General features: G+C 39.8%; 1 protein-coding gene across 2 annotated transcripts; it reads right to left on the reverse strand.

The window, feature by feature from the left end:
- Window positions 1–9,688: 9,688 nt before the first annotated feature.
- PPIL4 (peptidylprolyl isomerase like 4) lies at window positions 9,689–50,381 on the reverse strand. Of its 2 annotated transcripts, none has more exons than XM_005908059.2 (13): window positions 50,243–50,381; window positions 43,579–43,646; window positions 43,429–43,493; window positions 43,025–43,142; window positions 42,229–42,371; window positions 38,380–38,476; window positions 37,510–37,626; window positions 31,826–31,950; window positions 30,279–30,345; window positions 28,716–28,827; window positions 24,180–24,276; window positions 18,669–18,816; window positions 9,689–13,346 (listed from the first exon to the last, which is right to left on the reverse strand). In XM_005908059.2, exons 1-13 carry the CDS (start codon window positions 50,310–50,312, stop codon window positions 13,095–13,097), a joined length of 1,479 nt encoding a protein of 492 aa, XP_005908121.1. In that variant the 5' UTR covers window positions 50,313–50,381; the 3' UTR covers window positions 9,689–13,094. The 2 variants fall into 2 exon arrangements, with proteins under 2 accessions (XP_005908121.1, XP_070232948.1); XM_070376847.1 differs by lacking the exon at window positions 50,243–50,381 and adding an exon at window positions 50,031–50,166.
- Between the last annotated feature and the right edge of the window lie 12,555 nt (window positions 50,382–62,936).

Genomic DNA, 62,936 nt, shown 5'->3' on the forward strand with positions numbered 1-62,936 from the left:
TCTTTTCACATGCTTACGGAGGATCCAGTTTTCTTCTTTTTTTCCTCTCTTGACCATTCGCCTACCCTGTAGTCTTTTTCTTATTAGTTGGTATTGATCTTCAGGTATTCTTCATACCAATCCTTTCTCTTTTATATATGTGTATCCTTGGTAACTTTCAGCTCCCAGTCAAATGGTTGTCTTTTTAGCTTTGTTTATGATGTTCTGGGACCTGTGGATGTCTTTCCTTTCATGGAGTCAAAACTTGTTTTTTCCTTTTTCACTTGTGATTTCTGAATCTTGTTTAAGAAGTCCTCCCCTATCCTGAGACTGTAAAGATATTTTCCTATATTATCTCTAAAGTTTGTAAGTTTCCCCTTTTTGTGATCAGATATTTTATGATGATGTGGAATTTTTCATAAATGGTATGAGAAAAGATCTAAGCTTATCAGGATAGCCAGTGTGGTGTCATGAACTTGAAGTCAGACTGCCCTGCCAATTATTAGCCTGGAGCAAATTATTTAACCTCCCTGTGCCTCCATTTCCTCATATGTAAAATAGGGAAAAGAACCATACCCACCCAGGACTTCCCTGGTGGTCCGGTGGTTGACTCTATACTGCCAACGCAGGGGGTGCAGGTTGGTTGGTAAGGGATCTAGGACCCCATGTGCCATGCAGTGCAGCCAAAAGATAAAGAAAAATAAAAACAAATAGTAATCATAAAGAAAACGGTTAGGGCATTCCCTGGTGATCCAGCGGCTAGGACTTTGTGTTCTCACTGCAGTGGCCTGGGTTCAATCCCAGGTCGGGGAACTGAGAGCCCATAAGTCACGTGGCCTGGCCAAAAAAAATAAATAAAAATAAAATGGTCAATAATAAATAATGCTTTAAAAATAATTAATTACAACTATCTCATCAGGATATCCTGAGAATTTAATTAATGCACATAGAGGGCTTGGAACACTGCTCGGCATTGAGGAAGTGCTTAATAGTTAGCTGTTATTATTACGAGCACTAACTTTTATGAAGATAGGATAACTAGAACTTATAATGGAAAGTTTAGGACCCAGGGAACACCGCAAAACTGCCAGGGCTACAGAGACAAGCAGAACAACGTTCCGGACCTTCAGCAGTCACGTGCACACCCACAAACCCAGCAGAAGCAAGTGGGAAAGCCGCTCTCATTGTTTTTTTGCTTAGGCAATAATCTAACCAGTTATTATTGGCTTTGCACAACAATCTAACTTAAAGCAGTTGTGTGTTTAAAACCATTTTTGTTTATTAAAATCTACCTTCTCTGAGTTCCACCTGAGATGCTACCACAAACAACTGCAGGGATCAAGGCAATAAGAACATTGCTAAATTCATTTCAATTTCATTTCACACTGCCCACCAGCCTGAGAAGCAAACACCAACCAAATAAAGTTTCTCCCCTTAGGGACATGACTTTCAACAAAGAGGGACAGTCACTGTAAACGTTAGTGAGAAACAGACCTGCGTGCGTGCATGCTAAATTGTTTCAGTCGTGTCTGACTCTTTGCCACTCCATGGACTGTAGCCTGCCAGGCTCCTCTGTGCATGGAGATTCTCCAGGGAAGAACACTGGAGTGGGTTACCAGGCCCTCCTCCAGGGGATCTTCCTGACCCAGGGATTGAACCCATGTATCCCATGGCTCCTGCTTTGCAGGTGGATTTTTACCACAGAGCCACCAGGGAAGCCCGAAGCAGACCTAGATGAAAGCAACCTCACTACCAATGATGTTTCAAGCTGGAGAGTTCTTTGCTGTGAAGGCTGCCCTGTGCAGTGTAGGATGGTAGCCAGTCTCTACCCACTCCATACCAGTGGCACAACCCTCCACATGGTGACAGCTAAAAATGTGCCCAGACATTGCAAAATGGTTCCTGGGGGTAAAATCTCCCGATTCAGAAGTGCTGGATCAGAGGTCCCATCAAAGGGGAAGTGCTGACTGCATGAGGGGCAGAGGAGGTCTTGCGGAGGAAAGGGTGGCTTGGTGGACTTTGAAGGAGAGTCTGAAGTGTCCTGGGAGAAGGCTGGGTTCTTTGGAACATTTCAGATAGAGGGAAACCCAGGCAGAGGCTCAGAGGGCCAAGAAGCATGACTGACACTGTGGCTGAGGTTCACAGGAGAACAACTCAACTCGGGAGGAACTGAGCAAGCTTTGTTTGTTTGTTTAGAAAGCATTTTCATTTTTAAAAAATAACAATTAATTGAATTGTTAATATGTTTTTCACACGTGGGTAGTTTTGTTGTGATTTCCACTTCTGGGTACCATGAAGTCACCAAGTTGGGAAAATGGAGTCTCAGAGTGCTCAAGGTTATCAAGAGAGGGGCCTGGCCTTTGAAAGGTCGTCTAGCCTTTGAAGCATCTCAGACCTGCTTACCAACCAACAGTAAGAAAAGGAAAAATTTTCAGGGTGCTGTCCGACTGACTGTTCTTTCTCCAACCTCTGTTACCGAATTCACTGTCCTATCGTTTAGTATCTGAGTTGCTGACTGAGGGCTGGAGACTGTCTCTACTTAGACTGTGAGACTGTGTCTATGTAATTAAAATAAGTTGGTGTTTTGAAAAGTTCCCTAAATCTGCTGAAACCACAGTTTCAGTTGAAGTTGACTTTGGAGAACCCACTTTTTCTGGAGTCCATAGTTCTCTCACAAAAAGCCTTGAAGGAATTATGAGATGGTCTCACACACTCGTCGTTGTGAGGAAGAGAGATCATGAACCAACAGGTGTGAAGTTAGTGGGAAACAGGTAGAGAAACCCAGGTTAAGGGCACAGAAGGAGTAATGATAGCTGTGTTAAGATCAGGTATTTCTCCAGGGCTAATGACAGCAGATTATAAGTGTTCACATTTGAACACTTGCAACACATTCTACATCTAGAAACTTGCTCTCTAGGGCTCAGCTCTGTATCCTTGCCAACAGCATCTTTGCTGGCCTCTGGCCTAAGTGCTGCAGAGGATTTTCTTGAATGTGGTAAATACCTCACCCCTTGCAGTGGGTTGAAATGATATGTTCCAAAAAGATAATGTTCAAATGTCCTAAACTCCAATACCTGTGAACATGACTTTATTTGGACGTAGGGTCTCTGCAGATGTAATCAAGCTGATTTGCTATCAGACTGGATGAGGGTGGCCATGGCATCCCATGACTAGTGTCTTCATAAGAGAAAAGGTTTGGATCGAGAGACGCAGAAGAGCCAAAAGGAAGAAGGCCAGGTGAAGAGCAGCAGAGAAAGGCGCGATGCAGCTGTGAGTCAGGTCCATACCTGAAGCTAGGAATAGATGAGCTAAGATTCTTCCCTACAGCCTTCAGAGGGAACACAGCCCTGCTGATCCTTTGCCTCTGGACTTCGGGTCTCCAGATCTGTAAGAATCAATGCCTGTTGTTTTGGTGTGGGTTTTTTTTTTTTGTAATTATTTATTTTAACTGAAGGAAGAATGACTTGTTTTAAGCCACCCAGCTGGTGATACCATGTGATGGCAGCCCTAGGAAATGAGTAACCCCCGCAACACCTTCCCTCAGAGCCTTCAGCCGAGGTCACCATGGACTCCGCTAAGCTCACTGCTCCTGTGCAGCGGGAAGATAAGAAGGGGCCAGCGTGAGGCCCTGGGCCCAGGGGCTGGGAGCGGCCGAGGAGCGGCTGTCTGCACGTACTTCTGCCTGGCCTGCTCCTACACACGCCCGGGGTGTGCCGCGAGAAGACAGCTGAGAGAAGCCCGAAGATCAAGCACAGAAGCCCGTGACATCCTTTCCCATAAGCATACGCTCGGGGGGAAAGGCCACGAGTGTATGTCTTTGGTTTATTTTCAGAGAATGAGTAGTAGATAATTATCAACATAATAATGAAACACTGCTTAACGATAAAGTTACAAATACATATTGCCATCAGCTGAGATGGCAGAATCTGTGGGGCCGGTCTCCTCCTGAGGTGAGGCACTCCCTGTGTGTCCGATGTGCAAAGACAAATCTGGACAATTCCAGGCTAGCCCTCTGCACACATCCTACCAACGCAGTACAAAGTGAGCACCCCAAAACCGGGGCAGCGGGGGCAGGGGGCAGTCTCCATTCCAACCCTACACCAGATCAAAGTTTCATTCAAAGCATGTCGAGCTCCCACCATTCCAAAGATACTTGAAGTGTGTTCTGTAATATCCAGTGAGTGATTATGTCACTAAGATAGTATGACTTTTACAATTATTATTGTGTGGCCCATTCCACGTTCTAGCACTGCACCAACCCGGATGACAAACACAGAAGGTGTCACGTTATTCATCATCTCCTCTGGGAAGCCCGCTTTGATGTAAATCTGGATTGGGGGCTGTGTGTCGATAGATGGCAAATGAGTCGCGTGCAAGGCCATCCGAGGAACTTGGTGCCAACCCTTGGGTAACTATACATAACTGCCAGAGTGACTTTTTCAAAAGTCCAGTTGACTTTTTCAACTGCCTTTGTTAGACGTATATTCTGCTTTTCCTCTGTCTGGAAAATCAAGTCTCAGTTTTGCATTCAGCTCACTCCTCTCGCCTGTCCATGCTCTCTACTTGTGGTCCTCTGCTTCAGCCAGACCACCGTATTACTCTCCCGCTTGCCTTTCTGTTTTGTTTCCTTTTTTGGCTGCGGCAGTCCTTAGCCGTGGCATGCGGAACCTTTAGCCGCGGCACGTGGGATCTAGTCCCCTGACCCGGGGCCCCTGCTTTGCCAGTGCAGAGTCTTAGCTACTGGACCACCAGGGAAGTCCCCCTCTTGCTTTTTGAGTCATTTTCTGACTTGAAATCCTAAAGTTCCCTTCTGCAGATCACACTGCCTGGAGGAAACAAAATTAAACAAAAATTTTTCTCTCTTTCAGGAAGAGGTCATTGTGATCTTGTTCTAGATTCACAACAACAAAACAGCACTTTTTAACTTCTCATTTCATCCAAGCTCTCTTGCTCATAAGTTACCATATTTTCGATCTTTTAGGTGTTTTGAGCATCCCGGTGTCCTAGGTAAAAATAAATAATAGCAATACAACCTTGTAATTGCACATAAAACATCTCTCCAAAACTCTGCCCAGCTGCCCCTTCAATGTGCAAGGAGAGGAAGCAAAGATAAAATTAAACCTAATTAGCAGTTCTGGGTAAGTAAGATAGGGTAAGAAGAAAGAATGTCTGTCCTATTAGAATAATTGAGGTTACTTGCTTTTAAAAAAGGGCAATTTTGAAAATTAAGGGGATCTCCATATTCTATCATTTAACAACAGGAAGCACAAACTTCTCTAAAATTTCCCATCAAAACATGGTTTCATAGCAACAGCCACTGAAAGGTAAGTCTTCTGTGATTTCGATTTTACTATCTGTAATATATTCTTTGTGACTCAGTTTTGATGCAAGTAAGAAATGTCAAACTTGAGACTGAAAACTCTTTACGATGAGTGGAAAACATAGGTATGAAATATATCTTCAGGAACTAAAAAGCAACTAATACATTAAGAGACATTTGTGAAAGTGTGGACCTACTTAAAGTTTCTCTTCTTTTAGCCTTTAATAGTTCTATTCAAAATCTTTGAAAATTCAACTGGTAAGGGAGATCAAATCTGAAACTTGACAGCAAAGTTATAAGTAATGAGCAATTTTAGTCTCATAATGGCTATTTTTTCCCTCTGAAAGATAAAAATATATACCTATAGCTACTTTTTTAAAGAAAAGTAAGATATTACTGGAGCCTGACTTTAAGAGTTCACCTAATACCTAGAGAAGCAAAACAGAAGCAGGAAACACAGTCACTTTACCCTAGATGTTAGTCGTAGTAACATAGCACCACGATAGCCTTGTATCTAGTCAAGGAGACTTGATGGACATTATATTTAGAGGTCACCTCCATTAAAAACAGTTTCTGATTAATAGGACTTAGTGTTTCCAAACACACATCTTTGCTAAAACTAGAGTCTTTCATACCTAAAATACCATCTGTGGCAATTAAGGATAGCTTTTCCTTGAAACAATAGGTTCAGAAAATTTTACTACTTTTATTTTTCCCACTGAACCTACTGAATTCAAATTTCAGTTGTCAGTAAGTTACTGCTTCTCAAGACTCCTATCACAGTCAATCATCATTTCTTCCTTGCTCATTCATTCTTTCAGAACAAATTTAGAATCTTCTGTATTTATCTTCTGTAATTTAGAATCTTACCTTTCTGTATTCAGGATGATAGTTTTTTATGCAATATCTATACAGCTTTCTTCTATTGATGCCTAAGAACTACATATGCAACCAGAGAGACACCTGCTCTTAGCAGTATGCTGCTGCTGCTGCTAAGTCGCTTCAGTTGTGTCCGAGTCTGTGTGACCCCATACACGGCAGCCTACCAGGCTCCACCATCCTTGGGATTCTCCAGGCAAGAACACTGGAGTGGGTTGCCATTTCCTTCTCCAATGCATGAAAGTGAAAAGTGAAAGTGAAGTCGCTCAGTCGTGTCTGACTCTTAGCGACCCCATGGACTGCAGCCTACCAGGCTCCTCTGTCCATGGGAGTTTCCAGGCAGTATAGTTGCCTGGATATTCTGAACTGTAACACCTCCATTCCCCTCTTGCTACTCTCTGTAAAACATCCACATGCCAGATAAATCAAGATAAGTTACAGCAATCGCACTTTAAGTGCACTGATGAGACTGTAAGACAGTTGGGGAATTTCCTCAAGACCGAAAATATATGAACAAAATGATAAGTTAACCACCAGCCATGAATGTAGAGCTTTGGGGACTAAGGGCCTCAGGCCACAGTGTTGAAAGACGTTAATGAAGACTAGTCTTTAGTCTTGATAGAAAGTTGGAAAACGGAATCTAAGATTTTCACATGAAGCCAGGAGAATAGAAGGGCTCTCCATCAGAGAAGGACTAGGCTGGGGGTGGTGGGGGCGGGGGAGGGATCTGTAAGCATCTTCCCAGCTTTGCAAGGGTGGAAATGGAGATGGATCATACTAACAGATTTATTTCCCTTGATATTTTGTATACTCTATGTTTTATGGTTTAAAATTACACTATGTATGCACATGGAAATTGTAAGCCAAGAAATTAAAGTGGCCCTAGGTGACAGCATCACCTGAAGCCTAAAAAACAAATGTAAATCTTCTTTAGAGAAAAGCATCCTCAGTTTAGATACCTTAAGAGTCCCAAATTACATTTAAAAAAAAAATCAGAAACACGTAAAAAAGAAGCCACTATACATAAGTTAGCAGAAAAAAACTAAAGATTCAAATTCTCAAAAAATTTAAATGGGAAGCTGTGTATCAGCAGTTAATTTGTTTTTATGGCCAGTTTCCCAGGTGGCACTGGTGGTAAAGAACCTGCCTGCCAGTGCAGGAGATATAAGAGAGGCAAGTTTTTAGCTGTGGGTCAGGAAGTTCCCCTGGAGAAGGAAATGGCAACCCACTCCAGCATTCTTGCCTGGGAAATCCCATGGACAAAGGAGCCTGGCAGGCTACAGTCCATAGGGCTGCAAAGAATCAAACATGAGTGAGGCGACTTAGTATGCACATACAAGGAAATATCAAAGGTTGTGCTTCAGAAAAATGGAAAATGATACTATGTGGAAGATCTGAGATGCAAGAAGAATGGAGGGTAAAAGAAATGATTAACACATGGGTAAATCTAACAGTTACCTGTATAAAAACGGTAATAACAATACAGACTAAATCACAAGCTAGACTAAAACACTGGAGGATTAGAGCACAGAATTAGAAAAGTGGTGATTTTAACTTTAAAGGTGTCTAATATCTTCAAAATATCACCTTACATTTTAAGTATGGATGGGAAATTCAAAGGCAATTCCCCAGGACAAAGAAGATGAGGGGGAAGAGGGCAGAATATTTTTTAATGTTTTAAATTAATCCAAAAGAAAACGAAGGGAAAAAACCCAAAAAAGCACAAAATAAAGTGATATGAATCAATCCAAATACATTAGTAAATAATCAGGACTAAACTCATTAGTTACAATCAAACAACGCATTTTGCTATGTGCTGTTTCTGAGACACTAAAACATTAGGACCAAGTAAGACAAAATTAAAAGGGCAGTAAAAAAAATCAACTAGGTGTACTGCAAGTATCTTCACATAAATTGAAAACATCAATGAAAACAAAACATTTACAGAAAGACAAAGTAACAAAAACGAATAAACTCTTTGAGAGTAACAGAAAAGCTAAGAATTCTATAATCACTGAAATCTAATCATTAAATTTTCTCACGAAAGAAGTGCGAAGGTCAATTTTGTAGACACCCTCTATCCAACATTCAAGGAAGAGCTATTTCAATCCTTCTCTTCTATTTAATAGAAAAAAAGGAACAGTCACAAACTTATTGTATAATGTGGACATCAAATCCGGTTAAGAATAAAACAGAAAAGGAAGATTATAGGAAAGTTTTATCACAGTACTAGAAATTTTACCCAGCAAGCACTATACGAATACCACTGACACTTATTGTCCACATTAAAGACCCAAGAAAACCATACAAATTTTAAATATAAGACTTATAGCAAAATGGCTGGATATTTCAGGGATATTTAATGAAAAATATAACTTCTTTGGTCAAGAAACAGAAAAAAATCATTTGTAATATATCATTTATATTAGAACATAAATGATTAGCAGTAAATCTAACAAAAGATGTTCAAAAGCTTTCAAAAGAAAATTCTAAGAATTAAATGGAGGGGTTTGCTGTCTTTGGGCCTCTCAGTGGTGCAGTGGTAAAGGATCTGCCTGCCGACGCAGGAGATGCCAGAGACTCAGGTTTGATCCCCGGATGGGGAAGATTCCCTGGAAAAGGAAATGGCAACTCACTCCAAGAATACTATTCTTGCCTGGGAAATCCCATAGACGGAGGAGCCTGGTGGGCTACAGTACATGGGATCACAAAGAGTTGGACAAAACTGAGCACATGCTTGCATACACACGCACGCGCGCGCGCACACACACACACACACACACACACACATGCAGCCTGTCTGAATAGGAAGATATATGAAGATATTGTTGCCACAAAGTGATTTACTGTTTGAATATAAATACAGTTGAAGTAGCAACAGAATCCTCTGGGAAACGAACAAGTTGGTTCCAAATATACAGAAAAAATTGCTAATGAAACAGATGGCGGGTGGGTGAGCAGCAGATGTGGGCAGGTGGTGGGGGGCTGTTGCTTAAATATCAAGACTTCTTTAAAGCCATAGAAGTGTAGATACTTGGTTTTTGTGTTGGAATAAACAATAAACCAACGGAATAGAGAACCCATGAAACAAAACCCATACACAAATCTATAGAAACTTATGACAGATCGATGGGAAATAGATGAACTATTCCTAACAGGTTTTTAAAAAGCATTATTTCCCTTGTGGCTCACTCAGCTGGTAAAGAACCTGCCTGCAATGTGGGAGACCTCGGTTCAATTCCTAGGTTGGGAAGATCCCCTGGAAAAGGGAACAGCTACCCACTCCAGTATTCTGGCCTGGAGAATTCCATGGACTGTATAGTCCATGGGGTCGCAAACAGTCATATACAACTGAGCTACTTTCAGTTCATAATAGATTTTGGACAACTGATTAGAGCCATATGTTGCGGGGGGAAAGTGAATTTAAATCCCTATTATCACATCATACACATACACACCAACAATTCAATGTGGACTGAATGTAAAAAACAAAACTTTATACTTTTGGAATATAGCAGAATATCTTTATTAAGGATTTCTTCAACAAAATACAAAAAGCACAAAACATATAGGGAAAGGTTAATAAATTTGACATTAAACTTAAAAATTTGTCTAAAATGCATAACCTAATTTTAATCAAATATCTAGACTTAACTCACAGCTTATAAAAAGTAGAAAGGATGGGAGGACACCATGAAGATATCATCAAATAATTTCAGAATGTGGAATATTCTACAAAGCAACTGGCCTGAACTCTTCAATCTCATTTTAAAAAAAAAGTGGTTGGGGTGGAAGGATAGCAGGAAACTCTTTTAGACCAAGAGAATAAAATGACAATAACAAGCCCTACATGAAGCATGGTTGAGCCTGGGTTTAAAAACAAATCAACACCAAAAAATGACATCCCTGGGACAGTGGGAGAAATCTGAGTATGTGTTACATAATATGAGATTGTTGTTTGTTTTCAGTGTGACAATACTATTGTGGTTACAGAGGACACTTTGTAGAAAATGCATGGTGAAATACTGAAAGGTGAAATATCATGTTTTCAATTTACTTTAAAATTATTCAACCACAAAATGTTACTGTTTAATCTGGATGGAATATATATGGAGGTTTGTTATGTTTTTGTGTTTCTACACATGTATGAAACCTTTCATATTAAAAAGTTTGGGGAGAAAGGTGGGGGAGGCGCAATTTACAACTTGTGCTCTTCCAAAGGCATCAACAAGTGAAAATGTAACCAAGAACGGCGAGAAATGTTTACAACATTTAGTAGTAAAAAAGGACTAGTATCCACAATCTAATTCCTTAAGGAAACATAAAAAGGCAATAACATAAAATGCACAAAAGACAAGAAATAAGCTTTTCACTGAGAGCATTCAGGAAATGAATATACATGAAAAGAAGCTCGCTCAACCTTGTTAGCATTTAGGAAATGCACATTCAAACGAGACTTCCGCTCTGGCCAAAATGGAGCAACAGGGGCAGGATTTCCCTTCTCCACATTAACCAATGCGACACCTGTACAAAACATATACAACAGACTTTTTCAGACACTGGACAACTGTGCAGGACAGTGACTCTTGAGAGGAGAACAAACAGGGAAAGCCCTACCACTGCCCGAACTGACCACAGGGAGAGCCCGGGCGTTCCCCTGGTGGGGCGTTTAGGACACCAAGGTAAAATCTGTGGGGCAGACTACTGAAAACGGCAACCCACTCCAGTATTCTTGCCTGGGAAATCCCATGGACAGGGAAGCCTGGCAGGCCCCAGTCCATGGGGTCACAGAGTTGGACACGACTAAGTGACTAATACATACATAGAGTGCTGGAGAGAGGAGGGAGCTACAAAGGGAGAATTCCAGATCTGCAGAGTTCCCCTGAGGCTTCAGCTAAACAGTGTATACACTTAAGAAAACCACCCAAAGGTGGGGAAGAACCACCAGAAAGGAATAAGTGGTAAAATTCAAGTTCATGCAGGGCTCAGGATAGTTCTCATTCTCCATAGCCAGAGTGGAGAAAACTCATTATAAACCAGGCAAGAAGGAGGCTTATTCAGAAGGGTTATTACCTCAGTAGTGAGCAAAACCAGCTCTAGATTAAAGGTTGTTCTGGTCCTAGATCATTAAGTGTAAAAGCAAGCTATGAAAGGATCAAACTGCTTCTAAGTAACTATCTCTCAGAACAAAGCTCAACATATTTAAAGGAATAAGCTCCAGCATCCAACAATGTAAAATCCAAAAATTATCAGGCATGCAAAGAAGAAAATTACAACCTAATAATGACAGGGTAAAAAAATCAATAGAAACAGACAAGAAATGGTAGATGATAGAATGGTCAAAATAGTAATTACAAATAACATGTCAGATGTCCAAAACAAAAAACAAACAAACAAAAAAAAAAGAGGAAAGCAGGAGTCTGGAAGGAGAGACACGGAAGATATTAAGAAAGACCCAAATGGAACTTCTGAAGATTAAAAATATAATGTATGAGGTGAAAAATACACTGGATAGGATTAATAAGAAATTAGATACTTCAGGAGAAAAGGCTAATGAACTTGAGGACATAGTGACTGAAACCAATCTGGAAGACAGAGGAAAAAAAAGACAAAGAAAAAACAAAACAGAGCACAAGAGTGCTTGCTGCGAGACAGTGTCAGGTGGTCTAACACACAATTAACAGTCCCAGAGGGAAAGAAATGAAGGACAGAGACCAAAAAAAACCCAAAAAATGAAAAAGCCCCCCAAATTCCAGATTTGGTGAAAACCATAAACCTACAGATAAACAGTCCCAGCAGAAGAAACATGAAGGGGAAAACAAACAAACAAAAACTATACCAAGCACATCATAATCAAAGTGCTTAACAGCAGTGATCAAGAGAAACCTTTAAAGCAACCAGAGAAAAAGAATTTAAAAAAAGCTTTATACAGAAGAACAAATGTAAGAATAATAGTAGTGTTCTTGCTGGAAACTACAATAATATACCACTTAACAGCCACTGGATTGGCAAAATTAAAAAGTCTGAAATTAGCAAGTACTAGACATGATATATGATGTGAAATATTACCATGTGAAACAAAGGTAATTCAAATAGTGCCTAGGGGTATGAACTGGTACAGCCACTGCAGAATATAATTTGGCATTATCTTATAAAGATGAAAATATCCATATCACATGACCAAGCAAATTATTCCTAAAGAATGTTTATAGCAGCATTGTGTACAACAGCAAAAAAAAAAAAAAACACCAAAACCCCAAACATCCATCAACGGAAGAATGGATAAATTACGGACGTGTCATATAATACAGTACAGCAATAAAAATGAATGACTTTTAGAAGACACCAAGTTGAAAAAAGCCAGTCACAGAAGTAAACACACATTATACCATTTATATAAAATTCAAAAAAATACAAAACTTAGTACTTCATTTAGGGATATTTACATATGTTGTAGAACTGTAATAAGCAAGAGAATGACAAACACAACGTTCAAAATAATAATTATTTGAGGAGAGGGCACTTTTAAAATGCCAGCAATATTCATTTCCTAAGTTGGCTGATTGGTACATGGACATTTATTATTCTTTATACCTTATATATACATGATTGTGTATTTTTGCAGGTATAAAATACTTCATTAAAGATAAAGACTGAAAATATGAAAGACTTTAAAAATGAAAACTACTGATTTATGTATAACAATAAAATTAGTGTAAAAAAGTATACAAAGAAAATGTTCTTTATGTCTTTTAGCGCCCTACACAATCAGTATTAATCTAAAAGGGCCATAATCCTACTATGAAAAAAAATAACAAGCAGAGTCTTTAACTGCTCTCATACAAAATCTGAACATCTGGTACTCCAAGTTATACAAGAGTAAATACGTTAGCACTCATGTCTGATTCTTCGACTTTCATCTGTACTTGGATTTTTCTTTATCTTTGGATTTCCTGGGACTCCTGCTTCGGTCTCTCTTTTTACTCCTTTCTCTTTCATAGGGATCTGCCTGGTATTTGGATTTGTGACTGTTACTATAGTGGCCGTCCCTTTCTCGAGATCGGCTACGACTTCGATTCTGAGGTCGGTCCCTCTTTTCACTCTTTTGCTTCTCCCAACAACTTTCTTCTTCTTCATAGTGACCAAAGCCCATTTCCCTGTAGATATCCTATCAAAGAAATAGAGAGGTATAAGTGAAACAGTAAAATAATCATTTTGTAGGTACTATCAATTCACAAAACTTAAGACATGTCTCCCATTAGCAAGCAGTTTTAACAGGTCAGATTGGAACACTACCACTAATGCCAAGAACCCTGTAAATTAAAAAGCAAAAATAATTCAGAAAAAGAGTTAACCATTTTCTCATTGATCTCACTGCTTTGTATCTACTATTTCAGCTGAACTGAAAGATCACATCTAAAAACAAGGAACTGAAATAGCCCAGTTGAAATAAGTCTTTGGGCAAAATTGCAATACCAAGAATTCTGGTTATGCACAGCCATCGTTCCACTCCCTCCTTCCCCCCTCCCCCAAAATGCGGTTCCATCACTGATCTACAATGAAACTACGAAAATCCCCATTAAGAAAGCTATAAAGAAGACATCATTTAAATAACATATCCAAAAGAGATTTTAGACAGGTCAATCAGTCTAAAGAGGAGAGAAAACAGATTCTGAATACTTGGGTCTGAGCAATTGTTTTTAAAGTATTTTTTATAACAGCTTCTCTCTAAATCTTTAAATAAAGTTTCTTGTTTAGACTAAATGTTTTTTAACAAAATCATTATTAACATAGCCGATAAATGTTTTATTAAAATCATTATTGACACAGTTCTTTAAAAAAGAATTCACTGCCCCAAAGATGACAAAGTGGGTACATTTGCTTCTATTTTCAATAACTAAATAGCAGTGGTCCATGGAATTCTCCAGCCAAGAATACTGGAGTGGGTGCCATCCCCTTCTCCAGCAGATCTTCCTGACCCAGGGACTGAACCCAGGTCTCCAGGACTGCAGGTGGATTCTTAACCGTCTTTACCATCTGAGCCACCAGAGAAGCCCCTCAAGTAGCAACAGTAACTTTTCCATACAGAAAAGGGCTAGTTACAGCACAACAACTCTATCTCTGCTTATGTTTTATCCTTGATCAAAACGAGTATCTCAGCAAGTGGCTGAAATCTAAAGATATCAGAGCCAATGCTCTTTCAAGAATAATTGATAAAATTCAACTTTCTTAAAAGATTTCTCAAAAGAAAGGGGAAATTCTGAGGACTGAACTCCCAAGTGCCCAAATCTATTACCTTAGACATTATTACAGTAGATGCAAATATCAAGGTTTAAAATCCAAGTGATGAATACCTATGGTTATGGACTGGGTTTTAAGGAAATGATTCACAATTATTCCATATAATGTCCAGATACTAAACATTATGCTTATTACAGGGACTGCAGTACGGGAAAACAGACCTAACAAGACTGTCACATGCCAAAGCATTTGTGGAAGACCTCCTATAAACTGATTCACGATTTCCCACAATGCTAATAGTTCCTATCATTCTGTTAAGAGTCCCAGAGGTAGAAAATGAGTAGGCGTTTCAGCTTAAACTTTTACCAATTATTTTTGAGCAAAATGTGACCTCCCTAGGAAAAAGACTTTTTTTGTTCTTCCTGTAACATACACAAAATGTAAATATGTATGTACTATTCTGACTGTACAGCAAGCGCTGGTTGAGGCAATAAACTTCTTAAATGGAGAGACTGTTTTAACTGATGGATAATCCTATAAAGTCTTCAGCACACTATTATACCAACAGGCACTTACATGCTTTGAGTGTTTAAAATAAGAAAGAGATTACACAGTACTTAATTCTTTTTGAAAAAAATTGAGGAAGCTGAAAATCTGAAATGGACTGAAATCTTAAAGCCTCTCCTACTTGGCTTAGTTTTCAAAGCTACACAAGCTCTGAAGTCAGGCAGTTCTAGGTTCGAATGGTCTTTGCCATTTAGGAAAGGTGTCAAACAAATCCTCTTGAGGTTAGATTTATCAGTGAAGGTTTACAGAGAAACTAAAAAGGACTTGAGATGAGCCTCAAAGGATGAGTGAGTTAGGGCTTGGATTGGCTGCAAGAAGGCTAATGCAAGAAGTGTATGTGAAAACTGAAAGCAAGGAAGACTGAGCACTGTATGCATGAAGGAGAAAAGTTTAGGTGAAGCCATATTAGAACAGATCCAAGTATGTGTCTGCACAGTGCTCAGTGCTCACAGAGTACAATGTTATCCTCATTCTAGATATAAGGAAACTGAGACTCTAGAGATGGACATACACTGGAGAAAGTTATTTAACTGATCAGTAACTTTACATATAAAACTTAAAAAGGGTCAGTAATGGAAAAAAATACCATATCTGACTGAATTTTTAAAAAATGTTAAAGTTTCAGTCCTCCTACTAAACTGTAAGTCCATGGGCTTGTGGAGTCAGGATCTTCATATCTAAGGTAAGGGAAACGACTGAGATGAGCTCTAAGTCATCTCCAGTATGGGTTTTTAGAAATTCTACTCATTTTATAGATTTAAGAAATAAGACATGATGATTAAACAAGCATGCAGCTAAAAAAAAAGAAAGAATACCATAAAGGCCAGTTTAAGGCAATCAACTTAACTGAGCCAATGACTTCTGTAGAGTAGTCAAAAAATTAAAAAATCAACCTTTGCTGAGGTCTCTGGCAGTAAACTGGAGATTTAGTCACATCTAAATCACTAAAATAATATTAAATGATTAAAATAACAAAAACAGATTATAAGAATACTGAACACCTATGAAAGCCACAGAGGAGGACAGGCAAGCAATCTGATGCTTCTCAGCCAGGCAGCCACGGCTGAGTACTCATTTCCTGTAACCCCAGTAAAACTCAAACCTCAAGAACACAGTAACCATCTCTGGATTTAAGACATGAGGTGGAAAAATTATAAACAGATTTCAAATTGAACAGTAAGGCTGTCAGTCAATAAAAAACAAAGCACTTGAAGAAATAAAGCATTCTTAGGAAACTAAGCTCACCAAGCAAAAAGACCAAGAAATAGGAAAATTTGAGCTGTACCTGAAAATTACCTAGCACTGAAAATTTCCTTTAATGATTACGTAATACTTTTGAGATTAAACTTGAAAGGATAAAAAGCAGAATAACAGAAAAAATTGGGCCCACTGAAATCTTAAATATGGATGCTATTTTATTAGAAGGAAAAGAAAATCAGTGCAGCTACATTATTAAATCAAAGTATAAAACCAAAAACAACTGCTTTAATACACTTCAAGGGAAGAGATAAAGTTAGAATATTATTGCCAAAAGGGAAGGACATTTGCTGCTGTTACTGTAAAGTCTTAAGTAATCAAATAGCAAGACAAAGAAAGACTCACAGAAAGGCAGGGGTGCAAACGTGAGAACCACAGACTTGAAATGCAGCCCATTTTCACATTTTTTTAAGACTGCTGATTATCTCAAACACATCAACGTGTATTTCAGGCCTAAATTTATCACGGATTCCATGTACAAGTGTAAGATGAGGAGCTGTGGCAACTCATGGGACTTAGCATCATTATAGAGTTTTAGTGGAAAACATGCTAAATATTCATAGAAATGTGATATAGCTACCATTAAAAAAGATGTTGAGGTGATCAGTGGCTAAATTAATAAGAGTATAAAAATTAATAGGGAGATGTTCCTATTAGATGACACTGGAATATTATACTACGGGACAAGCTACATTAGAATTCACAATTGGATTTAGCAAAGAAAACTGCTGGCAGGAATATATTTCAGGGAAGGAGATTTAGGAAAGAATTTTGACAGGAATACATTCCAGGTAAGAGGAACAGCAGTAGGGGTCCAGGTCCAGATTTACACTGTGGTTCCACCACTCACTGGCTGCATTAAGACACTGGCAAGTAGCTTAACCTTTCTATCTTTCACCTGCTTGTGAACAGAGACAATAGCATCCACCTCGCATTACAAGGACGCAAGAGACATTACTATCACTGATTCATGTGAGGATTACTGGAGGGATTGACAAGGGTGTAACTTAAAAACAGAGAGTAGGGCATGAATGATGGGAATCTTTAAATAGCAAAAGGGCAACTGAAAGAAGAGAAAGTAGATCCTTGCTGGATGACAGCAAGGAGTAGGAGGATATGCTGTCTAGAGAATAGGGTGCTAATACATATAAAACATGCATTTGCTGTCATTTTTTAAAATGAAGAAAAAAACCATAAAACACATAAAATGGTTACCTTTGGGGAAAGAAGAAAAGGGGGAGAGGACAGGGATAGTAGCTAGGCGCCATATGTGTACCACTTTGTAGACTTCACTTTGGAAGCACACAATTTTTCAAACTACAATAGAAAATATTTTAAGCGATCTGTAAACATCAAAAGGAACAACTGAAATGTGAATCCAGTTAATGGCCTTACCACAGAGAGAAATGATTCCAAGTGATTTAAAACATACTGACTGTAAAAATAATAGTTACAGCCAATGTAGAAAATGTTTGCACACACACTTTTTGTTTCCACTTAATCTTAACAACGTGCCTGAGACAAATATTATCTCAATTTCACAGAGGAGGAAACCATGGCTCAAGAAAGTTTAAATTACGTGATGAGGTCACATTAATGATCAGCAATGTAGGAATCTGGGCTTCCCTTGTGGCTCAGCTGGTAAAGAACCCAAACCTAGCTCTTCTGACAGACAAAACCTTTACTCTGCCAGTCACACTGCATCTCTCCATCTGTGTCTTTGCTTGACATGCCCACTGCCGTGAGCTCCCCCAACCTCCCCAACTGAACGCTTCCTCATCTACCAGGCCCAGTTTAAAGGTCCTCGTGTGGTAAAAACCAGAGCAAGGGGTTGTAATGTAATCTGCTTTTCAATTAACTCAGAGCCAAACTGCAGGTTGGAAATGATTTCTTCTCTTTATAATTTACTTTCTTTGGGGAATTTTTATTATCATTGTCTTAGAAAATTTACTGTTTAGGAAAGCTTTGGGGATGATCAAGCTAACTATTTAATGTGGCTTTTATTTCATATATACCATATGGGAGGGCATAAATGTTTTTTTCAGGTTCTAAAACCTCAAGAGCTATAAGTGCTGTACATAACACCTGGTAATAAATTAACATGATAAATTAGAAGGATTTTTTTTTTTTTTTTACAATAACCACACTTGTTTTTGATGGGAATGAGTAAGTGTTAATAGGGATGAAAATCATTCTTGCTTCACAATGTGGAACTATATGACATGTTAAGTTATTCTGAAAACAATCTTTTATAATCTGTTATATATATTCTTGAAATTAAAGTTTCATTACCCGAGTAAAACCGTTCTACATCTTAAGAATTAAGAACGCATCCATCCCTGTTCAGAAGCATACCTTTATTCCTAAATTACATCATTAAGATGTATGTCTTTCTCTACAGCTGAGTCTGAATAACAGTACGTACCTGATTGGTATTTTTGATTGGCATGTAGTCCTCATCTTCTTTTTCTTCAGAGCAGTGGCGGGTCTTCTTCTTGTGCTTTTTACTTGTGTGTGAGTGACCTGCCTTTGAGTCTTCTGCCTGCTCATCTAGTACAAGTTCGTATTTGGCACTGGAGCAACTAGTTAAGGACAAATGTGAGAACTGACACAGATAATACATCAAAACATGAGAATCTGGTCAACAAAGGAGGCCATGAGGCTAAAGACAACTTTTTAAAGCAAAAAGCATCTCAGAGCATAGAATATATTTCTAAAACAAAACTAATTCATATTTTACTTCATTACACAGGCAGGAAAAATGGAAAGAACTCTTGTTTCAAATAAACAGTTTATAATGGGTAAGTGGGCAAAAAATACAGGGGAAAAATTGATTTCATAAATGAAAAATATAAGTAGCATTAAAAAAACAAGGAAACCTATTTGTCAATAATGAAAACATTTAAACTTAGAAAATGAGGCACATATTTAACTTGAAAATATTAAGACATTATAAACCCCAATGCCAGAGAAGCTATGTAAGATGAAAATACACTCACGTGACTCTTCGAGTGTAATTTCAGTCCTATAGGAGAAAATTTAGCAAGGCATATCAACAGTTATCATGTTGAAATTCAAATAAGAATTCATAAAAAACTGAAGTGACAGTAAGTTAAGTGAATAACGGCACAGCTGTCCCTCACTGTCCACCGGGGTTGGTTCCAGGACCTCCTAAGGAGACCAAACGCCACAGATGTTCACGGCCCTTATATAAAAAGCATAGTGTTTGCCTATAACCTACACACATGCTCCCTTACACTCCAAATCATCTCTAGATTACTTATAAAACCTACCGCAATGTAAATGTGATGTAAATAGATGTAAATACAATGTAAATGCTACATAAATAACTAGCTGCCTCCACAGCAAATGGAAGTTTTGCTTTTGGGGACTTTCTGGTATATTTTTACTGAATATTTTCCATCTGCAGTTGGAGACCCACGGATGCAGAACCTGCAGATGCAGAGGCCCGACTGCATACATAACAGGATCTATCTTAAATAACAGAAACTGAGAATAAGCCGCCTAGTAATAAAGGTACACATAAACACATCAGAGCACTGCAACGTGGAATTATAAAGGGAGTTATTAACAACAACAAATGAATGCTGTTAAATGACCTGGCACGGTGTCTATAAAAAATTATAAGTTAAAACAGCCTGAAGCAAAAATTGTATGTAACTATGAAACTTCGTAAAAGATCAAGATTTGAAAGGAACAAGGAAAAATAAAACGTATCATTTGCCTAAATGGTAGAACTATGAGTGAATCTTTCTTAATTTCACATAAATATATTATAAAAATTATAATAATGTATGCTTCAATTTATAAATGTGTTTAATAAACTACAATATCTGAGAATGAGAAAAAATGTAAAACTATTAAGACCTCTCTAACAATAATCTTAAACCCTAAAACAGGCAAGACTAGAATAGTGGTTTTCAAAAAAAGATTAGGAGGAAGCCCAAAACACAGAACTATTTTAGTGGCGTGTAGGACTAGAGTAAAAGCAAACACACTTCCCTTAGGACTGGAGTTTCACGTCTCTTTTCACCAGGCCACAGCTCTATGCTCCCTCAGGGAGTAGGAAAACACTGCACCCTCTGGCTTCTCACAAGACGGCTGGCGACAGCTAACCAGCCTGTACCATTCTATCATTACCCCACTATCTCCAACTTCTTTCTTCCTTTAGTCCGTGTAACAGTGTTTCCACGGTACCTTAAGGATAGTCTCCTTTTCCGAATACAAATCCAATAGCCCTTGCCTATGATTTCACCTCAGTGTTTGCTCTACACATGCTGCTCTGTTCCAAGTGCATCAGAGTTCCTGAGTATTTCTAATTGCTACTCAACAGGGTATAAAATCCATTTAGTGGGTCACTGAAAGCCAGCATTTTAAAATAACATAGACCAGAAAACAGAGTACATGGAATCTAATAAAAATAGTATTTTATAAACTTGTCTTTCAATTCTGCGTGTATGTGTATGATTATACTTGGACTGTCCTGGGGGAAGATGTAAACTGTATTCCTTAAATAATGGACCAGAGTTAAAGAAAACAGTACCCCACCTCAGCCCTCATCTCCCCATATTTGTTGTAGCTTTAATGTCACTACTTACAGTATCATTTGAGGATCCTCTGACCCCTCACCTCTATTATAAGTCCCATACCTCATGAGAAACACTGGGCTGGAAGAAGCACATGCTGGAATCAAGATTGCTGGGAAAAATATCAATAACCTCAGATATGCAAACGACGCCACCCATATGGCAGAAAGTGAAGAAGAACTAAAGAGCCTCTTGATAAAAGTGAAAGAGCAGAGTGAAAAAGTTGGCTTAAAGCTCAATGTTTAGAAAACTAAGATCATGGCATCTGGTTCCATCATTTCATGGCAAATAGATGGGGACACAGTGGAAATAGGGGCTGACTTTATTTTTCAGTTCAGTTCAGTTCAGTTCAGTCACTCAGTCATGTCCAACTCTTTGCGACCCCATGAACTGCAGCACACCAGGCCTCCCTGTCCATCACCAACTCCCGGAGTCCACCCAAACCCATGTCCATTGAGTTGGTGATGCCATCCAACCATCTCATCCTCTGTCGTCCCCTTCTTCTCCTGCCCTCAATCTTTCCCAGCATCAGGGTCTTTTCCAATGAGTCAGCTCTTCGCATCAGGTGGCCAAAGTATTGGAGTTTCAGCTTCAACATCAGTCCTTCCAATGAACACCCAGGACTGACCTCCTTTAGGATGGACTGGTTGACTTTATTTTGGGGGGCTCCAAAATCACTGCAGATGGTGACTGCAGCCATGAAATTAAAAGACGTTTACTCCTTGGAAGGAAAGCTATGACCAACCTAGACAGAATATTAAAAAGCAGAGACATTACTTTGTCAACACAGGTCTGTCTAGTCAAGGCTATGGTTTTTCCAGTAGTCATGTATGGATGTGAGAGTTGGACTATAAAGAAAGCTGAGCGCCGAAGAATTGATGCTTTTGAACTGTGGTGTTGGAGAAGACTCTTGAGAGTCCCTTGGACTGCAAGGAGATCCAACCAGTCCATCCTAAAGGAGATCAGTCCTGGGTGTTCATTGGAAGGACTGATGTTGAAGCTAAAACTTCAATACTTTGGCCACCTGATGTGAAGAGCTGACTCACTGGAAAAGACCCTGAGAGTCAGACACGACTGAGCGACTGAACTAAACTGAACTGAACTATCCCACAGATGTACTTCTTTGCAACATTCTAGACATATTTAATTAATGGTGATTATTTAATGTCTGTTCTTCCCCCCAACTCCAATATACAACACAAGGTCCACGTGGGCAGGGGGCACGTTTCATAGCTAAACTTCTCTGGGCATGTAACAACCAAATAAGTATTGGCTAATTACTTGTAATACTAAGACACTCATTCTCTTCTTTCCTAGCTCATCCACTATCTTCTACTCACTACTACCATCAAGACTCTTAGAAGATGTCAAATCTCTCCAAAATGCTACTTCGTGATCCCCCTGACCTCTTTTCTCCAATTACTTCCCAAGGTCTAGTTCCCTCTTCTACCTCTATTTTTGAATCTTATTAATAGTTTTATAGTAATTTCTCTCTCATGATCTATAAAGTACATCCCATGTCTTTCTGACTATCAGTATTTAGATAATCTTCAGAATCCCCCTTGTTCACCATAGTAATAAAGTAATATATGTGAAAATATATATGAAAACATATGTTCTGTTCCTCTATTACTATACCTGAGACAATAAATGTCTTGCTAAAATGAAACCTATCAATTACCAAGAACATAAAGATCATTCCACTAGGTCAGATTCATGAATTCCTTTCTCTTGTTCAATATTCTGTCTCTGAACACATGGTTTGCACCAGGACATGCCTATCTTCTGTATCAGCTTCAAAGGGTTAAAGCAACACTGTTCAATACTTGCTATGGGAAGTGGCTTAAATTCAGATTAATGAAAATCAAACAAGCTATAAAATCCTGTTCCTCATTCCACTTCAGACGCTCGCTAACCACATGTAGTTAGTAGCCACACTGGACAGGGGAGATACAGCACATTTCCATCACTGCAGAAGTCTCGTTAGACAGCACTGGGCTAGGTACTGATTCTTAAACATGCCTAGTTTCTTTCTTAACTCTTAGCAATCTATCACCTTGAATGTAAAACACTCTTATACTAGGTAGCCTTCCTTCTCAGCCTGAACACCCATGAGCAGAATATGCTCCTTCTACTTTACACTCCTTTTCATTTGTCCTACACACACCCCTCTTTCAGCTGCAGTTTCTAGTGATTTGCCTCAATTTAATTTCGAAGATTTGGTGAATAAACCTCAGGTGTATCTATCCATACCTTTTATGATTCTAAGATTTCAATCACATGCCCTCAAATGTTCATCTTTTCAGACCAATCTTAGTTTACTGTCTGGTTTGTTTGCACATGAAAGCTTCCCTCGTGCTGATTATGTCAGTACACTCCAGACATTATCCAGCTCTAACACCTTACAATGCTTTGTGTACTGCTGCTGCTGCTGCTAAGTCGCTTCAGTCGTGTCCGACTCTGGACGGCACTGCAGGCAGCCAATACAATAAAAAATAAATACACAACAGGTCAACCTGATATTCATCTTTCCTCGATGAATTCTTGGGGAAAAAAATGTTTACACAGTATGGGGAAAGAGTATCCCTAAAACACCAATAGAAACTAGGAAACAAAGAAACCACTCACCAGAAAGAACTGCAAAAGAAATAACCACGTGTGGAGTGATAGGTTTATAATGAGAGTATCAATGAACAAATTAAAATGACATCATATGAAAAGTATGTTTCATTGCTTCTTACTTGTCTCAACCTAAAACTTGGACAAATCTATAAAGAGTCAAGTCTCTGGATTTCTTTTTAATCCTATAGAGGTCAACTCTTGCACACAGTAGGAGTGCAATAAATATGTGTTGCTACACTGACAGTGTATCCTGCAGAAAGAGGGACAGGGAAGCCTGGCATACTGCGGTCCACGGGGTCACAGAGAGTCGGACATGACTTAGTGACTAAACACCACCACTACAAAGGGTTTAGCTTAGCTATAATAAATTTCTGTGAGAAATTTAAAACATTAAGATTATATATATAAAATACAACCCTTACCTGCAGATCTTCTGAAAATAAGTGGTAACCTTAACCTAAGTGTAGGGAGGTAAAAGAATTAGGCTTAAAATTTCTCAACCCTAACTTTCTCCCCACAACAAAGAATATATTGAAAAACAAAGTATACATATATAAAATGGTGAAAAGAGAGAAACTGATTTCATCACAGAGCATCTGGATTCAGGTGCCGTGTTTTCTATCGTCTTTTCATAAGATAGTACCACATTGTACTCTCCAGAGTAGAAGGTCAACACATACGGACCAACTAGTTCTTGTGAAGGATACTCCTGTTTGGGCTTTACTTTATCTTTCAGAACCAAATTAGATGGTTTATCCTGTTCTTTTTCATACTCCTTGAAATCACTCTTGGTGTATTTCCCACCTATTTAAAAAAGAAAAAAGAGCTTAGAAAAATCACCTGATTAATCAAGAATAACAATTATAAGAGGTATACATAAGAACTATTTTATAAGTGGCATATATATCAAGGCGGGGGTGGGGGGGGGCTTCCCTGGTGGTCAGACGGTAAAGTATCCGCCTGCAATGCAGGAGACCCAGGGTTCGACCCCTGGGTTGGGAATATCCTCTGGAGAAGGGAATGGCTTCCCACTCCAGTATTCTTGCCTAGAGAATCCCATGGACAGAGAAGCCTGGTGGGCTACAGTCCATGGGTCGCAGACAGTTGGACACAACTGAGCAACTAAGCACATATATCAGAGGATACAAAAGGCTGAGAAGAAAACAAAAGTACCAAGGTAATTCATTCTTCACCATTATTTTAACTGAAATCAGAAATCCATTTAGTTAGGTAGTGATATGCTGCCCCCTAATGATATATATGAATATTACAACACCAAATTTTCAAATCCCAAATTACACAAAGAATACAACCACTGGAAAATAATGCAGGGTTTAAGTAGAGCCATTAAGTCTATGAGAACATTAGGCCCAAAGGAAATTGAGGGCTTAGGACTTGTACCTGAGATCTGAGAGACTTATATGTTTAGAAGAAGTGAGAGTTTAAAGATCTCTAATTTGTCAAGAGACAGTGCTCAAAATCTTAACAGAGCACCAAACAAATAGGGGACAGCAGGAAATGTACAGATTTTCACTAAAGAGATGTGAGAGGAAAGGGTTGAAGAGAGCACCAAAGATAAACTGTTTCTGCCCTGAAATTCTTAAGAGCACCTTTACTGTTTCCAAGGGCCAAAAATGAAATTAACACTTTCTTCAGAAAAACAGGATTGTTAACTGGCCTACCACAGCAGGGCATGAAAGCAGAGAGCATTCCATGTAGCCTCTCTACTCTCAAACCTAGTCTCTATCAGATGAGGATCAAGCTCCTGTCTATGTCCTAGACCTGCTGACTAACCTGCCTGACCCACCCCCTCAACTACTGTGAGGAAATGTTTCCAGAGGGGAAGGCCTGCTACAGAAGGGTCCAAGATTGCATGCGCAAATAAAGCCAACTTGACGTATGCAGGTGTTTTGACTGAGAAACCTATATACTCCTTGACTGTCACTAGGGTATTTAAACAAAAGAGAAAAACAGTAAAAAGAGGGGTAAGCATCAAAGACAAGATTAACCTATTTGGCAATTTCAGGCTCTGGAAACAGAAATAGCCAGTAGACAATGTTTCATATAAATGTGAAACAAACAACCATAAAGAATTAAAATACTGGTAACTGTAACAAATAGGCATGGTTTCATCACTGAAAAGGCATCTGCCATGTGCTTGCCATTAGGAGTCTCACCATGGATGAAGTACAGTTGGAGCAACAGATTAAAGTTAGAAATTCTGGATTCAAATTCTGACTCCAGTGAAAAGTTGTAGGTAAGAAACTTCAATTCTCTGAAATGCTCTTCACTTAGGAACTGAAAATAATATTAACATTTCACAGAGCTGTTGGAATCACCACATAGGCTATTAAGGAAAAGTACTTAGCACCGTGAATGGTACAGAGGATGTGTGCTCAGTCGCTCAGTCATATCCAACTCTTTGTGACCCCATGGACTGTACTCGGCCAGGCTCCTCTGTCCATGGGATTCTCCAGGCAAGAATACTGGAGTGGGTTGCCATTTCCTCCTCCAGGGGATCTTCCCGACGCAGGGATCAAACCCAAGTCTCCTGCAGCTCCTGCAATGGTAGGCATATTCTTTACCACTAAGCCACCTGGGAAGCCCAGGGCATAGGATACCACTCAATTTTTTAAATGTGAAAACATAATACATAAAATTATCTCAACATGAACTGAGATTAACAACAAATTACATGTTTATGACAGCACACAAGAAACTGAAGCATGTCTCCTATGACATTTTACTGTAAATAAACTACACTGAACCTACTTAGGAAGGCAGTATTATTTCTAAAGTGGGTAGATGGGTTAGGAAGAAAAGAAAATTGAGAGAGAAATTTAGATTCAGGACTGGTTTAAATCTGGGTAAACCTGACCCTAGGTAAATCACTTCACAAGATTCTGCTTCAAGTTCCCTCTCTGTAATGAAGAATTATATTTGTTTCATATGTATCCCAAATGACAAAATTAAATTAGCTTTCCAGGAAACCAGCTCCACAGAAGAGCTACTTGGCAGTACTACAGGACCAGAACCATAATGTATTAGGTCAGTGTTTGTCTATGTTTCCTGAACGTACTTATTTGATTCTTTTGACCACAATTATTTGATTCTTTTGACCACAAAGCTGCAATTATCACATGTGGGTAGGGGAAAACATTCATAAGAACCATGAGAAATGGAGTGTTATACAGAAAAAGAAAATAATCCTAGAATTCCTAGTAAAATTTAGCATTACATAGTGAATAATTGCCAAAGTGAAATCTTTTAAACACACTGCATCAGTGATCAAAAACCCATATTATTTCAGTATACACAGATTCTACCTAAGTTTTGTATGCTACTACTAGGAGGAATTTATTTGACATATATATGCATTTGTGGGGAATGTCAGTACGTATAGGAATAGCACATAGTACACAGAAGAACAAAAGATTAGAAACTTGACTGTGCTTTAACAGGACTGGTTCAATAAATTATGATACACAATTCAATCAAACACTACACAGCCACTGAAAAGAATAAACTGTTACTTTATATACTGATACAAACTATCTCTTAGATATATTGTTAAATGAAAAATGCAAGGTACGGAAACACTATGTATAGCATGCAGCCATTTGTTTTCCGTTACTAACGGAGAAAACATACATATGTGTGTGTTTCTTTTTTAAAGGAGACAATTATATATATATATACATACACACATATATAATATATTTTATATAAATGGGAAAACATGAAATGAAATCCTAAACATCAAATAAGTGGCTCAGACGGTAAAGAATCTGCCTGCAATGCAGGAGACCCAGATTCAATCCCTGGGTCGGGAAGATCCCCTGGAGAAAGGAATGGCTTATGCTGTTGCTGTTGCTAAGTTGCTTCAGTCGTGTCCAACTCTGCGCAACCCCACAGACGGCAGCTTACAGGCTTCTCTGTCCCTGGGATTCTCCAGGCAAGAATGGCTACCCATCCAGTATTCCTGCCTGGAGAATTCCATGGACAGAGGAGCCTGGCAGGCTATGGTCCATGGGGTAGCAAAGAGTCAGACATGACTGAGTGACTAACAGTTATGCTTTCTTTTTTTTACATGTATATATATATGGAGAAGGCAATGGCACCCCACTCCAGTACTGCTGCCTGGAAAATCCCATGGGTGGAGGAGCCTGGTAGGCTGTAGTCCATGGGGTCGCTAAGAGTCAGACACGACTGAGTGACTTCACTTTCACTTTCCACTTTCATGCATTGGAGAAGGAAACAGTAACCCTCTCCAGTGTTCTTGCCTGCAGAATCCCATGGATGGAGAAGCCTGGTAGGCTGCAGTCCATGGGGTCGCACAGAGTTGGACATGACTGAAGCGACTTAGCAGCAGCATATATATATATATATAAATATGTATAATTAGATATATTCAAAGAATATATGTGGAAGGTTACAAAAGAAACAGGTAGCTGTGGTTACCTCTGGTAAGGGAAATTGGGTGGGTGAGGGCAGGAGTGGAAGAAACTTTGTTCTACCTCCTTTTCATTGATCTTTTCAATTTTGTACCGTGTGTGTGTGTGTGTGTGTGTGTTAGTCACTTAGTTGTGTCCGACTCTCTGTGACCCCATGGACTGTAGCCCACCAGGCTCCTCTGTCCATGGGATTCTACAGGCATGAATACTGGAGTGGATTACCATTTCCTTCTCCAGGGGATCTTCCCAACCCAGGGACCAAACCCGGGTCTCCTGCATTGCAGGCAGATTCTTTACCATCTGAGCTATATATATATAACAACTAAAGCAAACAAACTTTAGAAGGAAGAATTAAGCCTTTGCATCATGGACTTCCTTGGCAGTACAGTGACTAAGACCTTGTTTGCACTGCAGAGGGCACAGGATCGATCCCTGGTCAGGGAACTAAGATCCTGCACAGCGCACGGTGTGGCCAAAAGAAAGTTTTGCATCTAGAGGAATCAAGCCACCAAAGTCATAATAATTACTTAGGAAACATGTCATGTCTGCAATGGGTAATTATAAGTGATTTATAAAAAGTCAAATGTAATAAATATATTCCTCATTAGTTTAAAATACAAACACCCACACCACTCTACCCACCTTAGACACTAGAAAGCAGCTACATAAAATCAAACAGCAGGAGTTACATCTCTGAACATTTCTAATTAATAGCACTGTCAAAGGAGATACACACACACACACAAGAATGCAAAGCAAAACAGAAACAAATAAAGATGAACAACAAACCTTTTCCTTTCCATTTAACCTTTGCAACAGACTGGCTGAAGTCCACATGTATTCTTCTGTCATCTATAAGCACATTGTCCATTTTGAAGAATGCTTTCTCACAATCTTCTTCCTGAGAGTAATTATAAAAACTCAAGCATAAATCTTTATGGAAAAGATGTTTGCAGCCAGAATAAATACTGAAAATACAAAAAGTTCCTTGTTACTAAAACTAAACTTTGAATACTTATGCACCAAATGCTTTGCATCTATTACCTCAATTAACTCTGATAACAACCCTATGAGAAAAAAACATTCATAGCAAACTAAAGGTAGAGAGATCTCCTTTCTGCTGACAGCAATGTACCTTGTAAATATTATTTCTGGTGCACTTGACACAGTGTCTAGGTATAATTTGTTATGTGTCTGTGTTCCTCAACCCTCCAGTATACATTTTAACCCCAAGGGCCTGTTGCAGTACCTATTACCTGAAATACAGAAGGTATGTGACAAATACTTTGGAACAATTATAATTTAGGATGAGCTACTATTGGACATACATCAGTCCAAAGTTACAAAAAGAAATAACATAGCCTAGCATAATGGCTCAAAGTAGTAGGAACAGCACCAGACATATCTAAGTTCAAATCCTAAGAGTAAGTAACAGTTTTGGTATTTATTTATCAGATGAAGAAAAGTGCAGAGAAGAACTAGAATACAAATATTTGTAGCCACTGTATAAGTCACATTTAAATTTGATGATTTTTTAAGAATTACACTAAATATATGAGTATTTACAATGCTTTCAATCTGAACAATTTTACAAATATGGGTAGTTAATACTTGTAACAAAGAGTGTTAACTGAGTTATTAACTATTTCTTTGAAAATAAAACAGCAGAAGGCTATGACATTAACTAGGTGCACCATTTCAAACAAGTCGTGCTACCACTGTGTGTCCCAGTTTACTTATTTAGAAAAGGAGGATAGTGCCTGTCTCAGAGTTATGAGACCTAAATGAGAGCATAACACTTGCTTAAAGAAAATTACTTGAGTAATAAAAGCTATCGTTCCTATTATAGATCTCGAAAGTACTATCTAATCCAAATCTCAAATTTTATTTATAAGGAAAATAATGCCTAGAAAAAAGAATTCTAAATAAACTGCCAAATATCAAAAAATAGTTGGTCAATGACAGAGTTCAAATTAATATCTAGATCATAATAACACTCAAACTAGTTTTCTTTCTACTACTCAATTATTATATCTACCTAAATATCACTGAAAACTTATTTATAGAATGTGAAGGACTTTACCTAAAACTTTAAAAAAGTTTTAGATACATTCACACAGGTTGATATTGAACCCAAAATAAGTAAAAGTACATATACTAACATTAACAGATATTAAACTTACTCTCTATTCAAATATAATTAAAGTTATTTTTCTTAGGTGTTAAAGAAAAAGCAAACTAATTTCCTAATCTTACAGACCAGAAAAAGTTCTCTACATTTTTGCACTTTTTAACACCATAGAACAACAACAACAAAAAATACAAATTTAAGATAGCTATACTATGACTTACTTTTTCAAATTCAATAAAAGCATAACACAGGGATTCTCCAGTCTTCCAATCCCGGATAACTTCACAACTTGAAAGTAAGTATGGAAAAAGAAAGAAATAGAGAGCATTCACTCTTACTTCTCAAAAGTAAAAAACAAAGTAAGCCAATTATTAAAAGGCAAAGTTAAATTCACAGAATTATATTCCTTCAAATATCTTAAATAATAATTATTTTCTAAAATAATTGACCTGTCTAGTAACTAAGTTTTCTAGATTCTACTATGAATGCCCTATACAGGCCTATAATCCTAAATTCCTGAAACACTGGAGAACAAGATAAAAATATTTAATTTTTCTTTAGCAAAGGGAAATTACTGCTAAAAATTCTTTTAAATCATAATTTATTTTTAGTCAAATACAAATGAATTATAGATTATCTAATGTCACTACAGAAAAATGCACACACATTCATATATATATGCATGTTATTAGTAAACTTATGATTTGTTTTTTTTTTTAATTTTAATATAAACAAGGCTCAAATTTAATCCCATAAGTACAACTATTACATAGAACCAATCCATCTTAATAACCAAGTGAAAAGCCAGTAAGGTGGAATTTAACGCAATTGGTTTAACCCTTTTTGCTCATATATCTTAAGCCTCGTTTTAAAAACATGATATGAAACAGGGATATAAAACATTGTGAGAGGAAAAAAAAATTGTGAAAGGAAAAGCAATCACATTACAGCACATGGTTCAGCTGTTGCAATATGTTAAGTACACATTAAAATGTAAATATTGAACAAAGACTTAACCAAAGTTATGACATAACCAAAGTAGCAGGCAGGGAGAATGAACAGGGTAGGATAGAAACAGAGGTTAATTCTCATATTCCTTAGCAGGAAATCAGTATATAACATCCAATATAAAAATAAGATGTAACAGCATAAGAATTTTTTATAAAGATGATTACCATCAGTGAGTGGAAAAATAAAGTCAGGTAGTCTTTTAGAGAAAAAGTTTTCTTTCAATAGGAATAATAAAGAATGGCTTCACAGAAGAAAAAACATGAAATAAAAGGAAATTCTAAACATACTTTTAATCAATTATAAAATACTTCCCTTTCTCAAAGAAATACTAGCTTCAAAACTTTTGCATTAATAACACAGGCAAAATTAACCAAAAGAAAAATTTTAGAAAATTTAGATTAAAATTAATTTTGGAATAAGTTGCTGGAAATTCTAGGGAGAATTTAAATGAGATAAACATTTAAAATATTAAAGAAGGTTTTTGAAAATACTATAGAACTACACTTACACTGTTTTATTCACTTCCTGTTTTAAAGTTGAAATGTATGTGTTCTAAGAAAATCACTCAATTTATAACACGCACACACACATATCTACACATACGCATACACACGTGTTTTCTTCCCTACTATCCAACATATTCATATGTAAAACTCACTAGTATAAATTTCATCTATAGTTCAGACTCATCAAAAATGTCATTAGAAAACCACCAATACCTAGTTTCTCTAAATCTTTCACTAATTCTAAAAACTACCTTCTTATTGGCCCAAATCTTGAGAATATTATCTCCAGATCTTCATCTGTGGTCACTGGATTCAATTTACAAACAAATAGCACATTTTCTGGAGGTTTAATATCTGCATCAGGTAGGTCTCCCACCTAAATGATAAATAAACAAGAATATAAATCAACTCCTTTATTTCATTTCCATCATAAATACCATGAAGTTAGCCCACATTGCTGATTCCCTAAAATATCTAAATTTACATTATTAACTGTGGGCTCTGGGAAAGAGATCTAAACATATTTCAAAATTCAAAACTCCACTCTTCCTGGCAGTAACAGTAACAAGCATGGTATTCACACAAAGTGAAATTTACCAAGTCTACTGGCTTTAGAGTCCCAGTTTTATCTCTATTTTTTCTTTTTTCAAGTACTTGATCTATTTTTTAAAGAATTTACAAAAAGTGTGTCTAAATTAAGTAGCATGAAAAAAAAAGACCCCATGGTGCCAACCAGCCTAAGAACTACCAGTAAAATGTTCCCTGATTCCATTATCCTTCTCTCACCACAAATGAGCCTTCAGTTTTTCTTCTTGGTCATTCTCTTACAGATTTAGTTTCACCACACAGGTATATATCCCTAACATATGTTTAGTTTTGCTTGTTTTTAAACTTTTGAAATACTATTATATTGAATCTAGCCTTTTACGTAAGTAATGCTCAATTCTTTTCCACATTATTGTGCAGTATGGAACACCAATTCCTGGATACAGTTTTGAGCTTTTTGACCTCACATATCATCTTCTATTTCAGGCAAACCAAAGTTAACTTCATAGTCAACTACCACAATGAACCAAGCAAACCGCATTCTACTGAAGAACTCGAGAGGGTGACAGTGAGATAAAACCATGATTTAATGATGGTGTTATTTTCATTGTGAGAAAACTATATTTACCATGAGCCTTTAGATGGGGAAACAATATTCCTTCATACATATATTAAAAAATTCTCAGAGATGATTTCAGGCAAGATTATCATGTGAAGTGTCTCCTCGTGAATAAACACATTTTTAAAAAGGTGGGGGCGGGGAGGACTTCCTTCATGGTCCAGTAGCTAAGACTGTGCTCCCAACACAGTGGGTAAACGTTTGACCCTCGTCAAGGAAGACACTTGCCGTGTTCAGTTCAGTTCAGTTACTCAGTCGTGTCTGACTCTTAATGACCCCATGGACTACAGCACGCCAGGCTTCCCTGTCCTTCACCAACTCCTAGAGCTTGCTCAAACTCAAGTTCGTTGAGCTGGTGATGTCAGCCAACCAACTCATCCTCTGTCATCCCCTTCTCCTCTTGCCTCCAATCTTTCCCAGCATCAGGGTCTTTTCCAATGAGTCAGTTCTTCACATAAGGTGGCCAAACTATTGCAGCTTCAGTAACAGTCCTTCCAATTCAGGACTGATTTCCTTTAGGATTGACTGGTTTGATCTCCTTGCAACCCAAGCGATTTTCAAGAGTCTTCTCCAACACCACAGTTCAAAAGCATCAATTCTTCGGCACTCAGCTTTCTTTATAGTCTAGCTCTCACATCTATACATGACTACTGGAAAAACCATAGCTTTGACTAGATAAACTTAGTTGGCAAAGTAATGTCTCTGCTTTTTTAATACACTATCTAGGTTTGTCACAGATTTTCTTCCAAGGAGCAAGCATCTTTTAATTTCATGGCTACAGTCACCGACTACAGTGATTTTAGAGCCCAAGAAAATAAAGTCTCTCACTGTTTCCATTGTTTCTCCATCTATTTGCCATGAAGTGATGGGACCAGATGCCATAATCTTAATTTTTTGAATGTTTAGTTTTAAGCCAGCTTTTTCACTCTCCTCTTTCACTTTCATCAAGAGCCTCTTCAGTTCTTCTTCGCTTTCTGCCATAATGGTGGTGTCATCTGCGTATCTGAGGTTATTGATATTTCTCCCAGCAATCATTGATTGCAGCTTGTGTTTCATCCAGTCCGGCATTTCACATGACATACTCTAAATATAAGTTAAATAAGCAAGGTGACAATAGACAGCCTTGATGAACTCCTTTCCCAATTTGGAACCAGTCCGTTGTTCCATGTCCAGTTCTAACTGTTGCTTCCTGACCTGCATACAGATTTTTCAGGAGGCAGGTCAGATGGTCTCGTATTCCTATCTCTTGAAGAATTTTCCACAGTTTGTTGTGATCCACATAGTCAAAGGCTTTAGCATAGTCAATGAACCAGATGTTTTTCTGGAACTCTCTTGCTTTTTCAATGATCCAACTGATGTTGGCAATTTGATCTCTGGTTTCTCTGCCTTTTCTAAATCCAGCGTGATCTGGAAGTTCTCAGTTCACATGCTGCTGAAGCCTAGCTTAGAGAATTTTGAACATTACTCTGCTAGCGTGTGAAATGAGTGCAATTATGTGGTAGTTTGAATATTCTTGGCATTGCCTTTCTTTGGGATTGGAATGAAAACTGATCTTTTCCAGTCCAGGTGCCACTGCTGAGTTTTCCAAATTTGCTGGCATATTGAGTGTAGCACTTTCACAGCATCATCTTTTAGGATTTGAAATAGCTCAACTGGAATTCCATCACCTCCACTAGCTTTGTTTGTAGTGATGCTTTCTAAGGCCCACTTGACTTTGCATTCTAGGATGTCTGGCTCTAGGTGAGTGATCACACCATCATGGTTAAATGGGTCATGAAGATCTTTTTTGTATAGTTCTTCTGTGTATTCTTGTCACCTCTTCTTAATATCTTCTGCTTCTGTCGGGTCCATGCTATTTCTGTCCTTTCTTGTGCCCATCTTTGCATGAAATGTTCCCTTGGTATCTCTATTTTCTAGAAGAGATCTCTAGTCTTTCACATTCTATTGTTTTCCTCTATCTCTTTGCATGGATCATTGAGGAAGGCTTTCTTATTTCTCCTTGCTATTCTTTGGAACTCTGCCTTCAAATAGATATATCTTTCCTTTTCACTTTGCCTTTCATTTCTCTTTTCTCAGTTATTTGTAAGGCCTCCTCAGACAATTTAAGTCTGAATTTGGCAATAAAGAGTTTATGATCTGAGCCACAGTCAGTTCCCCCTCTTGTTTTTGCTGACTCTATAGAGTTTCTCCATCTTTGGCTGCAAAGAAACAATCAAACTGATTTCAGTATTGACCATCTAGTGATGTCCATGTGTAGAGCTGTCTCCTGTGTTGTTAGAAGAGGGTGTCTGCTATGACTAGTGCGTTCTCTTGTCAAAACTCTGTTAGCCTTTGATCTGCTTCCTATTTTACTCCAAGGTCAAACTTGCCTGTTACTCCAGGTATCTCCTGACCTCCTACTTTTGCATTCCAGTCCCTTATGATGACAAGGACATCTTTTTTTGATGTTAGTTGTAGAAAGTCTTGTAGGTCTTCATAGAACCGTTCAACTTCAGCTTCTTCGGCATTAGTGGTTGGGGCATAGACTTGGATTACTGTAAAAATGGTTTGCCTTGGAAACAAGAGATCATTCTGTCATTTTTGAGATTACACCCAAGTACTACATTTCGGACTCTTGTTGAATATGATGGCTACTCTATTTCTTCTAAGGAATTCTTGCTCACAGTAGTAGATACAATACTCACCTAAACCGAATTCACCCATTCCCGTCCATTTTAGTTCACTAATTTCTAAAATATCAATGTTCATTCTTGCCATCCTGTTTGACCACTTTCAATTTACCTTGATTCATACACCTAACATTCCAAATTCCTAAGCAATATTGTTCTTTACAGCATCTGACTTGACTTCCTATCACCAGTCACATCCACAACTCGGCATTGTTTTTGCTTTGGCTCAGCCTCTTCATTCTGGAGCTACTTTTCTGCTCTTCTCCAGAAGCATACTGGGTACCTACTGACCTCAGGAGTTCATCTTTCAGTGTCATATCTTTTTTCCTTTTCATACTGTTCATGGGATTCTCAAGGTAAGAATACTTAAGTGGTTTGCCATTCCCTTCTCCACTGGATCATGGTTTGTCAGAACTCTCCACCACGACCTGTCCATTTTGGCTGGCCCTACATGGCATAGCTCATAGTTTCACTTGCCATGTGGTGTGGCCAAAAAAAAAAAAAGAAAAAAAGGATGAACCCGAGTAAAAGGTACATAGAAGTTCTCTGCATTATTTTTTTTTTCTGTAAATTTGAAATTCTCTGAAAATAACAAGTTTATGGAATATGTTAAACCCTTTTATTCTGGCATAAACTTTCTATTATTTGTTCAAACTCTAATGATAATCTAATGTTCTTTCCCTTGTAAATCACTTACTTTTGCTGCCAGGTGTTCAAAAGATTTTTCTTTTAAGTCCATAATTTTCTTAGAGTTTGTCTCCGTGTTGACTGTTCTGGGTCAGAATTCTCAGGTAACACAGTATGTTCATTAAACTGTGCATTTTTAACTTTTTTAATTCAGTAAAGTTTTCTTGAATTATAGTCTTTAATATTTGTTCCTTCAGACTAGTGATGCTAATACAGATTTTAAAACAGATAAGGAATCTGAAAAGCACTACTACATAAAATGATGTTAGTAATAAAAACGTAATTATTAACTATCCATTTCAAAATTGATGATCTACTACATGAAAGGTGTATCTATTCCACAAAAATAAGAAACGGGAAAAAAAGCCTAGTAGGTGAAATAATCATGTACTGAATAACTGTTCCCAAATGATTCCATATTGCTAGTAAAAGAGAAAAGGAGTACATTTTAGAGTGTTCAATTTCTGCCCAGGTTTATTTTATCCTATAATTACTATTTTATTATTTAATCTCAGTACTAGAGATATACAAAGCATTATTCTTTATAATACTTAAAATTCAGTCCAAGAAACTTTAAAACTGAGATAAGTATTCAGATCAGTTCAGTCGCTCAGTCGTGTCCGACTCTTTGCGACCCCATGAGTCGCAGCACGCCAGGCCTCCCTGTCCATCACCAACTCCCGGAGTTCACTCAGACTCACGTCCATCGAGTCAGTGACGCCATCCAGCCATCTCATCCTCTGTCATCCCCTTCTCCTCCTGCCCCCAGTCCCTCCCAGCATCAGAGTCTTTTCCAATGAGTCAACTCTTCACATGAGGTGGCCAAAGTACTGGAGTTTCAGCTTTAGCATCATTCTTTCCAAAGAAATCCCAGGGCTGATCTCCTTCAGAATGGACTGGTTGGATCTCCCTGCAGTCCAAGGGACTCTCAAGAGTCTTCTCCAACACCACAGTTCAAAAGCATCAATTCTTTGGCGCTCAGCTTTCTTCACAGTCCAACTCTCACATCTATACATGACTACTGGAAAAATCATAGCCTTGACTAGATGGACCTTTGTTGACAAAGTAATGTCTCTGCTTTTGAATATGCTATCTAGGTTGGTCATAACTTTCCTTCCAAGGAGTAAGTGTCTTTTAATTTCATGGCTGATAAGTACAAGCAACTGAAATCCAATTAATATAAACTAGATACCCATTTCCCATGTGTTTAAAATGCATTTGACACTACACTGACAGTAGAACCAAATTGTTTCCTTTCATATGTGTTATAATGTCCTATCAAATTTAACCCAGAAAAGAACTCTGAGCTAAATTTCTAATATTTTAATACTATCAAAAAGTCAGGAATAAATTCACAATGAGTATGTATTGAACACCCTGCTGAGTAACTATTTGAACAAAGTAATTACTTTACCATTTCTAGTAGAATAGCTTGAGTTTTGGCCTCTTTTTCAGCCTTTATTTCTTCTACTTCTTCAGCTGATCTCCCTTTGAAATCATCAATTTCTTCATCTGCTCCAATTCGACCACTCTGTAAGGCAGAAGTTACTCATATATATATATATATAAATCTTAGAAACATGAGACATTATGCTTTATTCTTAGTTCCATCAACTTTGTTAAAAGATTTGTTTCACAAATGTGAAACAAACTTATAAATCTCTGAAAACTGATTTAAGCTAATTCATTAATATGGGCTAAACTAGGCTTCTAATTTATTTTTAAATCAAAATAAACATTTATATAAGAACTATCTGGTACCCAAGTAAATGCTCAACACAGAAGATAAATGATCTTAGAAATTAACGATTAAACCCTAACTATAGAGATAAATTTAGCTTTGAGGAAGTCTCATTAAGCAGAAATTTACACCTTAAAAGATCTGAGGGGAAGTCTCCACTATGCCACAGAAATTTCTGCATTCCAGCCTGGCTCAAAAGTGTCCCCAGTTGAAAAGTTCCCTCACAAGCCGACAATGTAATTTAGTCTTAAAGCTATACTCCTATCTAGAGTTAAGAGGTAAGAAAAATATTTCCCCAAGGTATTTGTATCCAGAGCTAAGACTGTTCTGGTGGAACAGAAACTAAATAAAGAATATTAGGGAAAAGATAGGTAGAAAAATGAGTGTCTCTATGGAAGAGAAAAAGAACTGCAAACTTTGCTTAGTATTACTGATCAAGCAAGATAATCATTCTGGAGAAATAAGTTTTAAAAAGGTAAAAAGCAAAATCCGTGTAAAACGTTAATACGTATGTACATTCAATCATAAGAAGACTCGACTCACATCTAGTTGTTCCCTTGTAGGTTCTGGTGATCGATCAGGAATTAATAAATCAGGAGGATCATCAAATGGATCATCTAAAATCACTGTATGATTTATCCTTACAAAATAAATCCAAGTCAAATGTTACATTCATATTATTTCAGAATCCATGCTTCACTATTTATAAAAATTATAACAAATATCTTAAGTATCCCTAATGCCAAAAAAAAAAAATCCACAAACTCTTAAATTTTATTGTACAAGGGTATTACTAGGATATACTTTGACAGTTAGTGTCATTGCTTTTGATTGCTTGATATTATATATTAATTCTCTGCATTATGCTAAGATATAACATGAATAGCTATATCTTAGTAATCTTGTCATCTCTCTCAATAATCTGAATTTCTTTAAAAACCTAAAGAATTAGTAATTCCTCCCAAGATAAGCAATTATAATCAGTAGGGTAACGGTCTTCTCTATTATAAAGATTCTTCAGATCAGATCAGATCAGTCGCTCAGTCATGTCCGACTCTTTGTGACCCCATGAATCGCAGCACGCCAGGCCTCCCTGTCCATCACCAGCTCCTGGAGTTCACTCAGACTCACGTCCATAGAGTCAATGATGCCATCCAGCCATCTCATCCTCTGTCATCCCCTTCTCCTCTTGCCCCCAGTCCCTCCCAGCATCAGAGTCTTTTCCAATGAGTCAACTCTTCGCATGAGGTAGCCAAAGTACTGGAGTTTCAGCTTTAGCATCATTCCTTCCAAAGAAATCCCAGGGCTGATCTCCTTCAGAATGGACTGGTTGGATCTCCTTGCAGTCCAAGGGACTCTCAAGAGTCTTCTCCAACACCACAGTTCAAAACCATCAATTCTTCGGCGCTCAGCCTTCTTCACAGTCCAACTCTCACATCCATACATGACCACAGGAAAAACCATAGCCTTGACTAGATGGACCTTTAGTTGGCAAAGTAATGTCTCTGCTTTTGAATATGCTATCTAGGTTGGTCATAACTTTCCTTCCAAGGAGTAAGCGTCTTTTAATTTCATGGCTTGCAGTCACCATCTGCAGTGATTTTGGAGCCCCCAAAAATAAAGTCTGACACTGTTTCCCCATCTATTTCCCATGAAGTGATGGGACCAGATGCCATGATCTTCGTTTTCTGAATGAGCTTTAAGCCAACTTTTTCACTCTTGTCTTTCACCTTCATCAAGAAGCTTTTGAGTTCCTCTTCACTTTCTGCCATAAGGGTGGTGTCATCTGCATATCTGAGGTTATTGATATTTCTTCCGGCAATCTTGATTCCAGCTTGTGTTTCTTCCAGTCCAGCGTTTCTCATGATGTACTCTGCATAGAAGTTAAATAAGCAGGGTGACAATATACAGCCTTGACGTACTCCTTTTCCTATTTGGAACCAGTCTGTTGTTACATGTCCAGTTCTAACTGTTGCTTCCTGACCTGCATACAGATTTCTCAAGATGCAGATCAGGTGGTCTGGTATTCCCATCTCTTTCAGAATTTTCCACAGTTTATTCTGATCCACACAGTTAAAGGCTTTGGAATAGTCAATAAAGCAAAAATAGATGTTTTTCTGGAACTCTCTTGCTTTTTCCATGATCCAGCAGATGTTGGCAATTTGATCTCTGGTTCCTCTGCCTTTTCTAAAACCAGCTTGAACATCAGGAAGTTCACGGTTCACATATTGCTGAAGCCTGGCTTGGAGAATTTTGAGCATTACTCCACTAGCGTGTGAGATGAGTGCAACTGTGTGGTAGTTTGAGCATTCTTTGGCATTGCTTTTCTTTGGGATTGGAATGAAAACTGACCTTTTCCAGTCCTGTGGCCACTGCTGAGTTTTCCAAATTTGCTGGCATATTGAGTGCAGCACTTTTACAGCATCATCTTTCAGGATTTGGAATAGCTCCACTGGAATTCCATCACCTCCACTAGCTTTGTTCGTAGTGATGCTTTCTAAGGCCCACTTGACTTCACATTCCAGGATGTCTGGCTCTAGGTCAGTGATCACACCATCGTGATTATCTGGGTCGTGAAGATCTTTTTTGTACAGTTCTTCTGTGTATTCTTGCCATCTCTTCTTAATATCTTCTGCTTCTGTTAGGTCCATACCATTTCTGTCCTTTATCGAGCCCATCTTTGCATGAAATGTTCCTTTGGTATCTCTGATTTTCTTGAAGAGATCTCTAGTTTTTCCCATTCTGTTGTTTTCCTCTGTTTCTTTGCATTGATCGCTGAAGAAGGCTTTCTTATCTCTTCTTGCTATTCTTTGGAACTCTGCATTCAGATGTTTATATCTTTCCTTTTCTCCTTTGCTTTTCCCTTCTCTTCTTTTCATAGCTATTTGTAAGGCCTCCCCAGACAGCCATTTTGCCTTTTTGCATTTCTTTTCCATGGGGATGGTCTTGATCCCTGTCTCCTGTACAATGTTACAAACCTCATTCCATAGTTCATCAGGCACTCTTATCTATGAGATCTAGGCCCTTAAATCTATTTCTCACTTTCACTGTATAATCATAAGGGATTTGATTTAGGTCATACCTGAATGGTCTAGTGGTTTTCCCTACTTTCTTCAATTTAAGTCTGAATTTGGCAATAAGGAGTTCATGGTCTGAGCCACAGTCAGCTCCTATTAGCCTTTGCCCTGCTTCAATCTGTACTCCGAAGCCAAATTTGCCTGTTATTCCAGGTATTTCTTGACTTACTACTTTTGCATTCCAGTCCCCTATAATGAAAAGGACACCTTTTTTGGGTGTTAGTTCTAAAAGATCTTGTAGGTCTTCATAGAACCGTTCAACTTCAGCTTCTTCAGCGTTACTGGTTGGGGCAGACTTGGATTATTGTGATATTGAATGGTTTGCCTTGGAAACGAACAGAGATCATTCTGTCGTTTTTGAGATTGCATCCAAGTACTGCATTTTGGACTCTTTTGTTGACCATGATGGCTACTCCATTTCTTCTGAGGGATTCCTGCCCACAGTAGTAGATATAATGGTCATCTGAGTTAAATTCACCCATTCCAGTCCATTTCAGTTCGCTGATTCCTAGAATGTCGACATTCACTCTTGCCATCTCTTGTTTGACCACTTTCAATTTGCCTTGATTCATGGACCTGGCATTCCAGGTTCCTATGAAATATTGCTCTTTACAGCATCGGACCTTGCTTCTATCACCAGTCACATCCACAGCTGGGTATTGTTTTTGCTTTGGCTCCATCCCTTCATTCTTTCTGGAGTTATTTCTCCACTGATCTCCAGTAGCGTACTGGGCACCTACTGACCTGGGGAGTTCCTCTTTCAGTATCCTATCATTTTGCCTTTTCATACTGTTCATGGGGTTCTCAAGGCAAGAATACTGAAGTGGTTTGCCATTCCCTTTTCCAGTGGACCACATTCTGTCAGATCTCTCCATCATGACCCGCCCATCTTGGTTGCCCCCCGGGCATGGCTTAGTTTCATTGAGTTAGACAAGGCTGTGGTCCTCGTGTGATTAGATTGACTAGTTTTCTGTGAGTATGGTTTCAATGTGTCTGCCCTCTGATGCCCTCTTGCAACACCTACCATCTTACTTGGGTTTCTCTTACCTTGGGCGTGGGGTATCTCTTCACGGCTGCTCCAGCAAAGCACAGCCAATGCTTCTTACCTTGGATGAGGGGTATCTCCTCACTGCCACCCTTCCTGACCTTCAACGTGGGATAGCTCCTCTAGGCCCTCCTGTGCCCACGCAGTCTCCAATTAATTCACATTTTAGAATTATCCAAAAACCAGTCCTATGTATGCCATCCCCATTATCTGGCAAACATCACATATTAAAACACTGTAGTACATTCTAATAATAAATAGTAACCATACCTGATATCTTGATATGGTACAAAGTCCTTATCAACAAAGGTCTCGTTAATTTTCTTAATTATGTCCATGCCTTCTGTCACCTCACCAAACACTGTATGAACACCATCAAGGTAATCCAGATTCTCTCCTGTTGTAATAAGAAACTATATAAAAAAGACATTTAATAAATACAAATATATACGTGTGTGTGTGTATATATATATATATATATATAATTCAAACTGCTGTTAGTTACAAGAGACTCTACATTAACTGCATTTAGTACTTGTTACTGGTATTTCTCACCCACCTGTTACTACTACTAAATGAAAGGCACAAAGTTTATACATAAAATATCAATAAATACACAGATGCTTAATTGTTTAAAATACTTGAACAAACCAAATCTCAAGTTTTTTCACACGTAAACTCTGAGGAAAAAAAGCATCTACTCCAATGGGAATGTTGTGACAGTGAATGAAACGTACTCAACATGACCTGTTTTGAAAGAAGGAATAAATACTGCAAGGACAGGCCTTTGTGTCTCTGAACAGTGATGATCTATGAATTGTGGGATTATAGGTAATGTTATTTTCTTCTTTGTACTTTCCTGTATTTTCTAAATTTCTCCCAAAGGATATGCCTTACATTCAAAAGAACAAAATAATAAGGATCTTTTTTAACACAGGAGAAAACAGTGTCATTTTTCAATTCTAACAAATATCTTTGGTTGAAAGTCTTTCCTTACTAGATAGTTCAAAAAGATAATTTCGTGGGTGCCTTCCAGCAAAACTCATCTCCTCACGCACTTCCTAACCTGAGATCCATGCTGATCACTGCCATTGTTCACCATGGACACAGTGCCCTTCTTCTTGTGCTTAATTCTTGGCACTTTTTCAGCCTCGAAGAAGCTTGCTTGATCACCATACAGTTGACTAAAAATACATATAATAAGGTTATAAAATATAAGTACACTCAACATGAAATACAGACATACTAAGATTATATATATAGGGCACTAGAGTTAGCATATAAGGTTACCATTTCTTTATAGAAATGGTACCAGTATTCAAAAATACTCCTTTTTTTTTTGCTATAGACATTTATGGAACTTGGAAAAAATCTATATTTGAACCATATTTTAAAATGCAGATTAAAATATACTACTTAACATTTTTAAGAATTTCTATTTTTTATCCATTTGAAAATAAAGAAACTTACCCAAAAACTGATTCTCCTCCACGTCCAGTCCCTGTAGGATCACCAGTCTGTATGATAAAATCCCTCTGTAATATATAGGAGACTTCATTAATTCAGAGTTTGTTAGATGGTTCCAGTAACAAAGAACATGACTAATATCTACCAACTCACCTGGACATTGTGAATAAGGCAATAATTGTAATATTTTATTTTGCACAACTTCAGGAAATTCAAGCAAGCTGAAAAAAAGTAAATACTAAATTTACCACAGCAGTTCACAAACACATTTTCAATCAAGTAAAGGCACAGTTAGTATAATTTAATTTCTAAGCCACCATATAAAAACCTCCCCAAATGGTCAAATGTCCAAAGCCATTTAAAAAATATAAGTAAGCTTCCCTCATAGCTTAGTCGGTAAAGAATCTGCCTGCAATGCAGGAGACTGGGGTTTGACTCCTGGGTCAGGAAGATCCCCTGGCAAAAGAAATGGCAACCCATTCCCCTATTCTTGCCTGGAGAATCCCATGGACAGAGGAGGCTGGCAGACTACAGTCCATGAGATCGCAAGAGTCAGACACCACTTAGCAACTAAACCACCACCAAGCCTAGAAAAATGCAATATATTTTAAGTTATCTTTTATTCTCTTTTTCTTTGGATTTTTTGGGCATCTGAGCTATACAGGAAATTAAAACTTATCTGGGATAAGCAATCATCTATTTTTTTTCTATTTTGTAATTTATTTTTAATTGAAGGATAATTGCTTTACAATATTATGTTGGTTTCTGCCATATATCAGCATGAATCAGCCATAGGTGTACATATATCCCCTCCCTCTTGAAACTCCCTCCCACCTCCCTTCCCAACCCACCCCTCTAGGTTGTCACAGAGCACCAGTTTGAGCTCTCTGAGTCATCAGCAATCATCTATTGATGAATTGATTTTGTTAAGAGAAAAAAAAAAATTAAAGAGGACACTGTGACGGGAAAGGATCTAGCAGAGCATCTGAAAATGGGTGCAGCGTATTTACACTAGAGAAAACAAAGTATCCAGGATCAACTGTTTCACAATGATTCAACAGCCCTTCCCGAAGATCCATACACTCACCATGTACCTCTGGAGAAGGGAATTGTTACCCTACGCCAGGGGACCTTCCAAACCCTGGACTGAATCCAAGTCTCCTGTACTGCAAGTATATTCTTTACCGTCGGAGCCACCAGGGAAGCCCCAAGAATACTGGAGGGGTAGCCATTCCCTTCACAAATATCCATACACTAAACATGTACCACCTTTTTAAAATAAATTCACTCATTTATCCAATAAACCCTGAGTATCCTCTAGGCATTTGGCACTCTGTTAGGTCAAATGCCAGTAAATCTCTGCTGTTAACAAGTTCGTAGCCTCGGTGTAGAGGAACATTCTAGCAAGTTCTCAAGGCACTAAGCTAGAAAACAGACAGACAGAAAGATACATGAAGGATCCCTACCCCTCAAGAAGCTTATACTAAATGAGGGTCCTTACACCTGAACTCAGTTATAATACTGAGCATACCTGATAATACCATTGGTGCACTTAAATAGTACAATTTTGTTAATAAATATGCCACAAGAGTTGAAAAGAGAGACTGTTTCTGGCTGGGGAAAAGAGAAGACCTCCTGGAGGCTGAAACTGAACATTAAAAAAACTGGACTGACAGAGAGTAGAGAGGGGCCATTTCAAGGTGGGAAGACATTGTGAAACAGCCTACCGTCCTCCAGAGGATCTTCCAGACCCAGAAATTGAACCTGTGTCTCTTGAGTACCATGCACTGTGGGCAGATTCTTTACCACTACGCCACCTGGGAAGCCCCATTTAAGAGCTATATCAACCAACACAATACATGGTCTTTGTTTGAATCCCATTTCAAATGATGAAATATTCTTTTAAATGTTTATGAGACAACAGATAAACATGAATGTTACTAAGGAATTATTGGGGCTCCCCTGGTGGCTCAATGATAAAGAATCTGCCTGCAAATGTAGAAGACACAGGTTCAATCTTTGGATTGGGAGGATATCCTGGAGAAGGAAATGGCAACCCACTTCATGCCTGGTAAATCCCATGGACAGAGGAGCCTGGCAGGCTTACAACCCATTGGGTCACAAAAGAGTCAGACAGGACTGAGCAACTAAACAACAAAGAGAAATTATTGCTTATTTCTCTAGACGTGACCATGGCTTGTGGTTATTTTTTTTTTTAAATATCTTTTGTTGTTCAGTCACTTAGTCGTGTTCAACTTTGAGACCCCATGGACTGCAGCATGCCAGGCTTCCCTATCCTTCACCATCTCCCAGAACTTGCTCAAACTCATGTCCATTGAGTTAGTGATGCCATCCAACCATCTCATCCTCTGTCATTCCCTTCTCCTCCTGCCTTCAATCTTTTCCAGCATCAGGGTCGGCTCTTCACATCAGCTGGCCAAAGTACTGGAGCTTCAGCTTCAGCATCAGTCCTTCCAATGAGTATACAGAGTTGATTTCCTTTAGGATGGACTGGTTGGATCTCCTTGTAGTCCAAGGGACTCTCAAGAGTCTTTTCCAACACTACAGTTCAAAAGCATCAATTCTTCACGGCTCAGCATTCCTTATGGTCCAACTCTCACATCCATACGTGACTGCTGGAAAAACCATAGCTTTGACTATACAGACCTTTGTCAACAAAGTAATGTCTCTGCTTTTTAATATGATGCCTAGGTTTGTCACAGCTTTTCTTCCAAGGAGCAAGCACCTTTTAATTAACTACAGATTAAATAAATGTCATGTGTTAGTGACTCAGTCATGTCCGACTCTTTGCCACCCCGTGGATTGTAGCCTGCTAGGTTCCTCTGTCCATGGAATTTCTCCACGCAAGAATACTGGAGTGGGTTGCCATTTCCTTCTCCAGGGGCTCTTCCCAACCCAGGGATCAAACCCAGGTCTCCAGCATTGCAGGTGGATTCTTTACCATCTGAGCCACCAGGGAAGCCCTTTAATGTCATGTAAAGGAATTTCCTGTCAGTGCAGTGGTTAGGACTCAGCACTTTCACTGCCACGGCCTGAGGTTCAACCCTTGGTCAGAGAAGTAAGATCCCACAGGCTGCATGGCGCAGCCAAAAACAAACAAAAAATTCAGCAGATGTGGCAATATAAATGAAACACACATTAACAACTGTTAAATGAAGCTGATGATCAACACCGGAGAGTTCATTTACATGATTCTACTTTTGTATATGCTTAAAGTTTTATATAATAAAAAGTTTTTATAAAAAGGAAAAGGGAGAGAAGGAGTGAGGAAAAAAGAAAAATAAGTCTGAATATATTTATTACAGATTGATAAGTAGTTACACATATAAGTAGATATCCAATCACAACTACATACACATTACAAATACATACAAAGAGCATGGATTTATGTTTTAAGTGTTCCAAGCTATCATTCCAGAAACACTGCAAAATCACACACAAAAAACATTCTGTTAATTCGGTGGGATAATCCTACCTCCCTTTCATTTCTCATAATTCTAGGGGAAAAGGCCCATTCCTTGCCAAATGCTGTTCCACATGGAACGTGTCAAACTCAAAAACAAAACCGAAAGGTGAAAAATACAATTCTCTATAAGACTCTGTGAAGCCCTGGATGCTGTCATCCTTAAAGCTTACCCCAGTGAAAGTGAAAGTCAGTCCTTTTCTACTCTGGGACCCCCATGGACTATACATGTCCATGGAATTTTCCAGCCCAGAATACTGGAGTGGGTTGTCTTTCCTTTCTCCAGGGAATCTTCCCAATCCAGGGATCAAACCCAGGTCTGCCGCATTGCAGGCAGATTCTTTACCAGCTGAGCCACAAGAGAAGCCCAAGAATACTGGAGTGGGTAGCCTATCCCCTCTCCAGCAGATCTTCCCAACCCAGGAATTGAACCAGTCTCCTGCACTGCAGGCGGATTCTTTACCAACTGAGCTATGAGGGAAGCTCAAAGCTTACACCAATAACGTAAGGCAATCCATTATTTTCTTTAAGGCAGTTTCAGTTGAGTTTCTATCACTTGAACAAACAGTCAATATGTGAACCGTGAACTTCCTGATGTTCAAGCTGGTTTTAGAAAAGGCAGAGGAACCAGAGATCAAATTGCCAACATCTGCTGGATCATGGAAAAAGCAAGAGAGTTCCAGAAAAACATCTATTTCTGCTTTATTGACTATGCCAAAGCCTTTGACTGTGTGGATCACAATAAACTGTGGAAAATTCTGAAAGAGATGGGAATACCAGACCACCTGATCTGCCTCTTGAGAAATCTGTATGCAGGTCAGGAAGCAACAGTTAGAACTGGACATGGAACAACAGACTGGCTCCAAATAGGAAAAGGAGTACGTCAAGGCTGTATATTGTCACCCTGTTTATTTTACTTCTATGCAGAGTACATCATGAGAAACGCTGGTCTGGAAGAAGCACAAGCTGGAATCAAGATTGCCGGGAGAAATATCAATAACCTCAGATATGCAGATGACACCACCCTTATGGCAGAAAGTGAAGAGGAACTAAAAAGCCTCTTGATGAAGGTGAAAGTGGAGAGTGAAAAAGTTGGCTTAAAGCTCAACATTCAGAAAATGAAGATCATGGCATCTGGTCCCAACACTTCATGGGAAATAGATGGGGAAACAGTGGAAACAGTGTCAGACTTTATTTTTGGGGGCTCCAAAATCACTGCAGATGGTGACTGCAGCCATGAAATTAAAAGACGCTTACTCCTTGGAAGGAAAGTTATGACCAACCTAGATAGCATATTCAAAAGCAGAGACATTACTTTGCCAACAAAGGTTCGTCTAGTCAAGGCTATGATTTTTCCTGTGGTCATGTATGGATGTGAGAGTTGGACTGTGAAGAAGGCTGAGCGCTGAAGAATTGATGCTTTTGAACTGTGGTGTTGGAGAAGACTCTTGAGAGTCCCTTGGACTGCAAGGAGATCCAACCAGTCCATTCTGAAGGAGATCAGCCCTGGGATTTCTTTGGAAGGAATGATGCTAAAGCTGAAACTCCAGTACTTTGGCCACCTCATGCGAAGAGTTGACTCATTGGAAAAGACTCTGATGCTGGGAGGGATTGGGGCAGGAGGAGAAGGGGACAACAGAGGATGAGATGGCTGGATGGCATCACTGACTCGATGGACGTGAGTCTGAGTGAACTCCGGGAGTTGGTGATGGACAGGGAGGCCTGGCGTGCTGCAACTCATGGGGTCGCAAAGAGTCGGACACGACTTAGCAACTGATTTGATCTAATCTGATCTGAACAAACAGTCTGAATACAACACATATTATCCATCACTTCGGTGTGTGCACCTTCAAAGTGTCAGGCACTGCACTAGGTGCTCAAGATACAGAGATAATCAAGGAATAGTCCCTGCTCTCTTAAAGTTTACATCTTGAGAGGAGACCAAGACTTGAAAATAATTCCAGGCTAACAGGAAAATGTATAACAAAATACGTACTATGTGATTTATAAAAGACCTGAGGCAGAGCAAAAGAAACCAATCTTAACTCTGCTCAGGGACACAGGGAGCTTCACAGAACAGATCATGCTTGACCTGAGAACTGATTAATAAACAGGAAGTTTGCCAAAAGGACAACAGTGGGGAGAAATGTGGGGCACAGGCATCAGTATAAGAAAGGAATAGATGTATGTTGAGAGTTGCTGGGGTGGGGGTGATAACTCAGTGCGGAAAAAAGCGCAGCACCTCAGCAGGCACTCATGGTACCATATTGTATAGTTTGTTTCATCTTCTTTGACAAACTGCATTCCTTGGGGGCAGGACCCTGATTGTAACTAAACTCTCCTGTTTAGTTACAGTTTCTCCAGTTTCTCCCCACTCTGAAACATTCTCCATATTGTTGCCTATTATCCTAAAACAAGTTTGTTACGCCTCTCTCAATCCTGCTTTCAAACCCTTCAAAGACTGTGGTTTTCAGTAGGGCACACAAGGCTATTCAGGACCAAACCTAACCTACAAAACGTATATGACCAGATTCACGGTCTGCCATTACACTGTCAAGCCACGCCGATCTACTTGCCGTTTCCAGAAAATTCCAAGCAAACAAGAACACCCTCACTCCCATTTTTAAGAGAGCGAGTTCAAGTGCTCTGCATTCTTCTTTAGCTCTGCTTCTCCCCACCCCCAGCCAGGAAGAATTACTCCCTCCTCTGGTTTCCATGGCAACTTACACATTCTTCCACTACATCGCTTAAGAAATTAAATGGTTTGCGGCGCCTATTTCCCCCAATGGAAAATTAGACCTTTGAGGGCAAGACGCCCATCCCACGGCTTGGCACAAAGTCTCGCGTAGTGGGCGATCAACGAGTGTTTGCTAAGACTGGGTGCACACCTCCGGACAGCCCTCCCTCTACCTAGGAGGGATGCCCACACTCACTGCTCCAAGCCCTTCGTCCCTGCTTTCATCAAGACTTACTGATTACACACCAAGGAATACTCGCTATGTTCCTGACTAGTAAGCCACAAAAGCTAAGGGCACTGAATATGCAGCCTGCACTACACACACACACACACACACACACACACACACACACACACATACAGGGATTTAATAACTACAAGCACCTGCCACCCGACTGGCCAGCACCAGAGGCGGAGAAAGGTTGCTCCTCAGAAACAAACTTTTCAACCAGGGCCCGCTGATAAACTGCGCGGTCGCGGGTACCATCAGCCCAGAAGCTCCAGCCAGTCCACGCCGGGGACTGGGAAGAAAAGGAAAAGCGCGGGGGGAAAAAAGAGCGCGGCCCGCCGAGAGGTGAGCAGGGCCGGGGCCTCACCGCGCGGCCGCTCCTCTGTGTACAGGTCGATGACGACGTCGCCCAAAGTGGTCTCCAGCAGAACCGCCATGGCGCCTGCTCCTCCTCGCAACAAGCCCCGGGGGTGACAGGCGCAGCCCTACGTCATCTACGCCACGCGTCACCCTCAACGCGACGCCTTTTTACGTCATCCCTCCGGCGACACCGCCCCCTCTGGGAGGCTCCTTGGGAGGGTCTGGTCCGTGGCAAGCCAAACCCTCTGTGGGTTCCCGGCCTTTTCGCGGCCCTTTTGAAAAATCTTCCAAAGGCCCTGGGGACTGGGCCGGAAGGCTGTCACTCAAAGTGCCTTCTGTGAAGGGTTCGTGCTCCATTTTGTGTCCATCTCAAAAATGACGCGGACTTTTCTTTAATGCGCCGTAGGCCCTCTGTTTCGTCGTTCGAAGGCCAGTGTGGGGCGCCACTTTCCCCCGCCGGGTTGGGACAACTACGCCGAGTTCCCTAGTCGGTCTCTTATCGCCCCGAATCAGAAATTTTAGCCCTTAAAGGTAGGATTTGCTAATCAGAAAGATGGTTAATCAGAAAGATGGTTCCTGGCTAATTGTCAAGTGAAGCGAAGTAAAAGTCACTCAGTCGTGTCCGACTCTTTGCGACCCCATGGACTATACAGTTCATGGAATTCTCCAGGCCGGAATACTGGAGTGGGCAGCCGTTTCCTTCTGCAGGGCATCTTCCCAACCCAGGGATCGAACCCAGGTCTCCCGCATTGCGGGCGGATTCCTTACCAGCTGAGCCACAAGGGAATGTCAGTTGTATCAAGGGCTGTACCTTTTACAGCAGCGGATGGTGGGTTCGTCTTTAGTACAAGTAGCTATAAAACCGTAGGTTTCAGCTCGTATCTCTACTGGTTTTTATCAATACTTTCGATGAAATAAGAGAAAACAATTTTAAGGCAAGAGGACAATTTAAGCTTATAAAGTTTTCTTTGCTCTTCGGCCTCCTCCCTTCCCTCTAATGTGCATTGTGCAGCTCCGTTGTGCATTACCCAGACCTCCTCCCCAGTGGCAGAAATACCTGCTCAAATCCTAAAGATCAGTTTTTCTCCTTCTGGTGACAGCCATGTAACTCCTTAGAAGATAACATTGCTTTCTCAGTCCTGTAAGGGGTCCCCTTAAGGTGTGCAGACATCTTTGGTGAACTTTTAAGAACAATGCAAGTGTATCATTTCCATCAGAGTTAATTTTTGGTACAGAACAGACTGGTAAGATAACCTGGGGAGACACTGGGTTGCATCTAAAGGAAGCTCTTAGCTTAAGCGCTTACCTCAGGCCAGATTTCCTTCGTGGCTCAGACGGTAAAGCGTCTGTCTACAATGCCAGAGACCCGGGTTCGAACCCTGGGTCGGGGAAGATCCCCTGGAGAAGGAAATAGCATTCCGCTCCAGTACTATTGCCTGGAAAATGCCATGGACAGAGGAGCCTGGTAGGCCCCAGTCCATGGGGTCACAAAGAGTTGGATGCGACTGAGTGACCCCACTTTAAGACCATATTAATGTGACTAGCTGTATTACTTGGAGAAGGCAATGGCACCCCACTTCAGCACTCTTGCCTGGAAAATCCCATGGATGGAGGAGCCTGGAAGGCTGCAGTCCATGGGGTCGCAAAGAGTCAGACACAACTGAGCGACTTCCCTTTCACTTTTCACTTTCATGCATTGGAGAAGGAAATGGCAGCCCACTCCAGTGTTCTTGCCTGGAGAATCCCAGGGACGGGGGAGCCTGGTGGGCTGCCTTCTATGGGGTCGCACAGAGTCGGACACGACTGAAGCAACTTAGCAGCAGTAGCAGCAGCAGCTGTATTACTTGTATTCTGCTTATTTTACAAGATTATTGCCCCTTGTATTACCAAATATGACAGAGCCATCAATAAAAATTATGATGACTAGTCAACTTGAAGTGATTGACCAAATATATAGTGCTATAAGGTCAGTGATTATAATGGAATAACTCTAGCTATGAGAAGCAGCAACAAGAGGGAACCATTTCCTGAACCATAACAGACTAGTAAGACAGGCAGTCTAGAGATTTGGGCTGCTGCTGTTGCTGCTGCTGCTGCTGCTGCTGCGTCGCTTCAGTCCTGTCCGACTCTGTGTGACCCCATAGACGGCAGACCATCAGGCTCCCCCGTCCCTGGGATTCTCCAGGCAAGAACACTGGAGTGGGTTGCCATTTCCTTCTCCAATGCATGAAAGTGAAAAGTGAAAGTGAAGTCGCTCAGTCGTGACCAACTCTTAGGGACCCCACGGACCTCAGCCCACCAGGCTCCTCCATCCATGGGATTCTCCAGGCAAGAGTACTGGAGTGGGGTGCCATTGCCTTCTCCGAGAGATTTGGGCTACTAGACCAAAAGTCACACTAGACTTTTGCTGTTCTTTAAACACTACTTGTGGAGGAAGGGTTCTGCCACAGGGCCATCCTATCATGTTGGAACTCTTCTTTTCCAGTTATCATATGATTCTCTTTCACCTCGTTTAGGTCTCTTCCTCATAGTCACCTCTCAGTGAGACCTTCCCTGACCACGACAGTTAAAGTTAACCCCACATGCATACACTTCTATTTTTCTTCATAGTACTTTTTACAATCTAACATGCTATTTAGGAAATTTGTATGTTGTTTCCAGAATATCAGTTCCAGAGGGAAAGCCAATTTTGTCTGTTTTGTTTACTGCTGTATCCCTAGTGCCCTACAGCCTGCCACATAATAAGTGAATACTTATTTGTTGAATGAATGAATATTGGCAATTAATTAAAGAAATGCAAATTAAAATAATGAAATTGTTAATGGGAAAGTAAAATAATACAGTCACTTTGGAAGACAGATTGGCAGTTTCTTACTTGATCAAAGCTAAATATAATATTACCTTCATATCAAGAAATCACCACAGTTAGGTATTTACCTAAAGAAGCTGAGACAGGTCCACATAAAAACCAGCATACAAGGGACATTCCTGGTGTTCCGGTGGCTAAGACAGCGCTCCCAAAGCAGGGGGCCTGGGTTTGATCCCTGGTCAGGAAACTAAGGATCCCTGTGCAACTAAGACCTGGCACATCCAATAAATAAATAAATCTTTTAAAACAAAAACCTGTGCACAAATGTTTATAGCAGCTTAATTCATATTTGCCAAAATTTAGAAGCAACTGAGATGTTATAAATAGGTGAATGAATATACAAACTGGTTTAACAAACTGGGATAAACATCCGTATAATGAAATATTATTTAAAGATCAAGAGAAATGAGCTAGCAGGCCATGAAAAGATATGGCAGACCTTAAACACATATAGGGAAGTGAAAGAAGCCAGACTGAAAAGGCTACATACTGCGTAATTTCGACCATATAACTTTGATAAAGGGAAATTATGTAGATGGTAGAAAGATCGGTAGTTGCCAATTTTCTGGCACATTGAGGGAGAAATGAATAGTTGAAGCACAGGGATTTTTAGGGCAGAGAAACTACTTTGTATGAGTGAAAGTGAAAGTAGCTCAGTCGTGTCTGACTCTTTTTGACTGCATGGACTACACAGTCCATGTAATTCTCCAGCCTGAATACTGGAGTGAGTAGCTGTTCCCTTCTCCAGCGGATCTTCCCAACCCAGGAATCGAACCAGGGTCTCCTGCACTGCAGGCAAATTCTTTACCAACTGACCTATCAGGGAAGCCCCTATGGTTATGTTTATTACCACATATGGGGATCATGGCATCTGGTCCCATCACTTCATTGGAAACAGTGTCAGACTTCATTTTGGGGGGCTACAAAATCACTGCAGATGGTGACTGCAGTCATGAAATTAAAAGACGCTTACTCCTTGGAAGAAAAGTTATGACCAACCTAGATAGCATATTCAAAAGCAGAGACATTACTTTGCCAACAAAGGTCTGTCTAGTCAAGGCTATGGTTTTTCCAGTGGTCATGTATGGATGTGAGAGTTGGACTGTGAAGAAAGCTGAGCGCCGAAGAATTGATGCTTTTGAACTGTGGTGTTGGAGAAGACTCTTGAGAGTCCCTTGGGCTGCAAGGAGATCCAACCAGTCCATTCTAAAGGAGATTAGCCCTGGGATTTCTTTGGAAGGAATGATGCTAAAGCTGAAACTCCAGTACTTTGGCCACCTCATGCGAAGAGTTGACTCATTGGAAAAGACTCTGATGCTGGGAGCGATTGAGGGCAGGAGGAGAAGGGGACAACAGAGGATGAGATGGCTGGATGGCATCACTGACTCGATGGACGTGAGTCTGAGTGAACTCCGGGAGTTGGTGATGGACAGGGAGGCCTGGCATGCTGCGATTCATGGGGTTGCAAAGAGTCGGATATGGCTGAGCGACTGAACTGAATTGATGGGGCTTCTGCTCTCATTGTGTCTGCTCTAAACAAGCACCATCCACAACACAAGTACCAGTAGGGGCATGGCTGACATTTGAACCTGTGAGAGCTGATTATGGAGCCCATACAATTACCCACTGCACTACAGCTGGTGGGGCAAGCAAAAATGAAAGTCGCTTTGTCATGTCCGACTCTTTGCGGCCCCATGGACTATACAGTCCGTGGAATTCTTCAGGCCAGAATACTAAAGTGGGTAGCCTTTCCCTTCTCCAGAGGATCTTCACAACCCAGGGATTGAACCCAGGTCTCCTGCATTGCAGACAGATTCTTTGCCATCTGAGCCACCAGGGAAGCCCCAGAGAATACTGGAGTGGATTGCCATGCCCCTCTCCAGGGGATCTTCCTGACCCAGGGATCAAACCCATGTTTCTTATGCCTCATCATAGTATGATGCTATCTGTATTGGTGGGTTCCCAGGTGGCACTAGTGGTAAAGAACCTGCCTGCCAATGCAGGAGACTTAAAAGATGCAGGTTTGATTCCTGGATCAGGAAGATCCCCTGAAGGAAGACTTGGCAACCCACTCCAGTATTCTTGCCTGGAGGAGCCTGGTGGGCTGCAGTCCCTAGGGTCCCAAAGACTTGGAATGACTGAATCAACTTAACATCAGCATATTAGTGGATACATGACATTATGTATCAATATTTGCAGAACTCTGAAAAACTAGGACACAAAAAGTGAGCCCTAACATAAACTATGAACTTTAGTTCATAATAGTGTACCAGTATTGGTTCATCAGTTGTAATATATGCACCAGACTAATTCAATAGGTTAATAATAGGGGAAACTGGGAGAGGGTGGAGAGATCCCAGCCTCTGGGATCTAATGTCTGATGCTCTGAGGTGCAGCTGATATAGTAATAATAGAAATAAAATGCACAGAAAAGCTAATGCGTTTGAATCATCCTGAAACCATCCCCCACCCCTCGGGTCCATGGAAAATTTTTCTTCCACAAAACCTGTCCCTAGTGGCAAAAAGGTTGGGGACCCCTGGTGTGTAGGAACTCCTTGTACTTTCCATTCAACTTAACTTTAAACCTTAAATTGCTCTAAAAATGTGTGTATACAGAAAAAAGATTTACAATTTTTCATCTTTTACCTTAAGTGATTCAGAAGATAAACAGTCCTAAATATGAAATTTTACATATATAGCACTTAACATAGTCTATGGCTTTATGGTTATATTTTCCATAATTACCTCTAAATATGGAGTCCCCTGAGTTAGTAACCTTCCACTCCTCTCCAACCTCACTCACATAAAAATCTTAACCTTAGTGTAGCAGAATCTTTAAAATAAAAGAGGTTTCATTTATTTTTTTCTTTCCAAAATCTAGTGCTTTGCTACATTATACTGAATGATGTTTTGCCAAAGATATCTGCGATGGTTAATCTTATGTCCACTTGACTGGGCTAAAGGATACCCAGATAGTAAGGCATTGTTTTTGGTGTGTCTGTGAAGCTATTTCTGGAAGAGACTGGCATTTTAACCAGCATACTGAATAAAGAAGATTACAATCACCATTTTATTTGGGCATCATTGAACTCCTTGAGGACTAGAATAGAACAGGCAGAGAAGGGGCACATTCGACCTCTCTGCTTGACCTAGGATATTCATCTTCTGCCCATGGACCATCAGCACAGCTGGTTCTTTGGCTTTCAGACTCAGACCAAGACTTCAGACATCATTGGCCTTCCGGTTCTCAGGGCTTCAGATTTGGACTAAATTACTCCAGAGGCTTTCTTGGTTCCCACAGACAGACGATTACAAGACTTCTTAGCTTCTATAACCACACGAGCCAACTCCTGTAATACCTATACCTATGCATGCATGCTAAGTCACTTCAGTCATGTCCAGCTCTTTGCAATGCTATGGACTGTAGCCCACCAGGCTCCTCCATCCTTGGGATTCTCCAGGCAAGAATACTGGAGTGGGTTGCCATGCCCTCCTCCAGGGAATCTTCCCAATCCAGGGATTGAACTTGTATGTCTTACGTCTCCTGCATTGACAGGCAGGTTCTTTACCACTAGCACCACCTGGGAAGCCCATCTGTACCTATAAATATCTATTATTTGGTTGCATCCCATCTTAATTGTGGCACACAGGGTCATATGGGATCTTTCTTTGCTGTGCAGAGACTCTGAATGTGGCACAGTCTTATGTTAGTGGCTCTGCAGCATGCGGGATCTTAGTTCCCCCACCAAGAATTGAACCCAAGTCCCCTTCATTGCAAGATGGATTCTTAATCACTGGATCCCTAGGGAAGTCCTCAGGCAGAAGTCTTTACTGTGGTTTCTATGGAGATGGGTGAGACAGAAGTAGGTCTAGCATTGGCTGCTTTGAATAATTTCAGTGGGCTCTGTGGTACAGAGGCTATCTCTAGTTGTCTGGTGCCTGCCCTAGGATGATTAGGGCAGAGAAATACTGCCTGTTGGAGTTTAGTAAAAGCCTGATGTTGTTGTTTAGTCACTAAGTCATGTCCAACCATTTTGTAATACCATGGACTGTAGCCCGCCAGGCTTCTCTGTCTATGGGACTTCCCCAGGCAAGAATACTGGCGTGGGCTGCCATTTCCTCTTCCAGGGGATCTTCCCGACCCAGGGATCAAACCCATGTCCCTTGCATTGAAGGTGGATTTGTTACCACTGAGCCATCAGGGAAGCCTTAAAAGCCTGATAGTGACTAACCTAGACAGCATATTAAAAAGTAGAGACATTACTTTGTCAACAAAGGTCCGTCTAGTCAAGGCTACGGTTTTTCCAGTAGTCATGTATGGATGTGAGAGTTGGACTATAAAGAAAGCTGAGTGCCGAAGAATTGATGCTTTTGAACTGTGGTGTTGGAGAATACTCTTGAGAGTCCCTTGGACTGCAAGGAGATCCAACCAGTCCATCCTAAGGGAGATCAGTCCTGGGTGTTCATTGGAAGGACTGATGTTGAAGCTGAAACTCCAATACTTTGGCCACCTGATGCGAAGAGCTGATTCATTTGAAAAGACCCTGATGCTGGGAAAGATTAAGGGCAGGAGGAGAAGGGGACGACAGAGGATGAAATGGTTAGATGGCATCACCAACTTAATGGACATAAGTTTGAGTATAAACTCCAGGAGTTGGTGATGGACAGGGAGGCTTGGCGTGCTGTACTTCATGGGGTCGCAAAGAGTCAGACACAACTGAGTGACTGAACTGAACTGAAGAGGTGATTTATACAGCCTCTGGATTGGTTGGTTTACATATAAAAGGCAGGCTCACAGAGGAGAAGTTTACTAACTCTAGAAATTAGCTCTAAGCTTCCCTGGTGGCTCAATGGTAAAGAGTCAGACTTGGGAACTAAACAATAACAGCAACACAAATTAGCTCAGCCCTGGAAGTCTCTCTAGGGTCAGCCAGGCCCCAGACAACAGAACATATTGAAAATGAGAAAATATAGTTGATACATAGAGATTATGAAGTTGCCCATCATTTTGGCATCAAATGAGGTAGAGGATGAGAAAGTGAGGCTGTGTTCTAGTGAATCAAATAAAGTAAAGCTTGACTCAAAAGAAGAAAACCCATTCCCAAATACTGGAAGCCCAATGAAGGCAGAGCAAAGAAATTCTGCAATCTGGCTTCTGCTTCCACATGGAGACCCCTTCGTTTCCTAAAAATAGTCTTAAAAGGGTAACAAGACAAGTAAAAATGGGGCCTTACAGCAAAACAGTACCCACTTATCTGTGTTACAAAATGTGAAATCATCCCTAAATAGACTCAAAAAGATTTCTACCTCCACCATTGAATTTTTCTTGCAATATTTGTCACAGATGTCCTAGTTTCAAAATAGGATAGTATTTTTAAATGTTTTGGATGTTTTTTTAATCTTCTTTTTCCATGTTTTTTGTCAGAGTACCAATCAAACACTCATTTACATCTCATTTAACATCCTTGGACACAGATGTCTCTGCATGTGTTCAGGTTTCTGAAATCAGTTAGCTTGGGGAGCAGACAGCAGAGCCAGTCTCTTGATTCTGGGGCCCCTCTGACTATAGTTATGGTGGAGAAGGAGGCAAAGATTTCCCACACTTTCCTGTTTTTTCATTTCTCTCAACCCAGCTCATGTCCTTAGAAAGTTGGTTGAACAGAACATTTTGTAATCATCTCTATAAACATACAAAAACAAGTTAAAGTATGACTTTGTTTAAAATATTTTATGACCCAATAGAATGTATTCTGCTCTATTTCCCCTGGAGAAGGAAATGGGAACTCACTTCAGTATTCTGGCCTGGAGTATTCCATGGACTGTATAGGCCATGGGGTCGCAAAGAGTCGGACACGACTGAGCGACTTTCACTTCACTTCACTTCAGAATGTATTAAGTCAGTACATCAAGGTTAAAAACCACAGCTCCATCACTTACTATCCTGTGCATTCATGCTAAACCACTTCAGTCTGACTCTTTGCAACCCTATGGACTGAGCCTACCAGGCTCCTCTGTCCATGGGATTCTTCAGGCAAGAATACTGGAGTGGGTTGCCATGCCCTACACCTAGAGGATCTTCCCGACCCAGGGATCAAACCTAGTTTGCCTGCATTTTCTGCATTGGCAGGCAGATTCTTTACCAGTATGCCACCTGGGAAGCCCTTATTATCCTGTAACTCATGGCAAAAAGCTTCATCTCTATACACAGAAAAGGATGATACTGTAAAAGCAGTTTTAAAACATCTTAGGGGAAAAATAAGGTAAAATGTGTGAATGGTTTTGGAGACGTAAAGGAATATCTTTCTCTCTTTCTTTCTTATCATCTCCTGGGGGTCTTCAAGAAGTTCGAAAATGTGTAGTTGTGTAACTCTGGAAAATAATGGAGTGGAACTGTGTTGCAATAGAAATGTAGTGACTCACTGTCTCCCAGAAATTGGAAACAGACATAGATTATGTCCCAGACTTCCCTTTGGTGCCAAGACTGCTTTTGGATTACAGAAAAAGTGGAATTCAAGTTCTGATTGGGAGACAAATAAAAATAATGGGATCAGTGGTTGGAAAAGAAAACTTATTAAAGTTTGGAGTCAAAGAGTACTATCTTGCATGAGAACAAAGATGTATTTTTTTATACCTCATATATACTTTGTTTTCTATGTATTAAATTTTTTATTTACTTGGCTGCTTGGGTCTTAGTTGTGGCATGTGGGATCTTTAGTTGTGACATGCGGGATCGTTAGGTGCAACATGTGAACTCTTAGTTGAGTTGAGACACGGAAACTCTTATTTGCCATATGCGAACTCTTGTTAGTTACAACATGCGGGGCCTAGTTCCCTGATCCAGAGATTGAACCCTGTCCCCCTATATTGGGAGGGCAGAGTCGTAGCCACTGGGTCACCAGGGAAGTCCCTGTATTAAATTTTTTCAAGACTATCTTCAGCTATATAAAGGATTATCTTCAAGGAACATAAAGTGTCTAATGTGCACAGAAATACAAGGGGTTTCTATAGGCAAATTTAACTCCTTTGGAGACAAACAAGTGAAAGAATAATGTCTGGTCAGGAAATGGGGTGGGCTCTGTTGGGAAATACAGACTACGTTGCTCACCTTCCCCAACTACTTTTTCTTTCAAATGTATTTTGGAAACTCATATTACTAATTCAAATTACACAAACCTACATATATCCATCCTGTACATATATCTGAGCCTGACTGTGGCTCAGACCATGAACTCCTTATTGCCAAATTCAGACTTAAACTGAAGAAAGTAGGGAAAACCACTAGACCATTCAGGTATGACCTAAATCAAATCCCTTATGATAATACAGTGGAAGTGAGAAATAGATTTAAGGGCCTAGATCTCATAGATAAGAGTGCCTGATGAACTATGGAATGAGGTTCGTGACATTATACAGGAGACAGGGATCAAGACCATCCCCATGGAAAAGAAATGCAAAAAAGCAAAATGGCTGTCTGGGAAGGCCTTACAAATAGCTATGAAAAGAAGAGAAGCGAAAAGCAAAGGAGAAAAGGAAAGATATAAACATCTGAATGCAGAGTTCCAAAGAATAGCAAGAAGAGATAAGAAAGCCTTCTTCAGCGATCAATGCAAAGAAATACAGGAAAACAACAGAATGGGAAAGACTAGGGATCTCTTCAAGAAAATCAGAGATACCAAAGGAAAATTTCATGCAAAGATGGGCTCGATAAAGGACAGAAATGGTATGGACCTAACAGAAACAGAAGATATTAAGAAGAGATGGCAAGAATACACAGAAGAACTGTACAAAAAAGATCTTCACGACCCAGATAATCACAATGGTGTGATCACTGACCTAGAGCCAGACATCCTGGAATGTGAAGTCAAGTGGGCCTTAGAAAGCATCACTACGAACAAAGCTAGTGGAGGTGATGGAATTCCAGTGGAGCTATTCCAAATCCTGAAAGATGATGCTGTAAAAGTGCTGCACTCAATATGCCAGCAAATTTGGAAAACTCAGCAGTGGCCACAGGACTGGAAAAGGTCAGTTTTCATTCCAATCCCAAAGAAAGGCAATGCCAAAGAATGCTCAAACTACTGCACAATTGCACTCATCTCACACGCTAGTAAAGTAATGCTTAAAATTCTCCAAGCTAGGCTTCAGCAATATGTGAACCATGAACTTCCTGATGTTCAAGCTGGTTTTAGAAAAGGCAGAGGAACCAGAGATCAAATTGCCAACATCCGCTGGATCATGGAAAAAGCAAGAGAGTTCCAGAAAAACATCTATTTCTGCTTTATTGACTATGCCAAAGCCTTTGACTGTGTGGATCACAATAAACTGTGGAAAATTCTGAAAGAGATGGGAATACCAGACCACCTGATCTGCCTCTTGAGAAATCTGTATGCAGGTCAGGAAGCAACAGTTAGAACTGGACATGGAACAACAGACTGGTTCCAAATAGGAAAAGGAGTTCGTCAAGGCTGTATATTGTCACCCTGTTTATTTAACTTATATGCAGAGTACAGCGCTTCATGAGAAGCGCTGGACTGGAAGAAACACAAGCTGGAATCAAGATTGCCAGAAGAAATATCAATAACCTCAGATATGCAGATGACACACCCTTATGGCAGAAAGTGAAGAGGAACTAAAAAGCCTCGTGATGAAGGTGAAAGTGGAGAGTGAAAAAGTTGGCTTAAAGCTCAACATTCAGAAAACGAAGATCATGGCATCCGGTCCCATCACTTTATGGGAAATAGATGGGGAAACAGTGGAAACAGTGTCAGACTTTATTTTTGGGGGCTCCGAAATCACTGCAGATGGTGACTGCAGCCATGAAATTAAAAGACGCTTACTCCTTGGAAGGAAAGTTATGACCAACCTAGATAGCATATTCAAAAGCAGAGACATTATTTTGCCAACAAAGGTTCGTCTAGTCAAGGCTATGGTTTTTCCTGTGGCCATGTATGGATGTGAGAGTTGGACTGTGAAGAAGGCTGAGTGCCGAAGAATTGATGCTTTTGAAATGTGGTGTTGGAGAAGACTCTTGAGAGTCCCTTGGACTGCAAGGAGATCCAACCAGTCCATTCTGAAGGAGATCAGCCCTGGGATTTCTTTGGAAGGAATGATGCTAAAGCTGAAACTCCAGTACTTTGGCCACCTCATGCGAAGAGTTGACTCATTGGAAAAGACTCTGATGCTGGGAGGGATTGGGGGCAAGAGGAGAAGGGGACGACAGAGGATGAGATGGCTGCATGGCATCACTGACTCGATGGACGTGAGTCTGAGTGAACTCCGGGAGTTGGTGATGGACAGGGAGGCCTGGCGTGCTGTGATTCATGGGGTCGCAAAGAGTCGGGCACGACTGAGAGACTGATCTGATCTGATCTGACATATATCCTATGTTCTGATCATTAGATTTGATTTGTTTTTAATCTCAGTCTGAAACAGCGTGAAAAGGCCAATGGTTGCCATTGCATCCCTCCAGTGGGTGAGATATCACTGCAGAAACCACGTGCAGTTAATATTGTTGTTGGGTATCTCATAGTAGGCAAGGAATTAGTTGAATGACTAGTTTACTATGCAACAATTTTGGCCAAAGATTTTGTAGTTTATCCTAGCTAAAAACACAGGAATGGGGGGAAGGATTGATAAAAGAAGAAGAGGAGCTAAGAGAGGAACCTATTTCTTTTTTGTGTTAAAAGTTTTATTTAAAAAAAAAAAGACTTTTTTACCCTGCCTGAATGGCAACACCTCCAAGTTCTTCTTAATCAATAGGCAGTCCTGTTAACCTGAAAGACCTGAATTTCTTAGCATTTCTGTATCAACCTTAAAAAATAAAACAGCCAGTTAT

The sequence above is a fragment of the Bos mutus genome, chromosome 9 (assembly GCF_027580195.1).
Source record: "Bos mutus isolate GX-2022 chromosome 9, NWIPB_WYAK_1.1, whole genome shotgun sequence".
NCBI classification, from domain to species: Eukaryota; Metazoa; Chordata; class Mammalia; order Artiodactyla; family Bovidae; genus Bos; species Bos mutus.

Excerpts from the sequence above, each read along its gene's own strand:
- PPIL4 (XM_070376847.1), bottom strand. The coding sequence starts at position 50,133 with ATGGTACCCGCGACCGCGCAGTTTATCAGCGGGCCCTGGTTGAAAAGT. Across the intron at positions 43,494-43,578 it reads GCCTTATTCACAATGTCCAG|AGGGATTTTATCATACAGAC; the intron begins GTGAGTTGGTAG and ends TATATATTACAG. Across the intron at positions 38,477-42,228 it reads GTACCATATCAAGATATCAG|GATAAATCATACAGTGATTT; the intron begins GTATGGTTACTA and ends TTATTTTGTAAG.